Genomic DNA, 70,493 nt, shown 5'->3' with positions numbered 1-70,493 from the left:
TTTGGGCACATGTTTTGCTTGCTTGCATTCTTATCAAAAGGAGCGACAACATTGCATATGAGTGTAATGGTTTGTATTACCTCTTCAGGGCCCTTTTGCTAGGCGCTGCACATAACAAGATGCAATTTTTCCCTAAATAGAAAAGAAAATATTAGTATCCTCAACAAGCAAGAGATTAAGGCACTAGCTCAGGTTTAGGCCAGGACTCTAGTAAACTACAGAACTGTGTCCGAGTCCATCAGGCCCACTCTCACACCATCCTTCCCTTCAACTATTGCAGGTTCCCAGCCCATCCGTTGTACTTTCTGAAGGTTTGTAAAACTGACATCCCCTTCATTACTCAACAAACTTTGCATTAGGGAACTCAAGATAGCTAATGGGCCCTAATGTGTGGTTGGACTATTTCTACTTTTCCACTACATGAGCCTTGAAAAATATTTACATTAGGTTAACCCAAAAACAGTGGCACCTCTTTGCAGTGTCCTATGGATGTATTATAAATCTATATAAATACTTGATCCAAGAAAAACTAGGAATGCTGTAAGTACATTAGCAGTTTGATGAACAGGCTCACCCAGGATACACAATTTCAAAACCTTTGGGTATTTTATTTAGTTAGTTAGAGTACCCTGGTGTGGTAATATTTTCAGCAATTCAGAAATCTGTGAAAAATTAGGAAAACTAAAATCAGAAACACTCAAAGGAGGAGAAAAGAGAAAAGAAGTTAGTCTGGCCAGCTTTTATGTTGAACCTGGCTAGGAGAAATGGCTTCTTTGGTGGGAAGGAGGAGATTGAAGAAACAGACCTGCAATTTGTCCATATTTTTCAGGAACATCCCACAAATCAGTTTGTTTAATCATAAACACCCTTCTTACTGAACCCACTCAAAACCCAAGAATAATCCAACATTTCCAAGAATAATCTGAAATGATCTCAGGCTCAACACTTAGATATTTCTTTTTTAAAAAGAATGCTTTATAAAACCTAATTTTTTTAATTATGCCCAAGCTATGGTACAGCTCCATGGGCAAATATAAAATCTTTCTGTAAGCTTACAGTTTACAGGTGAATAAACGGAACATTTTCATGACTTTTAAAAATATAAACCCATCTGACGAAAACTCAGTGTGTGAATGCATGCATACGTGCATGCATGTGTGTGTGTGCATGAGCATATGCGCACATGCCTGCATGCATGCAAAGAGAGAGATTTTAACAGCATTTTACTTCATTTGAAAGCCCCAAAAGAAAAGTGCTGGCCTGCTATTCAGCCCCTAGAGTTAAAATAAATAGAAAAAGGAAATAGAGGGTCTAATTTGATTGTCTAACATGAGGCAAGCACAAAAAGCATAAAGGGAGGAGAAGCAAATTAGACTTTAAAGTCTGTGTGTTTTGATAATCTATAGGTTGCAATTAGTAACACAACTCAAAGAACATAACATAACCCACAACAATAGCAGATATTCGATACTACTTTATTTTAACAATGCTTTTTTTACATATTACCTTCAACCTCATCTGAAAAGACAAATAATGTATAACATTAAATACATTGGGAAACCAAGCAGAAGCCTGTGGGTTGGATTTGCTTTTATGTACAGAGATTTATCAGCTGTACATATTCTTCTGTGATCTCCTCCGATTGCAGTGCTGCTCTTTTGACTTAGAGGAATACAATTACAATCTATAGTGCTGATTTTCTTTTTACACCTAAATATTTTAGCAAATGTTGCAACCGAGCATTCACTAGCTACAACTGCTACGCACAGAAGAAGAAGCAGAAGAAGAAGAAAAAGAAAAAGAGGCCCAGTCAGGTATGTATTGCTTCCATGTTAATTTCCATTTATGTGGTTGGTTTACATATTATTAAACCACCCATCTGATCTATAATGGCAGCCCTGCTGACACTGTCTGACCCAGTTTGACAATCTGGATAGAAATTGTAGGGCTGGCTGTTCAATGTCTGTGACTTTAACAGCATTGCTTTGGGCCTGGAATCAATTCTCTCTGTTTACAGACCATTTCACAGCCCTTTACCTGCAACATCACTTGTGTCAGTCCCATAAATACTTTGGTGTATATAATGCTTGAATTAGCATAATGGTTTAGGCACAGAGCTTTAAGCACAAAGAAGGACATGTCAACATGTTCTCTTCACTTAAGCAATTAAGAGCCATTATGCTGCTTCAGTGGAAATATCATCAAGGTTAAAGACAATCCCAAACACCCCTCTAACCTTTTTATTCTAAGTCTAATAAATGAGGCATAGAAATTGAAATGTTAGTAAACAGTGCTACTTGCAAGCTCTTTTTGTATCATGTTTAATCAGACCTCTCATTCACCACTTGCAAAGTATAAAGAAATGTGCGTGTTACACATGTTCACCTAGTTAGACACCTGGGATTATTTATCTTATTGCAAAAACTGACCTTTCTGCAAGTATTTTTTTTTTTTTTTTTTTTTGCATCTATGGAGAGGTTCTCAAGGTTGTGCCATAAACTCATAAAATATCATTATATATACCAACACCTAGGGGGAATGCATGACCTAATGTTGCCAAGACCCTCCCTCCCACGTGGGTTAGGTGGTCCACATTTACCTAGGAAGTGACAGTCGGAATTTATTATTACAATAACTACTTTTTACTTTACCTGGCAAGATCTGTGGCTCAGTAAATTCTATTTCTAGCATCACTTTGATGAAGAAGTGCTGGAGTTGTATTTTGCTCCCTGATTTTCATGGCTTTATTTAGGCGTTAGTGATTATTATTTATTTTTAATTATGTGTCTCCTGACACTTAAGGATATTTGAATGTGTTGGGACACGTGAAAAGGAAGTGAGAAGCTGAATAAACTACAGGCACAGTTTTGATCGTCTGCTGTCATCCCACAGAGAGTAGGGGACTTGTAACTCTACTGCAGACAGCACAAGAGTCAGTAGCAGAGAGCACTGCATTCCTGTCTGATGCCATCACTGTGTCAACAGGGAATGCAGACGAGGTTGTGGTGGAAGCAATGCAACTTTTAAATCAGGACAAATTTAAATTGAATAAATTTCCTTTAAAAGCTTGTTTAACAATCACAAAAACTGGAGTCAGTTTTACTCATTCCTAAGCAGCTATTGCTAAAGGTGGATTCATCACACCAGCTGTCCAGAAGTCATTACCCTCTTTGTTATTCTCATAAGTAACATGGTGCAGGACAGTGCAAATGCCATACGCACATCCCTCACTACTGACCAGAAGGGACAACCTTGAAGGCTGACAGTGTAACACAGTCTCTAAGTCCAGCAGTGTTTGACATACACTTCCAATGAATGCACTAGTTAGTCTTGACCACGGCTATCGCTTGTCCCTGGAAGCTGGGCTAAGACCACCAAAGCAGCCATCACATGGTAATAAAGGGGGTCGATCACTCCTGCAGTATCTGCTGAACTGCCACTGAAGTCAACAGGAGTTGTATGTGGGAGACTAGGTCTTCTTAGGATGAGCTTAAATGGCAAACTAGAAATGAAAAATTTTATCCCATTGCTAATACTCAGAGCCAACCTCTTCCCTGAACCTCTGGAAGAAGAGAGAGAGAGAGAGAGGGCTACAACAGTTGCTTAAGGACTGTAACAATTATATGGCAAGTGATGTGGTGGTAGAAAGCCCGGTTTCTTGGACAGTCATTGCAATGCTTATTCTCCAACAATTACACGCTCCCTACATCCATGTATGAAATACACTTTCCGTTAGTCAGAAACTCACATGAGCACCACTGGTTACTACCAGTAACATCATCTCCCCTGAGAGTCTTCAAAACTCTCTTGCAGCCCACAGGGTTAGCACGTAGCAGCTAAGAGAATAACTCACAGATGCTGGATCATTAAGGGATCACTGCTAGCCTATAAATCTATGTGCATGTGCCAGGGTTGGGTGTGCCTCTGGGTAGTCAAATGGTCAAGTGTCCTCCTGAGCCAGTTGCACACAAGGGAGCGATGGTCTGTGGCAAGCATCGTATCCAGCCACCTTTGACTGCCCAGCAGGAATATCCAGGTGCCCATGTATACCCATTTATATCAGCAGGAGTCTGGAGTGGGACTAAAAGGCATGCCTCTGGAGATATTATGAGGCTCTTTAATGCATCTGCTACCAAATCCCTTCCCAGGGTAGAACTGGTTATGTCTTAAATCAATGCTTCTCACCTGGGGTTCCATGGTACCCTGCGCTGCCACAAGACCCCCTCAAGGGTATCATGGTATGGACACCACCGCAGTCAGGTAAAAGCAACCCAATCCCAGAAACAGAGGTGTGTGGGGCGTGTGGAATTGTCCTGAGCCCCTCTGTTTCCAAGAAAAGTGTGGGAAGGGGTGCAGATTGAGCCAGGGCTCTTCTGCCTACTTTAGGCTTATCAGAGAACCCTAAGGGGAACCCTAAAGAGTACATGCATGCCACAGCCCTTGCCAATGTGGCTGTGCATAAAGCATGTTGGGCACATTCATCTGGCCATGATGGTGGCACTCAGTTGAGAACCACTGAATTAAACTGAGGTAGCAACAACAGTGGTTCTCAACTGGGGATGCCACCAAATTCAAGAAAGGAGGTATATACCTACTTTTGAGTGAGATCCACCACTTTAAATCATGTAAGCCTTACTTACTCAAGGTGGGCCAGGAAGTTAAATCATTTTAACTTGCACTGATACTGGCTGGGGACTGACTGCCTAAGCAGCAGCTCTGCAGAAAAGGACCTGGGGTTACAGGGAACAATAAGCTGAACATGAGCCGGCAGTGTGCCCTTCTTGCAAAGAAGGCTAACGGCATCCTGGGCTGCATTGGTAGGAGTGTTACTAGCAGATCAAGGGAAATAATTATTCCCCCCTATTTGGCACTAGTGAGGCCACATCTGGAGTACTGTTTCCAGTTTTGGGCCCCCCACTATAGAAAGGATGTGGACACATTAGAGAGAGTCCAGCGGAGGGCAACGAAAATAGTTCAGGGTCTGGGGCATATGACTTATGATGAGAGGCTGAGGAAACTGGGTTTATTTAGTTTGTATAAGAGAAGACTGAGGGGATTTAATAGCAGCCTTCAACTACCTGAAGGAGGGTTACAAAAATGATGGAGCTGGACTTTTCTCAGTGGTGGCAGATGACAGAACAAGGAGCAATAGGCTCAAGTTGCAGCAAAGGAAGTTTAGGTTAGATATTAGGAAGAATTTTCTCACTAGGAGGATAGTAAAGCCCTGGAACAGGTTACACAGAGAGGTTGTAATATCTCAGTCTCTGGAGGTTTTTAAGACCCAGCTAGACAAAGACTCAACTGGAATAATCTAGCTGGGGATGGTTCTGCTTTAAGCAAGGAGTTGGACTAGATGTGACCTCCTGACATCCCTTCCAACCCTATTTTTTTATTATTCTAATTAATATATTTATTTCAATTTTCAAGAGATGTCATTACTCCCTGGTAACTTCAAACGCTGCATCCAATCTGTACCAGACCTCCTCCACATACTCTGCTTTGTGTTGAGCTATGACAGCAAGTAAAAACGGGTGTCTTATGCTTCATTTCAATACTATCACAGTGCAAACCAAAGAGCCTGATGTAAGTGAATTGCATTCTTATTTTATGCTGCCCCCTCAGGACCATCCAAAGAAGATTGGCAAATTACAGCAGAGATTTCCTCCAAACTATGCACAGCTGAAATTAAGTTGGACTCCTTTTTAAAGGGATCCAATGATTGTAACATTATTATTGAGCTATTCTGCTCCTGCTTTCAATCAGCTTCAGATCAAAGGACAAATTGCAGTGAGATACAATATCTTGTGATTTGAAAACTGACAGTAATAAGCAAACATTACAGCTTGGCTTGATCTGGTCTCGTCCCTGTGTAATAACTTTCCTTGAAAGGTGGTTTGAGGTACATGTTCATGCCCTGGGGCCAAGAACTGATCCTGTTCTTGTTACAACTCCTGTGCATTGCAATCTCTGTACTATATATCAATGGAGGCATGGCGGCTTCTCGTGGTTAATCAAGAGTGTAGCCCACGTTTCTAGGATGAGAGAACCACCAAGCATAGCTGAGCTGCTATGAACCACCAGGGTGCATCCAATTATATTTCATAAATCACCTGTTTTGATGAAGAGCTGAGGATTACACATTAATATGCTCCAGGAGTGATGGCAAGGTTCTTTCTAACAGGATTTCTGTTTCATGTTAGCACCCCTTGCGGCAGGCCCAAGTCTTTCCCACCCAATCGGTGGGTGTGCCCCCCACTTTCCTAGAGAGAATTATGAAAAAATGGGTAGAGGAAGAGTCATATTGCTGTTTTCAGAATAGAAACCACAGGAACTGAATGGCTGCCCTGGCTTCTGTAGAAATTAGTCTTACAGATGATCAGCACAGAAATTTGGCCAGGAATACCCATGCCTTGATGACAACACTAGTTGTACTTCAAATATGGCTCATGCACACCTCAGACTTCACTATCTAAACTAAAAGCTATTTGTAATTGCCCCTTTTCTCCCAAACATTTTCTACTTTAGTAAACCTTTACTTTAACGTATAGTGTCAGACCCCCAAGAGCACACTCTAAGGCTCTCGGAACATTTTACAGATATTAATGAAGCCTTATAACATGCGCAAAGTGAGTAAATATTACTCTTGTCATCTTGCAGACAGGGAATGGCTAGTCCAAGTCACTCACTGAGGCTGTGGCAGTGGCAGAGGTAGAAAAATTGTGATAAATCAAGAACCACGGTTCCTTTTTCTGCAAGCAGAGATGGCTAACAGAAGAACTACTAAGCTAACCTCTTCCCCCAATTTGAACGAAAAATCTCAGAAGAATGATTACAGCTCCATTTCCAAATATTATCTCATATCCTTCACCCCACACAACTGAACTTGCTGGTTCCATCTGCTGCCAGAGCTACATACAATGAAAGGTTATGACACAAAGCTACATTTATGGTGGGATTCTTGAGTCTTGCAGTTCTAAAATACTCAGTATTTCTCTGGTTTGGTTAAACATCCGCACTTTGGAGCTTAACTAGCTGAGCTGAACCTCTGGTGTTAAGAGACGATATCGTCCATCACTACATGATTAATGAATTGCAAAAGCTTAAACCCAATAAGGAGATTCAGGAATGTGGGCAACTAAAGGTCCCACATCTCTACTTTGCTAAAGTCTCCCCCTTACGTCTGTGGAACAACACAGTTTAGTGCATGACAATGGAACAATATCACTGTCATGGTGAAGAAAAAAAGACAGGAAGGCATAAGAGCATATGAAAAGTGTGCAGCATGTTGTTATGAATGCAAAAAGTATATTTGTATTAATATGGCAGCATGCTATATGTTACAGTATTACACATAAAGGGTCAGATTTTTAAAGTTAGGCATTTGCCTAACTAGGTTATATATATCCAACACAGGCAGGCAATATTGAGTGTTTATAAAACAAAATCAGGCTGGTTTCTCTACATGCAGGGACCTAAGTCTGATTTGGAGTCAACATATTCGCACAGAAACACAGATGTGCAACATAAAGCATTGTTATAAAGAGGTTTGTGACTGACAATTTGCTGGGTCCACAGGAGACAGAACAAAAAGTCACAGTCTTAAATTGCAACAAGGGAAAATTAGGTTGAACGTTAGAAAGATCTTTTTAGGTACGAGGGTGGTTAAGCATGGGAACAGATTACTTGGAGAGGCTGTGGCCTCTTCATCACCAGAAGTTTTTAAGAGCAGGTTAGGAAAACGTTTGATTAAGATGGTTTAGACAGGAGTGATCTTGGTTTGAGCAGGTGGCTGGACTTAGTGACTTCTTCAGGTCTCTTCCACCCCTATTTTCTCTGATTCTAACAGTATTCCAATTAGGACTTTGAAAATCTGCGCCAAGACGAAGAGGGCATTTTTAAGCAAGTAAAACAGCTTCATCCTATACCTGCATCATAAACAGATGGCTTTGAAATGAGAAACTAACTTCTCGTGTCACTTGTTTCCAGTAACAAAGTTTTAGTCTCAACTGCATATTTGTAGCAGGCTGCAGTAGAATCAAAACGATGACACGTACAATATCCCTAGGAATTTCCCTGGTAACAAACTGTGAGGTCAGAAACAAAGGTTCACGATTTCAATAAGGATGAATGAGAGGCCATTTTTCAGATGGGTTTCATGACAACAGTCCTCTTTCAGAAGTTGTTCTTAGTAGATGATGCATCACTCTTCACACAACTAAAATGATTTAACTTTGCATGAAAAAAGTTAAAAGAGCTAGGAGCTTGAGGAAGGGTACTGTGATCCCCAAAAACTTGCCTATGTCTGTGCCAACCACACAGAAAGTCCAAACAAAGATAACACCCACAAGAACATATCTTCTTGACCGTCACGGCAAAAACATCACCTCAACACTACCTTAACTTTGCATGGTTCCCAGCTTACCATGGTTTCAAAGTTCAGTAGTAGAAGCAAGAAGCAGTCCCACGTGAATTCTGGGAGGCATATTTCCTGTAAGTATGTAAATCCCTTGTCTTTGGATTGGAACCATTTCCAGAAGCTATCTGGCCAGGATGTGCTCAGCATCAGGGATATGATAACAGAAAAAACCCAAAAACTTTCTTTTTAAACAGTGTAACAAATCTGTGGCCACCTAGGACCTAGAAATTATTGCACCGTCTGCAAAGAGCTCCAGAGCGATGGTGATGGCAGAGCCGACATCTTCGTGTTTCAAAACTAGATGCCAAGCTCTTGAGTTTAAGAACTGATATTATCTGTTAGTCTTGTAGGGCCTCGCAGATGTACAAAAGCAGGTGCAACTGCATCCAAAAGAAAACTTGGACACTCGCCAGTTCATTCATTTACTTCAGTAATTTTCATATGTGTCATTCAAATGTCAGTGTCCATTTTTACTAGAGCCAGGAGAAAAGAAGTTGGGGTGTATGTGGAAGAGAATGGATTATTAGTTTGTAAGGACCATTATGATCAGTTAGTCTGATTTCATGCAATGAGAGGGAGGCAAAGATTTTTGTGAGTGATGACTTTTATTAGACCAACTGCATGGTTAGGATAGACTTAGACAAGCTTTCAAAATGTGAGACATTCTTCTTCAGAATGTACTGCATTCGAAAGCCTGTCAAAGTCTATCCCAACCATGCAATTGGCTCAATAAAAGATATCACTCACAAAAATACGTGCCTCTCACATATTTCCTGAATCATCACAACTAAAACATCACTCCAACATTACCACTTCCTGCAAAATGCTAGTCATAGAACCTAACCAAGGCATTTCTGCTTCTAGCCCATAATTTCTATTTGAGCTACAAAACAAAACATCTTGATTTAAAGAATTCAGGAAGCAAACAATCCACCGCATCCACAGTAAGTTTGGTCAGGGCTTACTTACCTTCAGTCTAAGCTTTGTGCTTTTTTTATATTTATATATACAATGAGCCCTCTGAGGATAAGATTCCCCATCTGTTAATATGGTTTGAGACTTTAAAGTTATTGGTGGATCATATTTTCCGTCTTCTATAGCACCAGCCATGAATAATGTCAGCTTTTAAATAATTATGACAACGAGGCAAAAATATCATTTCCCACACGTACAGAAATGTGAAGTATGTACCTGAAGACAGAATTTGCCCCGCTGACTCTACATTGTATATATGCATACCAGGAGATGTCAACTCATTTTGAATTTCCTAAAGATAATGTAAAGCTTATGATAGAGCTGCTTGAAAATTGTGGGGCAAGGGCATCCAGAAGCATATGTATTCTTGTTGCAATAGTAAAGCATCTGGCTGTTTTTATGCAGGGATCTTTTCTGTTAGTTATAGCCCAATTTAGGAGCTTAACGTCGGTGGATTACACCAAAAATGAAGGCAGGGCAACTAGCTAAATTGACCTACACATATTGCAAAGGCACTTGAGAATATTAGATCAACAGGGCTTCAGTGAACAAGAGGAAGAACAAGTGGACTTCAACATCCAACAGAGGAAATAAAGACTATAAAACGGAAAGATGGAGGCCACTAAGTTATCATTGGCAATCCCTCGACTGGAGGATGATCTCTGCCACAGCTCATTGATGGGTCTGAGATGACTTAAGGGTTCAATCCTTGAGCCACAGATCTGTCCACAGAAGTTGCAGGTCTTTTTGAAAGGAAGAGTAGGCTGCAGGCTGGGAACTCTTTCCCTTTTCTTCCTCCTCTTTCTTTTTGGTTGAAGGGCAAGACACTTTACCTCAAAACAGGCTGCTGCTTGGTGGAGGTTGCAGCATCACTAGAGTTGGTTGGCAATCAGCTCCTTTCAACTCTTGATGTCGGCATCTGTTGTCTTGAGCTAAGGCTGCTAAGTATCTGTAGCACACTAAGCATATGTATTTTTATTTTATCTCCTTAATACAGTCCTACTAACAGGTTTTAAAATAACCAAGCTCTATAGCTGTGAGAAAGTGAAGAAGAATTAGTATACACTAGAACTCCAGTGGTCCACACTGTCAGGACCATGATGCACTGCTTCTCCTTATGACACCAGTGCAGGTCAATGGAGCTGTACCATTCTGTGCCAGCTAAGGATTTGGCCTTTGCTTGTGAATTTACACATGAATTTTAGGGTTCCTATGTAGTGCCTTAAGACATATTTAAAACCAATCGGAAACAGTTGGCACCTTTTGCTTGTAGCAGCATCAATTTTTGAAAAAGATGGGGATTTTGTACCACTACTCACTTATATTGGTATTGCTATCCTGGGTGTGTATTAACCAGGATTGAAACAACGCCCATTGGAAGTCTTAAAATCTTAACCACCAGTTTTACTTCTAAAATAAAGTAAACTGCCAAAAGTTCTGATAAAAGTGACAATTTATATTTTTAAGTAGCACATCCGGAATTTTCCTATAGCTGTAGACAAAGGAAGTCTTATCCAGATAAGTATAAGAGCACCAATAAATTTAAGGTAGCTTATGCAAGTTAGGCACTAATGAATGTCATCTTCTGTTTTGTCATGAAAAAAGATCTTTCTACTGCTAAAGGAGACTGATTTAGATTATGAATAGCTGTAGTGATTTGCAAAAATGGCTCCAGAGAGATAGACTGAGATTCCATATACTCATGGCACTTGAGGTTTCTGCCCTTTTTGTTGAAAATTAATTTGTCCTGTGGGTTATTGGATTCTAGCTCAGCCAATGTATATTGCTCAGTCATCACAAATTTACTTAAAATTTAGTATAGCTGAAGTTCATTCAACAAGACAAAAGTCTACAGTTGAAAGCTTCTAAAAATCTTTTTAAAAAATGGGCTAACAGCATAATTGAAAGTGGTAGAATCTAAGTAGATTCACAAAATATTTTGGAGATACTAATATATAGTTTATTGCATTAAACAGACTTTTTCATTCCCTCTTTTGATGGTGAAAACAACTAAGTAGTTTATTACCCTTTAGATGCATGGGGATTTTGGTGCATCAGCCCCATTCACAGAGGTTGAATCTTCATTTCTAAATTGAGATTATGTGCCTTGCAACACAGTCTACGACTTTGAAGATGATTTCTGTAATTTGACACATATTCCTTTTTATAGAGTAGGGAGAGGCTCTGGTTATTAAATCTCAAACGCATCCTTTTTTGCCTGTGAAACACCGGCAGAATTCCAGTCACACAGTTAGCAGCCTTATCCAGGTAGTTCACTTGCTTTCTGGAATTAGACATTGTTGATGCTTGTAAATGTGATATCCCATTAGCCAAGTTAGCTAAGGTAAGAAAAATGACCGTATTGTGTAGTTCAAACTGCATGAGTCTTGTTTAAATTAGAAGGGTATAACTGGTTTGATTGATGGGTCAAAGTACTTGTTATCTTCCATGTTGGTGAATTTGTTGACCAAAACACCACCATAAGAAAGTGAGAGAAAGGTTACCAGAAATATAGTCATTCAAAGATAGCTATGGTGCAAAAACTAAAATGGGAAATTTTATAGGGAGGGAGGATTAAAGTATAAGCAGATCTTAAACGTTCACAGAAGGGTAGTTTTTCATTAACTCTAAAGGATAAAATTCTTCCTGAAAAGGAATAATTCTCCTTATTTTAAGCTTTATCTGGGCTTTATCTAAAATGGTTTCATGTCTCATTTAAACAATGAGACTTTTTGGGGGAAAAAAAATACAGGGCAGATCTAACATAAATTATATAGAAATTACATAGAAAAGCTAACTGTGCACTAGAATTAGGACTGATAGCTTCCAAGCAGTATTTTATAACATGATTCATATGCAGTGTGTTTTAATGTATAATTCTCTGTATACAATAAGCAAAGTTACAAATTTAAATTAAATCAATAAATGTATACCTGAGAAAAACAAAAAACCAAAAACTCCCCCCAAAACAGAAAAAACCCATTCTGAATAGAAGTTTGTATCCTGTGCAATACAAATCTGTGTTTAGATGGCTATTTTTTATGTTGCAATTTTTTTTATTTTTAGCACTAGTGATCTATCTGAATCCAACTGATAAAGTTTAAGCTATGAGGCTATCATCTCTTTGCTTGAAATACAAGGCTTATACAATTGCAAGAAATGAGATACAGTGTGATAACCAAATCATGACACAATGGACTGGAAATTTTAGATTAATAAACCTCTTTCAGTAGAGAACTAAATAACTTTTACAGTTTTATCTATGGCTATTTGTTTCTTTGAAGATTTATGGTCCTTGCAATAGATATGCATCTTATCTTTCACTCTTCAGATTAAAGGAAGATGATTCTAAACAGGCTTCTGACTGGCATAATCTGGAATTGCAGATGATCTTGCTTTAAAAAAAATGCTGAAAGGGAACTTGCAAGTCAAATGAGAACATCTTTGCGCATGTCACGCAGACTTGGAAAAAAATCTGCATAAAGCTAAACAAGTCTAATCGCTTGTTATCAATCGCCAATATACTCACCTAGCCCTTTATCAGCCAGGTACAATCTGTAAATGCTTAACAAGGAATTAAAACTCCTCATGCTGCTGCTGCTGCTTTAATTGATTGATGCTAAAAGTTTAGAAACTAAAACCTAACCAGCTATTACAAAGCTCCTTTAACCAAGCCTTCTCCTTTGAAAGCAGAATCCTCAATTGAAACTGGCAGCCCACATTTTTAGGTTTCAAGCAGCTCTGTCATTCTACAAGGAATGTGTCTGCCACTTCACACGATAGCCTGAGCTGAAAGACATGTACTTTGAATCAGGGAATCAATAGAACACTTAATGGACAATTAGGAGAACAGCTGTAAGACTGTCAGAGACCCATCTGTACATGGCTCAAACAGCCCAGGCCTGGACAGGGCATGGAAAACAAAGTACACTGCCCTAGGGCATTAGCTCCCATTACAAAATATCCCTTTCATTTCACATTTAATGTTAATATAGTATTCTTTTTTCATTACAAATTTTAACACGTGTAGAAAATTATGGAAATTGCTCAGGCCATTTGTCAACTTATATCATGTGAATTGATCAATAAATTTCACCACTTTGTTGTTAATGTAGATAAATTCTGGCATTTAATTAAGCTACAGTGAAAATGTGGCCACTTTTAATTTCAGCAGATGCTACCTTTTCATCTGTAATACAGGACTACATTGGCAAATGCAATCCAGTTGCTAAATATTTATAGACAACATGACAATTCCTGAAAGAGTTATCATCAATGATTTTGATTCTTGAAACAATTAACACTGTTTCAAACAGCTCATGTTGTGAGCTGAAATACATTTTGAACAGGGATTTAATCATGGTTGTATAAATACATTACACACACACACACATACACATATTTACTCATATTGTACATTACTCACATTGTACATTTACTCACATTATAGACACACATTCTGAATATTTTATATACTCACTCTCTCTCTGGCACACATGCATACAAATATATAGACACAGATATAACTCAAATATATGAGCATATATATATATGTTCCTAAGCATATATAACATATTATATACACTCACTTCTTTATAGCTATCTCTATGACCTGTCCAGCAGTATTTTAATATTTATCTTTAATACGATTGCTTTCCAAAGATGCAGTAAGAGAGATTCATTTCAAGAACTAATGTCACTGAAGGAAGCACATCAAATAGAAGCAACTAATGCAAAAGAAATATGACTGGAATAAAATGCATTGCTGTTGATAAAATGTATTTAACTTTTGAATGTGCTGAGTGTTTTTCCAAGCCATGTTCATGCAGGGATCAGCTTTTTAAACTTTCTAAAGCACACACAGATTTGGCCAGACAATAAGAAACATAAATGAACATTTTAGGCTTTCTATATGGCCTTAGGGACCCTAAGATGAAATCCTGCCTTTGACAGCCAGGGGCCCTAGACATAGCACTCAGCAGCAAGCGGTGACATGATAAACTGCTGTATCTCATTTGAGTGGGTAGGGGGAGGTTGCCTATTGGTGATCTTGCTGGTGCCTCTAGGGCAGGGAAAGACTTGAAATCATATTGCTCTCTTTACTTTATTCCCCTTGACCAAGCATATTTCTACCCTGCTCCACATTCTTTAGGAAAGGCCTTACCAGTTGGAAGACAACTGAACTGGAGACATAAACTGTGGGAGCAAAAGTGCCACCTCCTGACAACACCCTAATTTTAGAGCCAAGCACTGGGCACAGAAACACATTCAGTGACCAAAGGACCACGGCCTGAATTTCTCAATAGTCACAGCCGTGTAAAATTGTCTAACGTCATAAAAAGGGAAAACTCAGACGTACTCATCATTTTTAAAATGGTGTTACCTTTTTGGCTTGATTGTCATGACAGCAGCCTGCTTTATTCTGAATTTCTAAGATGAGTGAGTCAGTGAATTCCCTAAAGTTGGATGAGGAAAAGAGCTGGCATATGTATTCGAAGTGGGACTGAATGAGCTGAGCCTTTGGAATTCACACAAGAGGACCAGAAATCTGCAGTGGCGCTGGACTGACCCCAGTGGGACTTGAGAAAAGAACCTGGATCTGCATTAAATAAATGCAATTAACAAGATCTTCTAGAAACAAAATCAGGACTATTTTTAATGATCTTCCTGACTTTTCGTCTCAGCCACAAGCTCCAGTAGATTCAACTTTCCTCACCGCTTTTTGCAGAGGCTCTTTGCATTTTCTCCTCTAGGGTTCAATTAATATATAAACATTATCAACACGTGTCTAGGACTCCTGGCCCTGGAGAAACATGGCGGCATCAGAATCTCTGCTGCCCAAAGAAATGCTGCTGTTTTGGATAGCTCTCGCTGCTAAAGCCCCGTCATGGCTCTTCTACACCTAGAAGAGCATTTGTTCAAGTGGGGAGGTCAAGGTGAGAGCCAAACATGTAGTGATGGTTTTCTACACCCCACCGATGTTGGTGTCTGTAGCTACCACCCCAAACTAGGATGCAAAGCAAGGCCATATCGTGGGAACAAAGCTCCCACTGAAGAGATATGCATAAGTCTCTCCTTGTCGCTACTATTGCACTCGTAGCACTGCACTGGAGTTTTTCAGTAGGAATAGACTAATTGGTTGCAAAATGTGGTTATTGAGTCCAAGCTCTATTGTCGCTCCTATTGCTAGTAGCATTGAACTGGAGTTTTTCAGTAGGAATAGACTAATTGGTTGCAAAAGGTAAAAAAGTGTGGGTATCAGCAGTCTGGTATGGAGTGACAGCTGCAAACAACTGGCCTGGGATGAACCCACTGGGATGGTCAGCGATGTCTCCCTGCCGGGTTGTTCTATCACCGCCGCTTCTGCAGAAGAAGCTGCAGGAGAGAGGAGCGTGCTCCAGCCAGCAGCGTGATGCCGAGGCAAGAAATCTCAAGTGTTAATTCCACTTCCATGTGGAGCCAGGCCTCATGTTCTGCTGAAGTGAGAAGAATACTTGCTCCTTTAATTATTCCTTACCAGAGGATGTTGTAAGGAATATTGAATCCATGTTTAAGGAGGAAGATTGACCCTTCACATAGGAGGGAATTTCACTGGAAAGAACCAAAAAGGCCTACTGGGCCCCTTCTATTTCTCAAGGATCCCAATAATAACAAATCCATTAGTCTGTTCCACCAGCAGAGCATTTTTTTTTTTTTTTTGTGCAGGATCCCTATTTATCCGATTTATTAGAAATGCTCCATTGAGATGCTGAAGCATTTTTCTAATAAACCTAGGGGTTAGCACCATTGTTTTCAGTACAGCTGACCCTTGGATTTGCTGTAAAACCAGAATCATTAGAAATGGTCCATTGGTTATAGTGGAGCATTTCTAATGAATCAGAGGGTCAGTTCTATTGAAATAATGTAAAATATCTAGATTCATGAGAAAAACCCCATTGAAATGCACGGAGCATTTCTAATAAATCTAGATTTTAGTGGAGCTCAACCCTGAATCCATTAAAACGGTATGAAAAAATAGTTACCAAGCATGCACCTTAACTACTTTTTCCTGCGTTAATCTCTCATTTATTTTAAAATACATGGTAAAAATAGCAAAAGGTACCAGCAAAAATTTGTTATTTGAAGTCTGCCATTTCCTCCCACTTTTCTATGATCAGAAACCCATAGAAAACACCAGCGGGACTGTCCAGTAGCAGTACATTTTGCTAGTTTCCATCTCCTAGTACCAGGTTGGGGGCTAGAGGGAATTTTGTAGGCATTACAGCCACACAAGAGGCCGGTTCCAACTCAAATGCTGACTCTGCTTTGGAGTGGGGCTGCTCGTTTAAGATCTCTTCCTAATATATCCCAGCTTCTTGTGCACTGTAGGCCATGGTTACATACACATCTACTTAATAGAGGCTAGCTAGGGCATTCTTAGTATCTGTTCTTGGGGTGAACTTTTCTGGGTCCCTTCAGCAGAGTGTTGTGCCAGAACTGAGGGACCAACGGATTTTAGGCCATCGTGAAAGGCCCAATAGTGTAGTCAGACATTTAATAGTCAATTATCTGTGGCAAATAAAGACACTTAATGAGCAATACTAACAATGTTCCATTGAGCCACCCATGTATTTGTTTTTAATGTAGCAAAGTACCTATAATCACAAGGTAGGGCTTAAAAAGATTTTTATAGTTATAAAATAAACAAAGCCACCTTGCTATATAGTAGACCAGAAGGTATTTGGTTAAGCATGCACCAAACTGTGGTGCACACAAGTATTTGGTTCGAGTGTACACCACAGGTAGTGGGTGGTGTGGCAGTCTTTGACAAAGGATGAGTTTGCAAAGGTCCTCTTAACCCTTTTATAAGAGGCATGAAAAAGGCTTTTTGAGCATGAGGGTTGATCTCTCAGGAGAAAGCCTCAATCTGTGGCATAGATGCTGGGTACCATACAAACCGAGGCCCAATTCTTGGTCCTAAAAGTGAGCTTCAATGCTGGGGCCCTGCTCCCATTCATCTTGGGATCTAAGGAAGTTGTCCTGTAGCCCAGAGGCCCTCACAATTTATAACTAGGGTGACCAGTCCAAGTGCCAGGTGATTGTTAGGATGCTGTTTCATTATGAAGCAAAGTCACAGCTGGCTTTTCACCAAGTTATAGGATATTTATTTTTAATTGCCAGTCACTAGGCAGCCGTGGCACTAGCATTTTATAAACAATGCAGTCATGTCCATTGTACAATACAATCAAATGCACAACAGCATTTTAGATCTATTTGAAGGATACAGATTTAAGTATAATACGTCTTTCTACAACCGTTCCCTGTAGATGGTGCACTTTTGGAATGATGGTATTGCGGACACGTCAGCCATGTCCACACTAGCGTGGACGTTTGTTTCCTCGGGGACAAGAAACAGCAGCACACCTTGTGTCACTGCTACGTGTCCCAGGGGAATGCCTGTGCCATGCGTCTTCTGGCGCATGGCAAGTTATCCTGGGTGGGGTAGGGAAGGATGGGGCCAGGACTGGGCTGGACCCAGCAGCCTTACCTGGGATCCTGGGGGCCTCCCGGGGCTGCAGTTGCAGTGATCCTGGTGCTTGGAGCATGGCTCTGGCTGGCCAGGCTCCGGTTTTGTGTGGCACGCGCTATCTCCATGTGTGCCATCCCATTTTTTTTTTTTTTTTTGCATGGCTTTTTTTGACCCTGGGATCTCCCGGGGTCATACACCACCCCCCATGCTGCTACCTTGCAGTGCAGAGAAGAGCCAAATGTGTGGTACATGGCCTGCAGTGCCACGTACCACACAACCACAGTCGTCTGGACACAGCTATCCTGTTACTATCACGTTATTAAACTAAGCTCTCTTTATGTGCGGAGCTGATGGGGCTTTTATTTCTTTTTTTTAAGAAAAAAAACACTAAACATAGAAAGCAGGGAACCTTTTGTGCATTTGGCTATTCAACTTGGTGAAGCTGTCAGCTGCCTGAAGACTGAAGTAAAACTAATCTTGTAATGACAGTAGGTTAAGGCACCAGATAATAAATAGAAACCAAACCAAACAAATCTGTTTTTATCATCTTTTCACAACTTCTCTAATGGAGGTAAACATTAGCAGGGCAGTTGCATGACCCCTGAGGACACGTTTGTCTGAGGCTACTGTACATTCATTTCTTTATCTGGAAAACGCCATTTTTGCTGTGTTGTTGTGAGTCTAAATTTCTCGACTTTTTTGTATCTTTTTCCTCATGTGCCAGAGAAAGTATTTTTCTTTTTACTTTAATTGTCTCCTATTTCTTTTGAAGAATAACTTTTGATTTCATGTAGCACCTCTCATCCTGCAGAACACTGCACACATTAGCCTTAGGTTCAGCTCTACTAAAATGCATCTTCCTCAGCGGAAAAGACAGCAATTATCTTATATCAAACTATGCAAGAGAGTTGCAGAGAAAACTATTGGTCAAAAACTCTTAAGAAGCCCCCCATAATCTTATGAGATATGTAGGAACTATATGAGCTATACACTACACATTTGTGCTGGTGCAATCCCCAATACCAACACACAACAGAATTGAAGATTCAAACTCTTCTAGAGAGTCAAACTATGGCACCCTTTGACCCTATCAAACTCCCATCCCAGTCCAATTGGATCATGTGGCTGATCACTAAACCCTCTTTTCTAGTGTGCCAACAAGAACAACAGGAGTATAAGTTGTAGCTGTGTTGGTCTAAGGACGGTTGTAGCTGTGTTGGTCTAAGGACAGACAAGGTTCTTTGGGTAAATCTGATATCTTTTATTAGACCAACTAAATAGTTGAAAAAAATTTTCTTAGCAAGCTTTTGGGTTTAAAAATCCTTCATCAGGCTGAGGAAGCATTTGCACTTGGTGTGTGTGCTCTTCCTGAATGAAATGAATAGTAAAGACACCAGAGGCCAATATACATACAAGATCAACATTAATTTATAAGGCCTACTTTCTCCTTGAAATTTTTCTGAGGACCTTATAAAGGCAAGGTGATAGAGCTTCTCCAGGTTGGTAAATGCCTGTTCCATAATCCATGGAGGTCTTCCTTATTTGCTGGCAATATTGCTATATTAAAATTAGAAAAAATGTTATAGAGGAAAATGAAACTTGTTCCCCTGGCAGAAGCTGCTCCCCAGCACTAAGCTAGGTTAACACCATTGACAGCAACAAAAAATTAGCTAAAAGAAGGTCTATTTTAAGTATCTTCCCACTCCAGTATTACTACCTTGTTTGTAATGTGTACATAGCATTGCACAAAACTGTGAACGCTGACTAGACCCATGGTAGGAACATAAACTAGGGACTAGTAACAACCTCAAGCCATTTCTTGGTTTTGTGGGCTTACTGTATATCTTAAACATATTTGAACTCAGTTTGCTTAAAATTAAGCACACAATAAGGGTACATTCACCCTGTCTTCTGTTCAAGGAATTAGATTTGTGCATGTTACAGCTTTTGTGTGTCCCCATGCAGGTAACAGTCAGGAATAAGATGGCTTGCATCTGAGACATGGGGTAGTTCTGTTTATTACATGAACACACACTCACTGCTTTGAATTCATTAGATGATAGTTCTTTAGCAGCTGTGTACCCATATATGTGTGTGTGTGTGTGTGTGTGTGTGTGTATACATACATACAAACACACACACACACAATGTATATAAAAGTATATTAATAGAATTCTATTTCAACAGATATAATTCCTAAATGCTACATATACTTGTTTAATCTCATTTTAAAAGTAGAAAAGGTTAGATTATAACATCAGGTTAGCTCTCTTTGAAGCAGGTAATAATTAAGTTGATTCACTGTTGCAATTACTGTCAAATCCCCCTTAATTACCAGAGATTTTATAGCAGCTTCATTATACGTCTGCTGTAATGCATTGTGGCCCTAAGGAGAAGTGTTGCAGGAATTTCTGCATAGCATGTATAATTCCAACCTGCAGTTAAAGCTTCCAGTGAAAGCTTCTGCACTAAATTTATCTTTTTTTGACATTTTCTCCCTATTATTTGAAGTAGTTTAACTGAAGTAACACCACTAAAATATCCACCTAACTTTGTAAGTGAGAATTGATCTCTTCACAGGTATTAGAAATAAAAATGGAAAAATGGTAAAATTAGCAGGGAATTATTCCTGGAAAGTGCTCAGCAAAAAAAGAATAATGATTCTGCTCTGACATCCAAAAGACAAAAAATAAAGCAGCATGCTGGGGTCTCATCTTGGAAGTCATACCCGTCTAAACAGCCTTTTCTCACCTGAGTAATCCAATTGAATTCATTGCTCAAGTGAATAATCATTGGCAGAATCAAATTACTTTGCACCAGTCCAATTTTTAATGTATTTTTCATTTCCTTTTGTATGTATACTTACAAACACACGCATGCACACAAGGTAGCTACAACAGTTATTTTGATGCATATGCCTTTTATTTTATACAAACATTTGATTAATGTAGAAGGTCAGAGAACAGCAACACTGGACTTTATTATAATGTATAAAGAAGAATTTAAAGCCACACTTTTTAAATCTGACCTTCCCACTAACTTTTGTAATAACACAGCCTTGTGAAATGCTCTTCTACGGCTCACGTGCCACTGCTTGTTTCCACTGGAAAAATCTTTACAGCTCAGGGTCTGTAAATTGAGCTAGCAACAGTTCCAAATGGATAACTGAATAATGTGTCCCACAAATTCCCTTGCAACGAAGGAATTTACTCCATAGAATATATTAGATGCAGAAAGGGCTTCAGTGTCAATGACACTATTGGCAGCTGTGTTAACAGTTAAGGAGCTGGCTTTGTACAGCAGTACAGTTATTAAATTTCTCCAGAGACCATGACTCATTAATCAAATATTCATACATCTCTGTAAATACACACTGAACAGAGAATACCCTCAGAGCTGAGCATCCCAGCACAAGTGCTCTTTCATGTAACACTGACAAAATCCTGAGAACATGCGGTCATGTTTTGCATTTCTAATGCTCTATGTACTCTTTAGTACCCCAGCTCCTAAAAACAGAACACAAATGATCTTACTGATCGCAAGTGTTGCATAGTTACAATTAAAATTGCTCCTCTATTGCTTCATACCATCTTTTTTAAAGTGAAGACAGTGAATTGATTCTTCTGTTCTTTGTTTACCATCAGACAAGTAACTTTTTCCCATACGGATGAAGAAACCCAAGGCCATGCTCCTATTAATACAAGAATTTGTATTAGCATGAAAACAACAAACCACTGGTTGAGCTGTGAAGGCCAAAGAACTCCATATATTTGCAAAGACATGAGCGTGCTATATTTTGCAAATACTTCATTCTGCTTTCCCTGCTGCTGTAAAATTTTATGTCTTTTTACCTATCCCATAAGAAGGAAAGATACAGCTGAAGAAGTCCCACATCGAGAACCAGATTCACATCACAGGTCACAGCCCATGCATCTGTCACCATCTGAATCTCAGCTCCTTGAATCTTTAGGGAAACTAGGATTTTCCACCCCCTAAATGCAGGAGCATTGAGATCCAAAATATTGTTTCTGATTGTTTCAAAGTTCCTATTCGCATCTTTGGTTCAGGTCCATGTCTACATTAAGGTACTAAAACGCTTCTGTGTAGCATTATTTGTAAATGAAGTTCATCACAATACTGTATAGCTTTTCAGACCCCTGTAACTAATGTGTACTGCTGTCTTGGACTCTAAGGCCACGTCCTAACAAGTGTGGCTGTGCGATGTGTGGCACTGCAGATATGTCTGCAGCACCACATACCACACATTCAGCTGTTCTCCGTGCTGCAAGGTAGAACCCGGGGTGGGGAGGTTGACCCCAGGAGATCCCAGGGTCAAAAAAACCTGCGCAAAAAAAAAGCTGGGTGGCGCATGCAGGGATAGTATGTGCCACCCAAAACTGGAGCCTGCCTGGCTGGAGCCACACTCCAACTTTTGGCCAGGCTCCAAGTGGCAGGATCCCCACTGCTGCAGCCTCAGGAAGCCCCCGGGACCGCAGGTGCTGGCGCAGTCACTCCTACCCCACCTGGGGTAACTTGTCACCCACCAGAGGGTGCATGGCACAGATGTTCCCCAGGGACAGCTAGGAGTGGTACAAGGTATGCCACTGCTTCTTGTCCCCGGGGAAACAAATGTCAACGCTCATGTGGATGCAGCCTAAGGGACTCTACTAAGCATATAGATATGGGTGCAGAAAACTCTTGGAAGGAGACATCTGTTACCTAATTTTTAGGGACAGAGGGGTAGGAAACAACTGTCCTTGTGACCAATGACACAATACACACTTCAGATGGATATTTATCAAATCAAAGTTACCCACATAATGATGCAAGTAACTCAGATGTCCCAGCAAAGCTGCGAAGTTTATTAGGCAACAACTTGGAAGGAATAATACTTCTGGTTGTTTGAACGGTTTGCTCAGTTACTTCAATAGATTTACACTGAAGGCTTGGGAGATTCTAAATGTAGCTACTAACTAGTCTAGCAGTTAGTGGAGAGAGAGCAAACCAAAACAGGTAACACTTCCATTTTTGTTTAAATGGAAGAAAGAAGTGCATTAATTCCAGTATACTACACAGCTCTCCTTGCATTATTTTGCAGTGATTTTTAATTTTCTTTAACCGGAATTGACATTTACATTTAAAAAAGGAAAATTATCTCCTTTATTTAATTAAGGCAGCCACTGGCTGATGTAGGGTGACAACAATCCTCCCCCTCCCCCAGCCCAACTTCCTGAAAAGCAGAATCTAAGCAACCTTGCTCCACTGAGTCAGCACATGCCAATAAAACAATTGGGGGTATTCACTCAGTGCCACGCTGCAGAAACTCCAGGACTGCAGTCTCACTGCCAACTATGCTTTGTCCACCTAAATGTAAGGGCTTAGTCCTGCAACACTGACTCCCTAGTGGTCTCATGGACTTATCTGCTGAAACAGAATCATTGCCCTGATCCTGACAGTGCTGTACAGAGGCAAACTGGCCTATTCACTTTAATGACGCTCCCTAGGGGCACAAAGATTCACTTATGCTCAACAGCTTAAAAGATCAGAGCCTCAAAAAGAAGCAGAAGGATTTTAAACAGAAATAATACCTGCATGTTGAGCACAGACCTCACATGCAGCCCCTGTTGTTCTCTCTCTCCCTCTCTGGAACTAAATGAAAACATCAAGCAGTTATTTATGCATCTTCTTGCATAAATCAAACCCTACTGATTTGCTTTCATAACATTTCTGACCACATTTATTCATCAATACATTGTAAATTCTGGTCCTAATAGATATCAGAGCACTTTTTTTCTAGTCATACAGTGGATTCTAGCAATTCTGCCAGCCCATAGACTGCTTGCAAATAGGTAAAGGACAATTATTTATGTAGCTTAATTTTTCCAGCAAGGAACCCAAATATAGTGAAGGTGACTGGTCGTATGGCCAAACGATGACTCTTCTGGACTGGGTTTCCCATACCACACTTTCCAAGCAAAGTAGTAGAGCCATGTAATTAACATGCAGTGCCAAAGAAGGGGAAAGAGACCTCTGTATAATGGTGACCATCCATGGCTTTACAAGCAAAGTATGCGATAAAATGTTGTTTCACACTCTGTGCTGTGACTGTGCACCCACGCTGCTCAGTGCTGGATCAAAGCTTCTTTGTCAAAGGATGAACAAATTCATTAAATTCAGGACCTATTCATAGCCTTTCACAGGAGCAGAGGAGAGTACCCAAAAATAAATCAAGTATAGGTTGTGCTTGGTGGTGGCTCCAGGTACTGCAGCCAGACCTCTCCCCATCCCAGAAAGGGGCCCATCAATACAAATTTGATGGAGGACTCTGACCATGTCATTTAGATTTGTTTGTGCTGTTACTGACCATTTATAACTTGCTTATGGTCCTTTCTCTGCCAAAGGCAGGGTAGTTATTAGGAGGGCTTCAAGAACTTCTGGAAATAAACCAGATCTTTAGAGGTAGCCCCATTTTTCTGTAATGAATGTAATGAGGAACAGACCCCTCCCAGTATTAGTGTGTGCTTATGACTGCACTCTCCCGACACTCAAGACAGTGTCCTGATTTCCTGTACCCAAGCTTTTCTTCCTGGGGATTACAAACTCAACTTCTTTGGACTGAAAAGATTCTTTTGCTTAAACCAAGAGTTTAGGGCCTAGTCCTCCATGCCCAACTTACTTCAATGCAGTGACAACAACGTGCAACTCCTCACGCAAACATGGCTGTTTCACAAATAAAGGGCTGTCAGGATTGGGGCATCCATCCTTCCCTCCATGCTCATGTGAACAAAATAGATATTTATATCAATTTTAATGAAAGGAAACGAACATTTATCTGGCAGGGAATGTACACATGGAGTACTGGTCTAGTCAATATGGCCAGCACCACCAGCATGTCACCAGAACCCCTTTCACAATAGGATTTTTAAATGGACTTATTTTGGGAGCAAATCAACTCACTACCAATAGATTCAATGTTCCCAGCACCTTTAATTCTGTAGCAATCAGGGAAGGACGTGTTTGGACCAGAGCATCTAAACACACATCCCAGCTACAATTAGTTCCATACATCTGTCAAGAGTAGGCAAAGGGATGCAGCAGGTCACTTGACCCAATTCATTTCCCTAGTGAAAGCCAACCACATCGGGACTGAAGCACAGCAGCTACTCTTACCCAATTCTTATTCTCGCCTGCCCGCACTACACAAGAGAGAATAAGCAATAAAATAAATCTTATCAAAACCACAGGAAGAATTTAGGTATGCAATTTAGAAAATCACCAGGCTTGAAATTTGTCTGGGACACCAGACCCAGCACGGATAACAAGTGTAGGATTGTTATGGGATATTTAATGACAAGTTATCAGGTTGTCCATTTTCTATCTCATTGAATCATTGGGGAAAATGAAGACAAAAGCAAAACAGTAGCTAAAGAAGGGAAGAAATACAAACAGGTGATTCTATTCCTATCCACAAGTGGGTAATTACTTAGCACTCAAAATTCCTTCTCCTGACCGGCTTTTGAAAAATATGTGGTACAAGTCACCAAATCTGTCTCCCTCTCAAGATCAGATATGGCCAGTGACATCTAAAAACCTTTCCCAGCTCAACATAAACCCTACAGGTCAAAAGGACTAGGACGTTTTATCCCAGGATGCTATTAGCATTATCATCTGTGTTACCCAGATATATTAAACCAATGTATTTTGGTAGGTAGGTGATGTTCTATTTTCTGCTTTTCTACAACCCAGATAGCATTTCTAACTAAATGATTCTTGTTAGTGTTATGAAGACTTCATAGAAGTCCTGGTGGAAATAGTTGGTTAAAGAGCAGAGTTTTGACAGAAGTCAAACTAGACCCACCTCAGTTCCTCTCATATTCCAGAAATGACTCCCTTTGACCAAAAACACCCTACATATTGTCCCAGGAAGTGAACAGTAGTTTCGGTGAGTCATAGATGGTGTCATCTCCATCTTACTCAGATGTCCTGGAAGATCAAGAACTAGGGTTTGAATTGACAGTGAGTCCATAACAAACCACATGAAAGCTGGAAGACATTGAACATAAAGCTCATAAACAAATAAAATACTCCTTTTTACGTAGAAAGGAGCAACAGAAAGTATCGGATAGGGAAAAAACACTTTCCATTTTGTGGAGTCTGATTTCATCAGGAAAGCAAGCAACTAATCAATCAATGATTTGTATAATCCTTTAAGAAAATAGACCACTGCTGGGTATGTGAGTAACTAATGCTCAGTTGGTTTGTGTTTGAAGGCAGTAGCAGCAACAGTGATGACACAAATTAATTGCACAGTTTTCAGGAGATAATGCAGAACAGGTAAAGAGAATTACTATACGATTAACATGGTTTCCAATTAAAGTCCCCTGTAGTTACTGAAAAACATTAATTCCTAGCATCTTGGTAATTTAACTTATGTCACTATTTGAGGATGAGGGCAACTTGTAAGTTTACCTATGTGAGAATCTGGAAACACTAGAATGCTTTTCAGACCAAAGGTTGAAATGTCTAAGTCCTTCTTGCTAGTCAGTTGTCACTGAATCTAAAAAGAAAAGCAATTTTGCAACGGATATTAAGATCCCGACCTAGCTTTATAGGCAATAAGGGTGCTTATACATGAATGCAGAGGCTGCTCTAACACGCTGGAATCCCAGTGTGTTGGACTGGACTCAATTGAGTCTTCTGGAGCATGGCAATTGCTGCGCTCCAGCAGCCTCCTGTGCCTTGTGTATCAGCTTCCCTGTGCTTAAAAATGGCGGCTGAGATGCTTGAACTAAAGCCCATTGAACGAGCTTTAGTTCAAGTGCCCCTGCCACCATTTTTAAGCATGAAGACACTGGTAACACAAGGTGTGATGGTGCTTTTAGATGTAGCTCTTGAAGCTACTCTAATTAAAGCGTGCCCCCCCGCCCAAGCACATGTAAAAGTGCCCTATGAAACTGAGTTTCTAAGATACTGAGGCCATGTATAAAATATTCTGAGAATTGCATGGACAGGTAGGGACTACAGGACTACCAATGATGATATGTCAGCAATAGTCAAAGATTTATGACAGAACTGTAGTTAAATCCATACTAACAAATGAAACTGGTCTTGAATGTAGAGAATGGGCCATACAAGAGACATGGGAGAGATCTAAACATAAAGACGGAAAAAGTAGCAACCCAGGGCCAAAAATTAGCCCCACTGAACATACAAATTTAAAACATAGCAAAAAAAATTATATATCCCAAATTGGGTTCTAGCCAGGATTTCTGTGCTTTTCCAAAGAGTATCACGAATGCTAATGACACTCTCCACAAAGCTGATTACTTTTATTTGTGTCCTTTCTTTATCTGATGCTCATTTACCTGGACAAAAAAGGTCCATCCTTAAAGTTAGTTAAGATACTTCAACCACTAGATGTTCTTCTTTACGAAAGAATTCTCTTCCTCCTCACTAGTACATACTAATTCAGGGGTGGGCAATTGTTTTGGGCGGAGGGCTGTTTACTGAGCTTTGGCAAGCCATCAAGGGCCGCATGACAGGCAGCCGGGGCACATAAATAATAATTTTCTAGATTTTTAGGGGCCCCATGGGCCAGATACAGCCTGCCAGACGATTCTATCTTGCCCACCCCTGTACTAATTGTGTTATGTTTCCCCAACAGCCCAGTTTCACCCTTTTCTCAGCAGCAATTTGAGCTGGGGCAGAGCAGTGTACGCCATGGCCACTCAGCCCCAGGCTCCAGGTGGCAGCGCTGGGCAGCATTTAGCTGGCTGCAGCATAAGGGTGCTGAAAAGTAAGGAGCTGTGTGGTTATGCGGCAGGCAGGAGTCTGGTCCCTGGCTGACTAGGTGTAATTTATGCCTGCAGTCAGTGTCTAAACGTGTGTTTAATGGCAGTAAATTACCCCGGCGTAAAATAGTACAAAATGCAACCTCATGTCTTAGGGTGTTAGCGGACATCAGATGACTCCTGTTCAATAATTTTGCTGTCCAGGCATCTCTCTAACCATATCAATATTTTGCATTCTTTTTGCTACAGCTGCCTCCCATTATGTTTTTTTTAACCTGTATTATCTTAATCTATTATTTTCTAGTCTTCACTGGCATTCACAACTGTTCTCATTCTGACATCTAAATTTCATTAACATGTTTACTCTCTCTTCTGGATTATTAATGAAAAATATCAAATACAGCCAGCCATAATCCTTATGCGCATGCAAAAACAAAAGTAATAAATACTACACAGATTAAAACTGTAATAGTCAACAGTTTTAACTGAGTCAACTAGTAATTTTTTTTTACGAGAGCAAATGAAACTGAAAAATATTGCCAATTTTTAAGGTGATATGAACAAATGTGAAAATACATGACAACTTTGGCAGATCTTCTAGATCTAAAACCTGCATAGCAGTAACTCTAATTTACTTTCTCATGAAGAGCAAAAAATGATTTTAGTGAATACATAGGAAGTTTATTATTTGGGTAGATAACATTTGTGCCTTCTGTGTCTGAATGGCACTTTAGAATAAGTTAACATTTGGTTTACAACACAACAATAAAATTTGTCTTTATTACAAATAAACAAAGCTTTCACACCTCACAATATTGTTTTAGATGCAGGATTAAAATCATTCTAACATGAGGAATTTACCATAAAATTAAAAAGCAAATATATTTAGTAGTCTCACACCTTTATTAAAATATTTTCTTCTACTTTCCAGGCAATGTTAATGTGCACGTTAAACTCTGAATTTGTTTTAAGCATTAAACTATTTACATACATTTATTTGTGATTTTTTTTTTTAAGTTCAGAACACCTAATAACTGATGTATGATAATAATAAGTACCAGGAAGATCATATCCTAAAATATTTACCATCTAATCCCAATTTACTGCTTAATGGTTTAATTTAGAAGCTGCACTAGTAGGAATGGAGGTCTGAAAATTATATTGGTCGCAACAGGAAACAAACGTGTTCTCATCTAATAATTGTCTTTATCTACTTTGATTGGTTGCAGTTAATATTAATAACATAACCTTTAAGTATTGTAGGGAAAGCTAATACTTTATTCTTCACTCCTCGAATTAAGGTTCAACAGCAAGCTTAATGAGTAGTCATTATAAAATCAGGCTGCTAAGTAGTACCTTAACTCACAATTCTGCTTATATAATTGCATCACTATTGCAGATAACAATTACTATTGATATATCAAAGTTACATCTCAAACAGGGTAGTGCAAAAGGGTTATCTCAGGATTACATTATTAACCATTAGTGGGGCTTAGAGGCCATAAAACAGGTTAGCGCACTAATCTCACTCCAAAAGCACTAAACTAAAATTTTGCTGGAAAGAGAAAGTGATCTGGTAGTTTCAAGTGTCTCCATCACAAAACCACCACATTAATTGCAGCATCTTTTCACAATTGACCTAAGACTGGATAAATATATGGTGGAAGTGACAAGTGAGGACTGAGCACACAACACAGCTTTGTCCACCACCTCTCCACATTACATTGGACCCAACTCTAAACAATGCTGTCATCCGTAGCATAAAGTAACCTTATATTCACTCAAATAGCAATGAATAAAAATAATTAGCTGGTACATATTTATAAATGACATTTTAAAGATCATTAACATATAAAACATTATTGTCTATGAAACAGACCAGTTTCAGTGTTGCCTGCTCTCTGTTTGGTGTTTTTCTTTTTTTAAATGGGCAAGTGTTCCCCTGGACAGCTGCCAATACACTAGTATAAAGTGTCCTTAAAGCAAGACAAATTCCTCTGTACTAAATCTTTTTAATCTTTTCTTTTCATCCTCAAAGAAAAGGTCATTTTCTTCATGGAGTGGACTGGAAGCAAAGTCACAGTCTCTAGAATGACCCTTTACAAAAGTAAATAAGGGATACTTCTCCTTGGATGAAGACTGCAGCATCTATAATGCAAAACAACACACCAGACAAAATGTTAGTTGAGAGTGAAGGAGCACAGCAGCAAGTGATATCAATTTAATTACAACTGCAAAAACCAAAAATTCATTTGCCCCTATTTTGTCACACAGAGACAAAAGCATTGCAAAGACTCTATGTGGCTCCTTCTGTTAAATACGTATTTCTGTCTCACCCTCTTCATGGAAAAAATAGCCACATTTTGAAGTTTTGCATCTGCAACTTGTTCCATAAAGACTACCCACACTTGCAGATTAATTCCCATAGCTTCGACAGAGCAAGGTCTTCTCTTGCATGGAAGAAGATAATCTTTATTTGTTGAACTGAGAAGCAGGTTAGCATCCCTTGAAAGTATTTTTGTGATCGAGACAGCTTATATAACTATCAATAATTTTGGCAGCTCAAACATACATGTCAGAGAAAGAAGCCATCTCAAGAGCAGATGAATTAAAATGAGGGACATGCTAACAGGCTGCTTTAATTATGTAACAGAAATCTCCCTGCCCCAAGGAGAAGACAAAGCTGAGTTTATTTACCAAGGGAGCAATTGATACTAACAGCAATCAACAACTTACCTAAATAAAAATACTCTTCATTACCAGTGCTCTTGGCCCAGAGGGTAAATGACATTTCAGCTTTTTAGGCTTGTTTCTATAAGCCATTTAAACACCACTAAAGTTAATTTTATTTTTATATTTTACTGATCATTCTCTAAAGTAAATCTCAGTACACAACTATAGTACCTGCAAAGCTACATTTAGCCTATAGATATAATCTGCATGGGAGTGATCAGACTATGAAGTCCAAAAATAGTTTTAATGAGAAACAATTAATCAACACAATAAAAAGCCTAAATAGATATTTAAGCCGTATGACCTATTTAAAAAACAATCAGGTGCTGGAAAATCATGCTTGCAGTAAAATCAGAATCCACGATTTTTACTGTGCTCTGCAATTTTCCACTTTATTCTGCTCTATTTTAATTGCTTTCTCCTACTGCACTGTGAAACCTGGGGAAAAGGACAAAGAGAAAGTGAGAGATATGCAAGCTCTGATGAGCAGAAGGGAGAGAAAAGGGAAAATAATATGTGGGGAGAAAAAAGAGTGTAGGATGAGAAACAATGGGATTGTAGGACTGGATAATTGGATACAAAGCCTTTCATCAGTAGGTCACTGGTCGAATCCAGACTGAGTCAGTAGCAACAGAAATTCAGAGCCATATGATGGCTGTTTGGTAGCCTGTCAAATGGTTTGGTGGACTTAGGCCAGTTCCTAATTGACAGGTGTCTGAAACAAAAAAAAAAATCACCACCACCCTGTCAGGGAAGCCAACGAGGTATGGAGGGCTCTGGAATCACTGGGCCAGATCTGATCATAATTTGTACCAGAAAAATTCACGATGACACAGATACAAGACAACTTAGAGGGTGCCAATAAGATGGTTTTTTCCTAGTGTTCTTGGATTGTTAGAAGTTGCCCAATTTTCTAGAAACTTTATCCTGTATCAGAAGTATTTCAAGAGTGCAGAGTCAGCAGTATAAGAACCATTGCTTTCTTTCACCAGAAAAAGGAATCTGGCTAACTTCCAGATATTTTTGTAACAATTTCAACTACTTAGTAACTATTTTGCAAAGATGAACTACCAGGACTTTCCCAAAAGGGGTCTGGATCCATTCTGCAGAATTCAAGAAATAGAAAATAGCTTCAGTGTTTTGTTTCTGAAAATTTAACCTAAAATTTGTAAACACTGATATAGAACTGACACACTGGAAACTGAAATAATGCACATTTCAGTATTCCAACAATTAAAGTATAAAGTAGTAATATTCTGCATCCATTTAAGACAATGACAAAGTTACAAGTGACTTCAAATGGGACAAGATCAAGTACCAAGAACCAGAGCTTGCATACCATTTACATCTCTAAATAAAGTGGCCAGATTTTCAGAAGAGCTCATATCCCAGTGCAACACTTGTTTGTGACACTGGCTTTATAACATCCAGGAGAAGTTATGAATATAACATAGCAGCTACATTTAAAATACAGGGCAAGTGGTCCTGTGGTAAGTCAACAGACTGACTGGGATTCAGGAAGCCTGTCTTCTGTGTAACCTTGACAGAGCATCAGGTTCCCTATTATAAAATGGAGATAATGTTCCCCTACTCAACAGCAGCAATTGGTTGATAAATCCCTTTTTATCTGTAAAATGCTTAGAAGCCATGGTGCAATTGTGAGCCCAGTACAACTTAGCCGTTTGTGTTGAATCTCACTCAACTTCCACTAAAATACTCATTATTCTAGCAACCTAATTTTTAGTTGCTTCCAGGCCAAATTCCAGCATCAAAGAATGGATTTCCTTGCAGTTCCCTACTTTTGAGCAACCAAAGTGGCTTAAAAGTAGGAACGCAGCTACCTGGGATAACAGTTACAGAACACACAAACCAATTTGAGTGTAGCATAGGTAAGATGTTTTACTTGCCACTTCTTTTGAGACTCATAGTTTGAATGCCACAACATCCCTCTTAGAGGGGATGCTGTAAGTGCTACAACCTAAACTTTCCCTCCTGCCTCTCCCACTATTTTACATATCAAAGTAGCAAGAATCTGAATTAATTTATTAGTTTAACCCTACTGCCCTGCTTGGAAGTATATGGTGCTAATAAGGAAGGTATTACATTACCCTTAAATGGATGGAAAAAAAATAGAAAAAGTAGTTAGAAAAACTTTTTTCTTTCTGAAAGTTCATACACTATATTTGGGATGTGCTTACATTAGAGTCACCCTCCTTATATTAAAGAACATCAATCCAAAATGCTAGTAGAACTGTATTAAGACTTAAGGTCAGTCTGACATTAAATTTAATGCAACAAGCAAAAAACAGGTGGGGAGAGATAGTCATGTAACCTAAGATTTAACAGGGAAAACGCATGAAAAAAATTAGCAGGGAAAATTTCTAATATCACTTATTTTTTCTTTCATTTTTCTATCCTGGTCTATAATTTCTGCTCAGATGGGATGGCTAATTAAAAATTCTGATATATGAAATTTCCAGGTCTCTTTTGCTTAGGAACTCATGATCTTTAAAGGTACTTTCCATTCCTCCAAGACTGGAGGATTTCTGCATTCTTCCATAAATCAAAGGAAAAAACCTTCGGCGTTAACCAAAATACTCAACATACGTGGCATTAACTTTAGAATCTGATATTGCTTGTTGCTTTACTTAATACTAATACCACTTACACAACAGGTTATATTCTCAAAGTGTTGTACAAACTTTAATTCCTTGTACTAATGTGATAACTACTGTAGTACTAGAGCATTACTAATGTAATCTATCCTGTGTTACTGCTCTATCTTTTTATAGTCAGTTTTAGATCGTAAACCATTTGGTTGTGTATTATAGTTTACACAGCATATATTAGCACTGCATTCTGTTACTGGCATTTATATACGGTAATGGTCTAGAACAAAATGCCTACCAAAAAAACAAACCTACCTAATTAAATCTATACCTACGCACTTCAAGTATCACAGACATTATTAGGTTGGTTTACTGGGTGACACCTGCTCTCATTTAAAACTGCCTACAAACGCATAAAATACTGTTTTCTTCTTAAACATTATCAGAAATAAACACTTAAAAATAAATACATAATTTTGCTTTGCTCAAATATTTCCACTTTTAAAAAATGCTCTCCCTAAGGGACTGATTGCTTTTTTAAAAATTCTTTTCAGGTAGAAGATAGTATAAAGATCTGAAAAGGTGTTGTCTGCAAAAATATTTTCATTTCAACAGTGCCACCTAGTGGAATAATCCTACATCATATCCACATAGCGGCTAATACATTGCTTTGTATCAGTCACAATCTGCCACAGAAGAAACAGTCATCTTTTAACATACAATTCAGGTAGTTAATCTTATTTTCTGCAAATTTGACACGTTCATATTTCTGGATTTAAAAATCACAGATTTGCTGAATCCTTTTGCTTCATCTATAACCATAAAAAACAGAATGGGTTCCGCTGTAGCATAGCTCAGACGGTATTTTCTCCCCCCGTAACATACACAAACATATGCACAGTTTCAACTAAGGAATCAATTTCATTACTTCGACACTTACCTTAGTTATTTCTTCAGAAACCCTTTCAAAGTCTTGCGCATTTCTACAATAAAATCCTACTGTACAGCTAGGATCCATTTTTTTGTATGACATCTTTTTGGGGGAAGGACAGTGGAATGACTGCAATTGTTAAAATAAAAATAATTTCAAGATCATTTTAAGATTAAGTGCATTTGCCTTTCTCCTAATTAATTAAACGCATAATTCACTATGCCACTTATGCCTCAAATCCAACACAAGCTTTCAAACTTATTTCTGCCCCAAATGTTTAAGTTATTTCACCCCTTCCCATATTTATAAAAAACACATAACCTAGTGCTGTTTATGTCCCATTTAACCAAACTTGCACATTACATCACGTTATTCCAGCCCAAAAAGAGGATGTGAAATCTGTCGAGGGTTTGCCGCTCCAAACAGCATTTTATGAATATTCCCATGGTAGAGGAGGTGAATGCTCCTTTGCAAATTGAATTTGTAACAGCTTTTGCACTATCTTACAATTACTGCTTTACTACTACCGCCCATTGTCCCCTACCCCCCCAACCTCCATAAAAGAGAAATAATGGAATGAACCAACCTAATGTATTTTCATTTAGTAAATGAAATGGGTAAAAAAACCCTGAGTATTTCAATATACCTCAAGTATAAAAACCCACTCTATATTTTACACGCAGGACTTTTTAAAATGTGAAAATTGTTTTCATGATAAATGTTGCATTGACAGCCCTGGAAACTGATGCTATGAATAGTAGGAGTACAAACTTCCACATGCTTCCTTTCCTCCCCATCCTCCCCAATCTAGAAAGGAAACTTAAAAGGTAATCCGACTTGGTTCTCCATGCCCCTTCATTCATTACACAACTCAAACATGGGTAATCATGGTGGTTTTGTGTTCATGTGGAACTGGACAAAAATCCCAATACATTTTACACATCATCTGAAGTACTAAACGACAACACTGTAACTGTTACTGTGCCATGCCAGTGGTGCACTGTTATTTTTGGCCAGTACATCCCCATAGTGACACGCTACAGCGAGGGATTGAGTCACTACAGTGACATAGCTGCAGCATCACAGTTTTTGCCTGTCAATGCTACATCGCCGTAGCGTGTTGCTATAAGCAATGTAGCATCTCATGTCCTATCCCCCTATCTCCTATTACTAATATCCTGTGCCCTGACTCTCCATATAATCATTATAATCCCGTTAAAACAGCTCACTATTTGCCTCTTAGCATATGTTACTACTCTACAATCCCACTGAGAACTAGGGTTGAACTATATGTATACATACACAAAGTTATTTTGACACAAGAACAATCACCTAGGAACCTATAATGCAATTAGGTAAAACTCACTAATGGAGTGGTAAAAAAGAAGAGACAAATGCAAGAGGTTCTATTAAAGACATCTATGTGCTTTCTGTGATAACTCACACCTGTATAAGATCTAACCTGTCTGAAAAACAAGGCCAGGCAGCTGGCATTAAGAGGCCATGGAACACAATTTCCCAAATACAGAGCTAAATAACATTATTTTTAAGGTATTTGTCCTTACAGTAATTTTACACTACTGAAATGGAATGTTCTGTAGTCCTGATTGGTGCATTTACAAATAAAAAAGTGTTACGTATGTCTCACATTTTATGCAAAGTCCAGCCAATTTTCTCTCTCTAGTAGACTGCAATTCCTACTTGCTGTCTAGTCATTAATCCTGCCCACATTTTATATAAATAAATTCTTTATATTCATTCCTGATTAATCACAACTGGAAGCCTGAGTCAAAGTATTCCTGCAGTAATGTTAAAAGTGGTAGGTACTGGAACATCCTAATAGCAGTTTTGCAGGCCATTCCCGAGAGTATTCTTAATGCGGTGAGTCATTCTACAACAAAGAGAAGTGGGTAGGCTTATTTTTTCACTGCTCCAAACAAATGGATTTTGGAAGCCAATACAGAGTGGATTGATTTCCAACTTATTCTGGACAATTTGTCAATTTTGAAAATACTCCCTACAGAGAAATCTAACAAGCTACTCTCCACACTAAGAAAGCAATTTCTGTTTACTTTTGACATTTCTGGACAAAGATGTAATACTATTTAATGCACTAAGCATTAAGTTCCAATACATTTTCCTGTCTACAGAAAAGCATTATGATGTGATCAAGCCCAGCTGGCAGCTTGGGTGTAATCAAATATATTTAAAGCTTACTATGATAATTACTTGGAAATTCTTATTAATACCACCATACAATAAGTGCTGGCGGACCAGTGGCATGAGCAGGGACTAGCAGATGTGGATTCTAACCCTAGCTCAGCCACTGAGCTACTATTTGGCCTTAAAGAAGTCACTTAGTTTCTACACCTCCATTTCCCTCCACACTTCGTGTCTGCCTATGTCGTGTAATTAAACTGTAAGACCTTCAGAGAAGGCACTGTATTCTACTATGCACTTATCTAATGATTAGCATGATGGGGTCAGGATCTTAGCTGGAGTGTCCAAATTCATTATTTATATTATACCATAATATAAATAATGAACCTGACACTTATACCAACTTCCATCTGAAAGATCTCAAATGGGTACTTATAAAATAGGGAATATTTAAGTACAGAACATTTTCCTCTTTTGATTAAAAAAACAACAACACACTTATTTTTCAATCCAGAACATCTCATTTTCTAGCATGAACTTGAGACTCAGGCATTACACTGTACTCATTAAGGTAAACATTAAACATAAGTTTGTTATTGCTTCAAACCAGTCCCAAGTTTTAAAATTTGATTTATTCATGTTAATAAGCACTTGGAAGTATCTAAACTGTTTTGCTAAACACTCTCCAACGGTATTTTGATTAAGAAATTATGACTGACTTTAACAAATTCCTACTTTGAGATTAGTATGTTACCTGAACTTTATACACAATAGAAAGAGACAAGAAAATTGAACAAATTCCTGCTTTATTCTCTCAATTTAAGCCACATATAATCTATTATATAGCAGTGGTAGCTTTAGGGCTACAATTAAGCTGCAGACTTTGTTACAAACCATTTGATTCATGTTTTTAATTTAACTAAATTCCATCAATTATAGCACAGGTGCTGAATTCTCCAATTGTAAGATGAAGAGCTCTATTCACAATATGTGATCTTAATATTTCCCTCCTAGACTCTGATGCAAGGCTCTGCTACAAACTTTTATCACAGCATGTACTATGCTGGTGATACCACAACCACGGAATCTTCTTGGAGCCAATTATTATGAAGGAAATAAAATGTCCATCCCTTTGCAAATATGCCATGGTTTGGTGAAGTCCTGCTTTAGGTTTGGTATGCTTAACTTAGCAAATTGCTGTAGTGTTAAGAATTGCACTCTATAGAGTCCCTCTGATCCACAGGCCTGATCCCTTCATAGTTGGTTCCCATAAGTCAAGAGGATCACGCACCTGCTAGGTTTCATGGCCAATAAAGCATTAGTTAGAGAAAGCTAGATTGTTATGTAAGGGTTGGGCATAAAAGGAACAAAAAGAAAAGGCTGAAGCTATTTCCTGAATACCTCTTAATATGAGAATTGGAAATATTCAGTACATCCTACTGAAGCTATTATAATTTTTCAGTCTGACTGTAAATAGAGTTCTTCAACATCTATCCTTGGTTTTACATTTCTTTTCAATGTATGTTGTTTGGGAAGGGGGGAAGACAAGGGAGAAACAGTACTATAAAAACAAGTCTGATTTTTCGAGACCTAGACAGAGCCTGACAAGGTGCATTAACTATAACCAGAAAGACCAAGCATGCCACAGCTAAAAAAACAAACCACGCAGCAACTACAGGTTGGTTTCAAGGTGTGTTCAGGCCCTGAAAACTACTGATCCACAAAGGTAATTTGAGTTGAAATAATAATTTAACAACCTATTAAAAGGAACAGTGTGGACAGCATTAGTAAAAGTCATTAGAATAAAAAAATCTCATTATTATAGCTTTAGAAATTTGAAAGGTAAGATGCAAAATGGAATGACCAGTAAGTAGTTAAGAACAATTACACTTAAAAAGAAATGCTCCTCGTCTGTCTAGGCAAAGTAGTGAAAAATCCTCGTCAAAGAGGCACAGGGTACATTTGTATCCAAGCAAGGCTAGACCCCTACATCACCTGAACAATAGGGTGTGTTCAAACACAGGCACATACACACACACATACATGCTTGCTCACTCTCTCTCTGTGAGCCCAGAGGCGTAACAAGGCAGCTGGGTACCTAGGGCAGCTGCGACACGTTGGGGCAGCAGTGACTTTTCGTTGCTGCCATGCCACTGGCACAATCGTGAGGCTGTAATAGCAGCTGCTTCCCTCCCCTCAGAACAGCTGCCCCAGTCATCTTGCCCTAGTTAAACTACTGTGTGAACCGTCTTCATTCCAGCCTCAAATTTAAAAAGTAAAAATAATTCAAATATAATGTTTTTCTTTGTACTGCCTGCTTTCTTTAATGGAAACTTACTTAGTGGGGTCATCATATATTTGTGGAGGTTTTCTGGTATATAACGAGTTACAGACAAGATAAATGAAGTAATAATTATACAATAAATTAAAATTACACATCAAGTATTTAACCTTTGGCCACTTTTGTTTGATAAATAATATGCAACTGTAAAACCATAAAGATGCAGCTAGCTAGAACACCTCTAAATAATTAGTGTTTGATTCATATGGGAAGAAAACAGTGCCAGCTCTTTATCCATACTACCTCAAGAGGGAAATCCTTTATGCTGACATCTACAAAAGATTGGCAGTAATGAGGATCCATGTAAATCAAACTGTCATCTACAAGGACAAAACAGAAGACAAGTAATTCAAAAAACACCTTATTATTACACTGCTTACAATCCAATTTCTATGCAGAACAGCTGAAAAAAACCCAGCAAGTAACTGCTTGCCACACTGATATTCATTGACTGAAGCATAGGTTTTTGCAGGACAGATTAACTTTTGCATAATCAAATATGCTTGTATAAGCAGAATTTTTATAAAGTGATGAGACTGTCATTTAATTTTTGGTGATAAAATTACTTTTACAAACACACAATTATATTCTGGAGTTTGCATATGAAAAATGTATCATGCTACTTCATCCTGACAGGAAGAACATATTGCTTGTCATTTGAGCATCAACTAGCACCACTTAAACTGGTAAAAAGTAAATATGTAAATAAGAACTGCCAGACAGTAACAGCAAAGGTTTCTCAAGTTTGGTGAAACAGATAAATTATGCCTTGTTTATGCAACAAAGGAAATTAAATGTACATTTTACAGAATCCAATTACTATATGAGGCAAATGACAAATGACTGGACTTTGGTGGATATGATGAATTAATAGGGTACTCATTTTGCTATTTTAATCATCCTCCTTCCCCCTGGTCCAATATTAACTTTCTAACTCTTAAAAGAAAAACACTAAAAAGACATATCTTATTAAAACACTAACCTTGAAATCCAGCAAAGTAATATGACTGCTTAGGCTTGCCACCAATAATACCAACACAGTATTCAAGGCTTAAAATTCCCTGCCAACAGAACATTAAATAATTCAGATTTAAAGTTTAAGAGAACATGCATAATTAAAGTAACTTGGTGAGGCTTTACTCATCTTATTTTTTCTGACCATCACCTTTAAAAGTGAGAATTACTACTTATAGCAGCACCACTTTGTTGCCAACTTTAGCAATTTTACTGAGTCTGTGTTTTTCTGAAAGACCTCACTCCAGGAATCATGCAACTTCTATACAAGAAACTTTGTCTTTCACTTTTGAAAACAGCTTTTAATAGTGGAGAAAATTTTAAGGGCTTGAAAACCAAAACCAAGCATAAGAACCATCGGGGGGGGGGCGTTCCTTTGAAAGATCATGCTTTTTATGTAAATGCTGTTACTTTGGGGGCCTGACTCCAGCAGGCATTCAAAAAGGATGTACCTTCAGCACTCCCAGTGTCAGAGCAAGAAAGCAAGAACTGTGATGTCATGCACATTAGAGTCACCGTAGACTGTTCACATATATTTTTCTGTTTGGCAGCCCCATCCTTTCCTGTCCACCCAGATAGACTTTGACATGGCAGGGACAGCAGCCAGCTGAGGCAGCAGCAACTAAAGAGGTTACAGTTACTTCTAAGAGCAGCAGCCTTAAAAGGGAATGGGGAGAGTAGAAAGGCACATCTGTTTCTCCTCTTGATCTCCCTCTCATAGAATCATAAAAAAATTGAGGTTGCAGAGACCTCAGAAGGTCATCTAGTCCATCCTCCTGCTCAAGGCAGGAGGGTCGCTGACAATCTCCCCCTCCATTGATTCATCAATCTGTGTCAGTTCACGCAAACTAAAAGAGGCAAACAGCAAGGCTGGGCAGAAATTCATGTGTCGTTCCTATGTAGGAAACTGGAGGAGTCAAACAAGAAAGACTCCCCCCTTTCTTGTTAGACAGCAGACAAAAAGGACTCTGAGGAGTACCTGGAACTCCTCCCCAAAAAGCTGGATCTGGGAAAAGCGTAAGTTTCATAGATTTCATAGACATTAGGGCTGGAAGGGAACTTGGAAGACTGAGTCCAGCCCCCCGCCCCAGGGGCAGGAAGTCAGCAGGGATTGTAGGATCCCAGCAAGATAAACATCCAAATTTCACTTGAAGGCATTCAAAGTAGGTGCTTGAACCACCTCCGATGGCAGGCTATTCCAGCCCTTGGGAACTCAAACAGTAAAGAAGTTCTTCCTTATGGCCAGCCTGAACTGTTCTTGGAGGAGCTTATAACCGTTCAACCTTATCATCCCTTGGGGCGCTCTGGTGAACAAACGTTCCCCTAGATCCTAATGAACACCCCTTATATACTTATAGGTGGCCATCAGATCGCCTCTGCGCCTGCACTTTTCCAGGGTGAAGAGTCCCATAGCTCTCAGCCTCTCATCATAAGGTCTGTTTTCCTGACCTTGGGAGGAGATCGCAGCCAGGCAGCTCTGGACTCCCTGGGCATTGCTTTTGCTTTTTTCAGCATTTTTAAAGGAAGAAAAAAGCAACGTATCTCCATTCTTCTTCATGGTTTCTATACTGAAAGCAAATGCTGGGAGGAAGTTGCATGTAGCTCTTCCTGGGTTTCCCTTCCCTCCTTTGAGTCTTCCATTCCTGAAGGAAGGATACTTCTCCTTTTACCTCCAAAAAGTGCTCCAGATTCTTGGGAGAAGGGTGGTACAAGCTGCTGCCCAGCCCTTGCCTCTCATCCCTCTCTGTATGAAAAGAGACAGCAGTATTATTATTTCTCTCTCAGTTCTGCTGAGATATGGGTAGTATGGGCATGCTGTTCTCCAGTTACTTATGCCTATTCTACACTGAAGACTTCTGCCATCATAGCTACCTTCACCTAAGGCATGAGAGGTGTGACCACTGACCAATGTAGTAGTGCTGGCTAGATTCATAGATGTTAGGGTCGGAAGGGACCTCAATAGATCATAGAGTCCGACCCCCAAACTGTGTGTACACAGTTGCGCCGGCAAAACTGTGATTTCACTGGTATTGCCTATTTCGTTCAGGAAGGGAAAAGAGTTTGCTGAACCTGTACAAAACATAGCTTTGCCATAATGGCTGGATCCACACTAAGAGCACTTTGCCAGTATAATGAATCATTGTTGATCTTCACTGATAAAACACCCCTAATATAGACACAGCCAAAAATTACTTGTTCTTTGAAGCAGCTACAGCCCACTGACCACACCTGGCCCCTCCTCTGTAAGGATGTACAAGTCTAGGTGGACAAGGTAAGGATGTGCATGGTGGGTGCTTATCTTCCAGCAGCAAATGAACAGAGAATATCAGTCATGTATTCCTCCAGGCCAAAAATTCTTTTCAAGATAACCACCCATCCATCCCCAAGTCTGATCCCTTACACACCATGTTTTGAAAATTGATGTCAGTGTACACATTCATGGTTGAGGAGAAGCCAACTAGGCTCAGAGATATACTTTATACATTAAAGACAGCCATTTCAACATTGCATTAGGTAAGGGATGAAGGTAACAAATGAAAACTAGATAAAAAAGAAATTTCCTTGAGATTTAAACAGATTATTAGAAAGCTTTTTAATTGAAAAAGGATAAAACTGCTACTTCAGACAGCTTTCATGGATGTCTTGACAAATGAGTTACCTGCACTGCTCCTTTCACAGTTTATAACAGTTTGCTAAGGCAGCAATATTAATTTACAGTTAATCAGGGCTTGTACCTTCACAGTAACACATAAGACTTACAATAGGGCCAATTTAAAATTAAGAGGTTCTTTTAAAAAATGTACAGTAGTAAAAATATTTTAGGTATTTGAGACAGGGAGCTAACCATGCAAGTATTGCTTAGTAATAAGAGGAATGCACATCTGGGTAGCCCATCTGGGTAGCCCTGCCCACAACCTGGGGGGCTCTGATCAATCCTATCAAAGTATGCTCCATAAAGGAAGTAGTACTACTCTCCCCGAAGAAAAGGGGGGAGGAGGGAAACCTCACTAATTCTATCCAAGTCAGAGAAATTCCCAGGGTTTTCAACTAACTAATCATATCCCAGGTACCCTATGGAACTTAAGTGGGATTTTTCACAAGCACTCAGTCCTGCACAGCATACTATCCCTTCATGTCATCCCACTGCTATAAGAGCAGCAGAATTCAACTAATGCTGAATACTTTTGATAACTCCAAACATGGTTTCTAACATGATTAGAATATGGTGCCATTAATTATTCTGATGACTGAACAACTTCATATCATGAAGGTCTTGTGGTGTATACTGGCTTGGGTTGGAGTCTTCATTTCTGGTCCACACTGTATGGCAAGTTAAGAAATGGCAGAAGGCAAGGCAGGTTGGCACCTTTGAAACTAACTCAGCTGGAAATGTGTAAGCTTTCATAGGCAACAACTTCCTTCATCAGAAGCTATGAATGGGCTTGCAGAGTCCATTTTGTAACATCAAGAATGGGTCTCCTGTTCAACCCAAAATGACTACCACAGGAGCTACTAGAATCTGTTGGTGGCCTATTATGTCATCTTTTCTAGGGGGTTAACTACTAATGGCAAGAACATTACATGACTGTCATCTAACCACTGACAATTCTCTCTGAACAAGCCTCTGGCCTTAAAACAACAAAGTACCGGCACTTTCAAAACGATCACAATCCTAAACTAAGATGTTAATAACTTGTGAGTCAACTTCAGAATCATAGTGGTTAAATGAGTAAAAGAAAAGTACCACATGCATATTTATATTCATGAGGGCTAAAAAAACCCCAAGAGGCATTTCTGATGATTTAGCATTATAAAACCTGCCTACAAATTGCAGAAAAGAGGGAAAAAACAGTTTAAGGTCATATACACTTAACCTATGCCAGTGATGCAAAAATGTAAACAAGAGTGACTTATGAAAAACATAACTTTGGTTAGCCTATCTTGGGCACACTTTCTTGTATAAAGAGATTATATTAATTCAAGTAACAACTGTCATCCAGAAACATCAAATCTGTAAAAAAAAATTACTTTAAAAAATGCAGATGTCAGAATATTTTAAATGTACGCAATTGGGTCACTTCTCATGAATAACGGAGATGGAGATAGTGACCAGTGTGTATAACTGAAGGCTGCCTTCTTTCAGCCTCAGTAATAAATATCTGCAAAAGACTGCATGTATTCTGGATATACAAGGCGAAGAGCCTCAGTAAAGTCAGGCCTACATGACAAAGCTAACCAACATAGCCAACCTAGCAACTTTCACTCAAGTAGACAAAATTTATATCAGCCAAAGTTCTTCTGGCAGTACACACTGTGTTTGCACCAGTGACCTGGATTTGTATTGTTAGGCTGAAAAACCTTTACAGATTCTCTCCAAGACAATAGTCAACACGAATTTGTAAAAACAGTTACTTCACATGCTCAGAAACTCCTGTGCAAATAAGTGCAAGCTGCAATAGCAGCCTATCCTTGTATCCTACAAAGATACCAAGTATTGCTCTGAACTCAAGTCAGACTGATTCAAACGCTTTTCCACAGCAATGCTGTTACTGGAAGAGAGTTCATCTGCATCAGGTCTGCATGTTGCCGACTTGTTGTACTGTGTCAAAACAAAAGCTCTTCTAAAACCAACCATCTGGAAACACAAGGAAAAGAAGCAGGAAGGAAAAGCTAGTTCATATTTCATTCTTTAAATAAAAGGTTTCACTGTTCTGTCCTGCTTTACTATAAAATATCTCCATAATTTTTTCTGAGACTTAGAAATAAAATGCAAGCGACAGCCAAGAGCCAGGAAAAACAGGTGATGTAACAGAAGAGCCAGTCTTTCTGATTCTGTCAGTGCTACTAAACAGCTTCTTAAACTGTTCAATCTTAAGAATTTCTAAAGCAGGGCTCCAAGGGAGTGTGTTAAGTGATGAATGATGGGGTTGTAAAGACAAAAGAGCAGGGTTAAGCAAGTTGTCCTAGTTGAGGGGAAGAACTACCCAAGTATGCTCAAGAAGTTCATCAGCATGACAAAATCCAGTATTTTTAGAGACTAATCTTTAAACATTCAGTTATAAAAAGCCTAAGTGTTTCTTAATTTGTCTGGTTAGAGCTGTGTTACTATGATTAGGCAGGCCTCCCTCCTTCTGTATCACTGCCTTTAGAAGCAGGCATCCTATCCTCCAGCTAATGAAATGACTACCGATGTCATGATAACTGCTAATAAATTATAACATGAGGGGGGAAAGTGAGAGAAGAGCTGTCACTGCAATTGGCAATCTTCAATAATTTACCACTAAAAGATTTAAAAAATTGAAAACAAATTAAGGTGTTTGGTTCTACATTTTAAAAATGCAAGTTGGTATTAAAGTTCATTTAAGATGGCACAAATGGAATACTGCAGGCAACTAGATAGCTTTTTGAGTCTCTGCATCAGTGTCTTTTCAGGTAGCCACTTTAGGAATAGAATAGTTACCACCACTTTATCATGGGACATCATGTGCTCTGCAATTATGTCTGATCTTGTAATAGTGAAATTTAAAACCTGTAAAGTCAGACTTTACAACCTGCAACTGTAAAATCACCACCATACAGTTAATAGGCAGAAGATTACCATCCCAGAGTATCTTTTCAAATCATCTAGCATTACTGTTTAAAAAAATGATTGAACTCTCATTTCATACCTTTACAAACTCTAAGTAGTCCATGTTTGTTCTCTCTCCACCAAGTCGTACAGGAACTAATATAATTACAGCTTTTGTATCTCCAGTACTAGAGCCCATAAAAGAGCACTGCTTATCAACAACATCCGAATTGTAAACTGAAAATAAGACATATGAAAAGTATGAAAATGCTTGAGGTTTTATGAAATACCCACGCAATTTTTAAAGCAGAAATATACTATCTTTTACAAAATACTGCATGTCTGTAAGATTACATTATTTAATTAGGATGAAGTAAAACTGTACAGCTTTAAAATTTACACTCTTTTCACATAAAACACACTTCCTGAAAAACTCTTTTAAGAACTACAGTTATGTGCGCCTTACCCTTTAAGGGGCATTTTCTAGAATGATCTGTTACACTGCTGAGTTTTAGTAGTTTGAATAAACTAGTATGAAGATATAAGAAAGTTATGAAAACAGAGGAGCATTTCTTCTAAACATTTTAAGAGGATAATTTGAGCCTTAATCCCACAATTAGGCAATTTTAAAGACTTAATCCCACAATTAGGCAATTTTAAAGTCTATTACTAATAAAAACATTTACATATCTTTAAAAAAATATTCAAAGACAATAATTGTTTTAAATAAACACTCATGTGCATTGTCAGACACCAAAACAATACTGTATTAGAATCTTAATTAAACAAAAATGCAATTAACACCATCACTGTATGCAATTCAACCTAAGACCATGCAAAATAATAGAAAAAAACACGTGCAACAGAAATCAGAATTTTGAAATTCTCAAGTTTAAAACTTCAAGGTATGAACCCTAGCATAAACAAAGAAATTGGTTTGCAACATACAATTAAATGGAGTATTGCTATCACTATGACACAGGAATGTCATTCATTTCCGTGATGTTATGCAATTGCTTATATCATAACAAAAGCACTACTGGAGAAGTAACACATTCTGCTTTATCTGAAAGCTAAAGTTAACAAAGCTGTCATTGCTGAGTTTTGTTGTGCTTGGTTTGTCTCATCACCTCTGCTCCTGCTTTGACCCAAATTTTAATACCAACTCTGCCTGTGATAACTGATGTTTTCAAAACCACTTGTGTTCTGGAGAATTCCTATATACCATGCTGGAACAGAAGAAAGGTGGCCATGGTATCTGGTTCACTGTACTACCCACATCTTTGATCTCTAAGGGAATTTTTTAGGGAAAGAGAATGTAACTTTATTCTTAGAAAAAACCAATAATACTCTTATCAGTCTCCCTCAAAAAGAGAGAGGAGGGGTACAAAACAGTTTATTAATTTATTTGAATCAGTATGTCCCACAGACAAATCAGCTAACTCCCTAGACCCAATAAAGTTATGGAAGTGAAATACACATCAAGCTGATTACAAGATAAAAGGAATTTGCAAACTCTCTTTCAAGTTCCATTATTTAAATCAGCCATGAAACAAGCACTTTATCAATCTCTCTAGTTACTATTTTTGATCCTTAAAGAAAAAAAAAAAATCAACGATACAACCTGTCAAAAATGCTGGTACATAAGCAAAAATTACCTTTCACTATCCAATTCCCAAACATACAATAGAAAAAGTTCTTTCTAATGTCTATGTTTCCTTTTGGAAATCGCTTAATGTTGCTGTGGATGAATGCTAATTGAAAAGCATAAGTGAAACATTTAAAAAGTGCCAGAAGCCACCATAGCCACATCACTTACCTGTACAGTCCTGAGCAACATAGACAGTTATTCCTTGTAACTCAGGGTCTCCTGCTTCTTCAACAGCTTTTCTAAGTACAAAAAGAAGAATATTTGATAGAGTATTGATTGTGGAGATATTATGCATAAATTGAATTCAAGCCCTTCATTTTTAGAGTGAATACTATTTTGGTTTAAAAGCAAAACATTTAAAAAATCAGTTTTCTATCATCCCTTTTTCTTCCCTCATTCTCTTACTAAGTTTTTTTATTTTAGTGTTTCCCATGCCTATTTTGTCCCAGTCCCTTGCATGGTGTGTAATAAGAGCCTCCCTAAGTAGTGAGGAAAGTGGAGGCTGTTCAGAAAACTACAATAAGAATGCTATAAATGCAAATTAAATAAACCAAAGTGAACACTGCTGCATCAACTAACTTCTTTAAGGTTTAATAATTGTTCAGTCTTTCAACTATGACAAAACTAGCCTTCAAAGAAAATCACTCAGAGCAAACTGATTTAAGCTCACAAAACGACCCCAAAATTAGATTCAGCTACCTATTAAAACAAAACTCACCATTTGATCAGCTTCAAGGTTTCATTGAAATTTTTAAAAAATAATTATACGACTAAACTAGCCTCAAAAGAATAAGAGTAATGGATCTAAAAACTAAAAAGAGAATATATGTCGATAGTCTGAAGCATGATCATCAATCATGGACAAAATTTGTAAAGAAATTAAACCATTCAAAATAGAAGGTTAGCCTCTGACTCCTGATACGTGGTTGCATTAAATGGTCACTATCCTTTTATTTCACAATATATTTTGAGGAATCATTTAATATAGTCATTCTCAAGTTATGGGAGAGCTATACATTCTCAGCACTGAAATAATAAGGATAGGGAGCTCTAGAAAATGAAAGCTTTACCTTGCTTAAATCTCATTTGGATTCAATGGAAAGGGAAGTCTGAATGGAGCATGCGAGTCCTGAAGCCAATTATATTTTTGCAAAATAGAGTGTATTTTTTTTTAATTTCACAAAAAAATATTCCTCACAATGTCAGTAATCTAGCACGTGAGGAAAGTATGACAAACAAATGCATAAAAACCTTCACCTGTCAGAGTACACACAGTAGTATTTCAATGTAGGCTCATTAAAGATGAGTATACTTGTATATCAAAGTATCAAATTATTCTAGCATCTATATAAATGTAGAACATTTATACCTGAACTCTGACTTTGGCTGCTTAGGTGACTTATTAATTATTCAGTTTATAGCTAAACTGGGACCCACCTAGAACATAAGACTATAAAAAACAAAATCAGTAGCATTCAAAGAAATGGCATTTAAAGGCATACGGTATAGAGAAACCTGACTTTCGACTTTTTTTTTTTTTTTTTTACCCATACTGAATGTCACAGACCCTTTACTTTTACTATGATATAATTATAATATTAATAGTCCCATACATTTACAGTTTCACAAGAATTTGATGTGTGCAAAGAAATGCTGAAAACATCAATTTTAGCTCTGACATTTCATTACACTATCAGTACATTACAGCCCCCAGGTTACAGTATAAAAAAAATCTATAATGTTATGCATGTTCCAAGGTTGAAAGAGTGGTTAGTTTTTAGAACATTTCATTAAAGGCAGGCCTACTTAAAGCCCAGGTTTCGAGGAGACCTTGGGACTCCTGCTGCCCAGAGTAGAGGAAAATAGGAAAGTCATTTATTTCTGAAACAAGGTTTGGGCACAGGCTCATACTTCAGTTCCTGAAATGACTGCTATTTCCGTTCCTATCTCTGAAAAACGCTCCTAAATTGCTGGTGACAGACACGTTACTGAGTCAATAATTAATGGTTAGGTGTCCAATTAATACGAAGAAATCTCCAGGCATTTCTAAATGCTTCTCCTGTAACACTTAAGACAGTGGAAACAATAAAGAATAATTTAAAGAGATATTCTTACCTTAAAATGTGTGCTACAACAGCAGGCCCATACCAGTCTCCAGCTATTTTTCCTGACTTCTTTCCATATTCTATCAGCTGATGCAAGCCAAAAGATGCTGGTGGAGAATCTCCAAACCAAGAAATTATTTTTCTATGATAAACTTCATCTCTCATTTCACTTTCATCACAGTTTCTCTTTAGTGATCCCTCACGATGAGTTGACAGGACCTTGGGTTCCTTCTCTCCTGTAAGTGATGCCTCGAATGATGCAGTCAGCTTTTTTACTGTGTGGCTTGTCCATGATTCAGAGTCTATATTTTCTATGTCCAATGCATCTGGCCAGGTCCACGCTGCGGCAGAAATGTTTTTTACTTGAATTTTATGCTGCCTCTTAATATTAACTTTTTTTTTGTATAAAAATGTTAATTTTTACTAAAAGCAATAATCTGCGCGTTACATATGTAGCTGCAAATGCCACTGATAAGATCAAAGCAAAGAACATGTTTTTCTACTGTAATTGAGTTTGCTGTCTTTAACTTTTGCCTATTCCTCAGCATAAATAAAAAAAGTCAATTTTTTGTTAGCCATTTGTATTAGCAGGATTTTTTTACAAGAGAAGGTATAATAAACTTCATAGTCTTGGCCATTTACATACTATAAATTCAGTGAGTTAACTATTAAATACATGCAGAAAGGACTGACTGATAGTTATCCAAATCAAACTAGCACTTCCTTCTTGTTCATCAGGTCTTAGAAAAGTTTGTGGAAGAATTATGTGAATAGTGACACATTCTTCCTAACAAAAGCAAATGAAATACACTTTAGTCAAAAAGGTCAGCAGAACAGCTCAACTGATCTCACAAATAACTATGAAATCTTAAGATCTATCTAGACTAGAGGACAGACTTGTTTCATGAATCAACATTACAGCAAAACACTTCCCAGTCCACTTTTTGAGTACTATGCTTCCTGTACAGTTCATCTTATAAACCATTTACACACGGATGATGGTTAGCAGGTCAAATTAATAATAAACACTTTCCTTATCAGTGTACTCTGCAGGCTTGTCTGCACTATGCGGCTGCCACAGTTAGCATAACAAACCCCCTTAGTGGAAATATGGTATAAGGTGGCATAAGGCTATTTTTGTGTCACTATAGCCACTCACCAAAAACAGTAAGTGCCTTCATCTGTTAGCAGAGTTGCATATATACGGTTGGGAGTAGGATTTCAGGATTTTCCAACCTAAACATGCTGTCAAAATTTTGCAGTTCATATTAAACCTCAATCTCCTGACAGTTCCAAACAATTCCTTGAATTAGGGCAATGACAAGGGATTGAGATACTATAACTACACTGGGGAGGCTTACAAGGAATGCACCAATGACAAGCAGAGGCATCTTTGCTCAGTAAGCTGTATTTCTGAAAAAAAAATTCTTTGCGGAGCAAAATCAGGTAACCTCAGAATGGTAACAAAAAGCACACCTGTGAAGAACATACAGGGCAAGAAACTAAACACTTCAGGTACTTCATGCTGAAACAAACTGAAGTATTTGACAGAGGAAAAAAAAGAGGTGGCCATAGTACTTTACTAGCCAAAACCAAAACTTTTAACTATTGCAAGTAGCAGGCAGCATCATAAATGCCCAGGTTTTCTACAATTCTTCTGAATTTGGCACACAATTACCTCTTAATACAGAATTCTCTCTCTGGGCACGTCTACACGTTCATTAATATGCCATAACTACAGCGCGTTAAGTTTAGTACTGTAATGACAGGTACTAACTTAATGCACCGTAATCGGCACTAGAGCATTAGTTTAACAGGTTTTTGGTGATGTTAATGCGCAGTAGACTTATTCTACTGTGCATTAGCACAGGTTTTGCCCACTACACTAATGAGCAGTACAGTAAGTCTTCTGCACATTAAGCCTCTTGTGTAGACCTGCCCAGTGTGGTGTGAAAAAAAAATTGCATCTACCTCTCCAGCAAAATCATTGCACACAATTTCTGCTGCCAGAACAGGTTACATCTCCATTAGGGAACTACATATGTTGTCATACCTGTAGCAGAAATAGCTCTGCAGTATAGACAGGCTCTTGGTTTATATTGCAAAATTGTCCTGCTAAGAATAAGAGCAATGAGGGCAGGTTAGTGCATGTTCATTTACCACTTACAAAGCAAGACACACCTACATTTGGCTGCTTGAGGCTACCTGTTGCCACATACAAAAGTGGTATCTAACTGGTATACTTACCTCTACCTAGAAAATGAAGCATAAGCCCTTGAGCCAGCAGCATCTGGCCAGTTCTCAGTGTACAGCCCCAACCACAGTCTGTTGTCAATGCAGATCCCTGTATCTGAGGAAATTCTTCTCTGTAGGTTAGCCATATTCTAGAAATAAAGTCTTTACGAAACTCTTCTACATTTCCTGAACTTGCTTTGTTGAAAGTATCACAACTAGAGCCATCTGGAAAAGCTTCACTGGGTTCTGTAAGATAGGCACAATATTAACTTTGCAATTAATCAGCACAGGACTTTTCTTTATATATAATGACAGTAAGATTATATTACTATCAAGGAAAAATGGGAAGCCACTGGAAGAATCCATCACCACCTCAACAGGAAGGAAAACCTGAGGAGAGACATAAGGAGTAAATACAATGAAGGATTCAGTTGGCATCTATCAACTGACAGAAGACCATTCTAAGACCACAGTTGCTTTGTTCCGGTAAATTAAAAAAAAAATCAAAATGAGAAAAGCTTGCTGGAAAAAGGCTTCAATTTAAGGGCAAATTTGCATGGGGGAAATCAATTAGAAACCTGTTAACAAAGGTGCTACTTCATATCGGTATTACCAATATTTCATAAGGAGTTCACAGAATAAATTTCATTCAGGGATATGAAGATAGTTACAAACAGTACGCATTAACTCCAGAGGTACACCGATATATTGATCCAATATCAGATTGGCACTGATATAAAGAAAATTATCTGTATTGGAAATCAGACTGATATGGCCGATAATTTGGCCAATAAATGGCATGTGCATGAGTGCAGCTGCAGCACAGCACGTAGGCAGTGAGGAGCACTGCCAGGCAGCTTGGAGAGCCACATACAACTGTTAAGTCTGTCGTGGTGGAAGAGGAGGGGGAAGAAAAGGGGCGTGGGGGTGGGGGGAGGAGATCAAGGCCCCCGCAATGAGGAAGGAGTGGGGCTGGGGCAAGCGCTGCCCTGCAGGGAGGGTGCGGGATAGAGCCATGGCTTGTCTGGGAGAGGGGGGGTCCCATGAGTGTCCCATGAGCTCCCAGGACACAGACAAGGGGAGGCTCCCGCTGCTGTGCGCCGCTCGTCTGGGAGTTGCTGATCTGGCAGCTTGTCCAGCACTCATCCAGGAGGGCATGGGGGGGAGCATGTGTCCCTGGATCTGTTTGGGGTGGGGCTGGGCTCAGGACATGAGATGGCAGCACTGGGACACAGGGGATGGGAGGGGGCTGCAGTGAATTTTGGGGTGGCTGCAGCCCCCTCCGCCCCCCAACACCACTGCCCGCCTAGAGCCCAACCCTATCCCGCCAGGAAGAGCTTGGTGCAGCCCTGGCCCCAGCCCGCCCCACACATATCCAGAGGCACACATCCTCCCATGACCTCCTGGATGAGCATCGGATGAACTGTTGGACTAGCGGCTCCCAGACGAGTAGCATGCAGTGGTGGGAGCTGCCCCTCTCCTCCCCGCTCCCTGCACCCCCCAGACAAGCCATAGCTCTGTCCCACAACCATCCGGGCAGCCCCTGCCCCACTCTTCTCTCACCACAGGGGCCTTGATCTGTCCCCACACACACCCCAATCCCCTTCCACCACACCAGACTTACCAGCTGCACACAGCTCTTCAAGCTGCCAGGCTGGTATTGGAAATCAGATCGGTATCAGCCAATATGCCTTCTTAAAAATCAGCTATCGGTATCAGTCCCAAAAATCTCTATCGGTGCACCCCTAATTAACACCCAATTTTACTGGCAAGAGAATTATCTGCAGAAATGATAAGACTGAAGGCTGAACTGGCAATAGGTGTTTTATCTGGTCTGCACATGCAGCATGGAATGTGGCAAGTTGGAAGGCTGGGAAACCTAACTGAAGAATGTATTCTTATATTAAAATAGTGAATTCTAATAATCTATTAATAAAGATAATGGTAGATAATTACAAATATATTAATATATTAATAGAGTTCGTCAAAATGGGATGGGAGCTAGTTAAATCTTCCGTACTCACCATCAGATTTGAAATGGTAACATTTGCCCAGCAAGAACACTGGAGAATTTCTACTAAAATAAGTTTTTGTTTTCAATACCCAACCTAAGAGAGACAAAGAAAACAAGATAATTTGTGATTGAGCTATTTCAAAAGCATTTAATTGTGCTAAAATCACCCAAACTAATAGAAACATTATGGTATGTTTTGGATAACATTATGGTATTTGATTTTTTTTCTTTTAAATAATGAAAACAGGTTCCATTTTTTTTTAAGGAAGTTGGAATGGATTTGTATGCAAATAATTAAAGATAACAATATCACCTCCAGATTAAAGGTGCAAGATATTATTGCAATTTTAATATTGTATAGGTAAGCACTAAAAAGGCAGGAAATTCAGAAGGCCAAACTTCCATTAACTCTACCTTTTTGCATGAACTGAGCATGACATGGCCTCTACCAAGAAAATGATTATGATCATGATTTTCCAGGTACTCTGTTAAAACACAAAGACAGACTTCCAACAGCAGTCCTAACGAAGCCATACTGCACATCCAGCAGGTCTTATTGTATGTTCCGAGTTACAAGATTAAATTGCATGCTTTTTTAAAAAAGGAATAGAAAAATACTGCCTATGTGCAAAGTCGCCAAGTTAATTTGCCGTTGGAACTCTAACATCTATTTACTACACTGAGAAACATAATGAAAAATAAATACATAACTTCAGGGGGATCAAATTAAAGTTGTGGGACTTATCTTAATGTTTCCACTTCCTAACTTGAATATTTAATATTAATTAAAACTAGAGGTGCACCAATATATCGGTGCCATATCGGACTGGCACCAATAAAAGGAAAATTAACATTATCGGCTTTTTTTGGCCAGTATAGCTGATAATGTATCAATAAATAGAATATGCCTTCTGGGCAGGGTCCCTAGACACCGCATGCATGCGTGCAGCCACCGTTGCTCCTGACATCATTGCTTCTTGTTCTGTCATCTGCCATCACTGAGAACAGTCCAGCTCCATCCTTTTTGTAACCCCCCTTCTGGTAGTTGAGGGCTGCTATTAAATCCCCGCTCGGTCTTCTCTTCTGCACACTAAATAAGCCCAGTTCCCTCAGCCTCTCCTCACATGTCACGTGCCCCAACTCCCCTCACCATTTTTGTTGCCCTCTGCTGGACTCTCTCCAATTTGTCTTCATCCTTTCTGTAGTGGGGGCCCAAAACTGAACATAGTACTCCAGATGTGGCCTCACCAATGCTGAATAGAGAGGAATAATCACTTCCTTTGACCTACTAGCAACATACCTACTAATGAAGCCCCATATGCCTTTAGCCTACGGCATTATCCCCGATTCAGGCTGAATCTGAATCCAGTTAAATACGGCCCGTTTCACGCACCCCTACTGTGCTGCCCAGTGCAGCAGTCTGGGAGCTGACCTTGCCTGTGAAGACTGAGGCAAAGAAGGCACTGAGCACTTCACCCTTTTTTGCATCACAAAGTTGCCTCCCCCCATTCAGTGAGGGACCCACACTTCCCCTAATCGTCCTCTTGCTATCGACATAGCTGTAGAAATGCTTCTTGTTACCCTTCACATCCCTTGCCAGCTACAACTCCAATTGCCCTTTGGCCTTCCTGACCTCATCCCTGCATGCCTGAGCAATGCTCTTATACTCCTCCCTAGTTATTAGTCCAAGCTTCAACTTCTTATAAGCTGCCCTTTTGTGACTTAGTTTACTGAAGAGTTCCCTGCTAAGCCAAGCTGGTCTTCTGCCATACTTGCTGGTCTTCCATTGCATCGGGATGGTTTGTTCCTGCACTCTCATTAAGGCCTCTTTAAAGTACAGCCGGCTCTCCTGGACTCTTCTCTTGCTCAGACTGGCTTCCCAGGGGATCCTGTCCATGAGTTCCCTAAGCAAATTGAAGTCTGCTTTTCTGAAGTCCAGGGTCCTTACTCTGCTGCTCGCCATCCTTCCTTTCCTCAGGATCATGAACTCTATCATCTCGTGGTCACTGCTGCCCATTTTGTGGTCACTGCTGCCCAAGTTCCAATTCTTCCTGCTCATTTCCCAGGCTTTGTGCATTCGTGTGCAGGCACTGAGGTAACCAGTTGATTGCCCTGATTTCTCAGGAAGTATGAGAGCACCTCCTTTGCTGCCCCCTCCTGCTTGCTCTTCTGCCAGGTCTCCTGGTGCACCCCTAATTAAAACACTGCATTAACCATTTCTCACATTTAGGCCCAAATTCTTCTTAAGTGGAAGCTGTTTGACTAATAAGAATCACAGGTTATGACCACTAAATTTCCTAGTTTCTTTGTTTATTTTAAAGGAAAAAAACATCTTTCCCACCCATGTCTTGGAGCATCTCTACAAGCCAGATATGAGTAATTAAACAAACATTATTCAGAAGCCCACTGTTATATTTGAGCTGCCTCCAGCCTGAAGGAAAAGAGGGTGAAGTCTCATTAGGGTTTGGGAGTTCACCATTAAAAAGCTAACTGTTGTCTTTTGATCATATTTTTAGTTATGCACAGTTTCAGAAAAGTACACTACCAATGTGAACATAACTTAGCTCTTAACTGGAGCCTGAATTTTACCCAAGGTCCTAATTTTGTTTCAAAAAACATTACCAAAATTGCTCTTGTTGATATTCTGTAATATCTCTGTTTAAGGCCATACACAAATCATGTCACCTGTGTTTATTCCCACAGGCTCTTCTTCTGATACAGCAACTGTCTGAACTCTGAAAAAAGGAGATCCTCAAATTTCACTGGAGAGACAATCTAAACAAGATCATTTACTCAGATGTTAAGCTTATGATTGACATTGATTTCAAAGACCATGTTACATTTTTAATTGAAATGTTTAAATGAGAATGCTCCCTGAGTGAAATTATGGCCTCAATAATGTCATTTGGGACACTCCCATTTATTTCACTGATACAAGGATTTCACTCACTGTTTCACTTACTGTATTTCATGTTATGCCATGCAGACATAAACTTTGATTTTAGCTTTTCTACTTCATCTGTTCCTGTGGCTTCCATATTCAAAATTTAGAGAAAAAGCCATCGCTGTCTTGGAAGATACTAAATTCTGTTACTGTAAAAACAAAAATATAAACATATCCGTGGGCACAGAGTACACAGTGTATAATATCGCCAGCATACTTAGGTACTTAAGCCTAACGTGACCAGAAACAGTCATAAACCTTCAGAATCTTCCACTTCCAGGAACTGAAAAACAACCACATGTTCTATGAATAAGTTATAAAAACATTTAATTCCAAATATACACCAATAAAATTACCATGCAAAGCTAAATAAAATATAATGTTCTCCAACAGCTCTCTACTGCACAACAAAGTGATTGTGAGAACATAATCTACGCTGGCACACGTAAGTTAACTCATATTCCAATCAGTAGTTAGAGGAGAATGCCTGGAGTCTTAAGAAAAGGAATAATTATTGAATATGGACTGTTTTGTTCACAACTATGATTCTGAACACATGCAACTAAATCATGCTTTTTAAAAAGCTGTTATGGGTGGGTTTAGACTGAAACGAGACATTCTAAACCAAGGTGGATACAGGGTAAGGAGCACTAAATATAAAATATATTGAAATAGACCAGGGGTAGGCAACCCCTGGCATGGATGCCAGAGCATGGCACGCGAAGTCATTTTGCTTGGCATGCCCACCTCAGGGTAGACAGCAGGGAATGGCTGGGGCTGTGCAGCCACAACAAGGATCAGGACCCTCATAGGTCCCCCACCATCCGCCCCTGGCATGCCAACATCTTACAAGTTGAGGTTATGAGTGTTTTTGGCACTCAAAAATGTTGCCAACCCCTAAAACAGACAATCATTTATCAATCAACAGTATTCTGTTAATATTTTCTTCTGACCTTTGTAATTCTGTATAGCAAGTTATACTTGTACAGGACTCCCTACTACTGCACACAGCTGCTTTCCTCCACAAGCACTGCACAGCAGCTTCCTCTTTCTTTTCTTTTCATTATGGCATGCATAGCATTAATAAAAGTTTTCTTTCTACTTTCATTTTGTACAAAAGAGAAAGTGTCTCTCACTCTAACACTATAGCTAGACTTCTTGCAAAAAAGCAGCCGCCATTACACTGCAGACTAACTCACTTTTATTTTTAAAGTTACTTGCTAACTCCTCAAGAAATAAAAACAATCAAACAATGCAAAATGTAGCACAGATTTGTTGGCACTTTCACAAACTGTAAGTCACTGTAAAAATAATTCTAGCCCCCTCTATTTCTTTATAGAATATAAAAGCTGTATATTACCTTCACATGATTTTTCTTCTTCTCCTAAGAGGTCTAGAACAACTGGAGAGAACTCCCTTGGTAATTCATCAGTGCCACTTAATCAATAAGGAAGTTGCTACTGAGCAATACTGCTGCCCATATTACATATGTTCTGCCAATACAGAGCTTCAGTTTCCATGGCTGTCAAGCTGGCACCTTTCACCAGAAATAAATGTATTTTAAAATGCTTGTTTCAGGAGAATTTCTTTGCCCATGCTAAACAGACCAAAAATTAATAGGTAGCTGAGAGGATGAACAGCTACTGCTGCAAGACCAAACTTTACTGAGCTCAAAAACTGTTAGTCAGCTTTGCAGGTACATCATTGCAACTGTCAGCCTCCTTAAGCCAAGGAAAGCCATTCACTCCATCTCATTTTAATGAACAAAAAAGCTTCCTATTACAATGAATCAGCTTAAGATATGGGCACACAGCAACCTGACACTGGATACACTTTTCTCACTTTAAGAGAAAGTATAAAAACCAAGAGCCACTTTTATCCTTACCAATGAAGGATTAAGATCCATTGGTTCAGGATCTAAAGAGAAATAGGGAAGGGACTACGCTGTGTTATATTTCCCTTCACAACTCTGGGTAAACTTGTTTCAATACATGGCAGTTAACACCAAGAAAAGTCTTAGTAGTACAATTGCAATGGAAGCATGACGTCAAGATAACAGAGCTCCCAAACCAATTATAGACAAAGGGCAGAGGCACTGTATTTCCTAGGACCTTTAGGATTTGGCATCTGAGAGCAGGAATACAAGACGAGGTTATTTTCCCCGCAACCGATATGGGGAAAAAAAACCCTTATCTTATATTCACATACAAGGAAACCTCATTAAACACACTGTCTATCATTAAACTGCTGCCAAAAGCACCATGTGCTCAGTAAATGGAAACCAGCTATGAAGCTGATTAAATGCACCTAACACTGAGCATGACTATAAAACATATGGTCCATATTGGGCAACTATACTGATGGGAACCTTTTGTGGGAATGAGCGCTGGGCCTGAAGGTGCTACAATACCAGGCCCTCCCTTGGTGCCAAAAATGCTGATGAGAGCCTTTTTGTGTGTGTGTGTGGCCCTTAAAAAATGGGTGTGTGTTCCCTCCACATGGAACTGGCACCAGGCCTGGAGATGCTGCAATTCTAGGCTGATAGTAGGAGGGCCAGGGCCAGTCCTGACACCCGCCTCCTGCCACACCTGATAGTGCAGCCCATCTGAATAAAATATATGGTAGTGCCCATTGCATGCAGGCCCCCTCAGTCTGATTCTTTCAAATCATGGTGAGCCACTACATTGAATACTAGGAGTACACCAATAAAGACTTTTTTGGCTGATACCAAAGGCTGCTTATTAACCAGTCGTATCGGCCAATACCTATCCGGTAGCTGATACGCAGCCCGGCAGCGTTTCTGGCCATGTGCATGCTGCAACTGCATACATGCAAGTGCCATTTATCAATGACATTAATCGGCTACACTGGCCCAAAATAGCCGATTATGTCAATGTTCCTTTTATCCAATCTGATATGCCACCGATATATCGGTGCACCTCTATTGAATACACTTCTATTTCCTCTTCTCTCCCACAACTTGTCTGTGCCCTTCTTTCCCATTTCCAATGATTCATATTTCTTCATCAGCCTTAAATATCTGGGAAACCAAACGGGGGACCCCAAACAGCTCACCCAGAATCCCTGTTGCCCCCTTCCTCAGCCTGTCGCATATGATTAGTGTGACCCCCACCCTTCATGAGGTGAAGCCAGACCAGTCTGCCCTGCACTGTATCTACATATAAATTTTGGAGGATCCCAGGACTTGTGATAGGAACATACAGTTCCAGTCATGACTAGTGGCTAATTAGCACATGGATCCTTTGTGCAGGATATCTAGAGTACACACACATACTGAACAGAGCTGAGCTGCGGGATCACCATGGCTTGAAATGCTGTTGACTCTGCTAGGATCCAGCCAAATGAAGTATATGGTAAATCATGAGCCTTTTAGCTTTAGACTAATGTCATGCATAGTTTGTACTATATATAAGTAGGTAAAAAGTGTGCTTATGGAGTACCAGTGCTGAACTTGTAGCACTTAAAAAAAAATGGTAAACTACATTAATTCTGGATGAACTAAGCCTATGGGTACCGGTTATAACTTACCTACATGCAAATTATAACAGGTATATTATTTCAAGGTAAATGTTTTCAAATTTGTCTTTCACTTCCATGTGCTTAGGGAGAGCAGGGTCTGATAGTAAGGAGGGGAGAAGGAGCTGCAGGAGAGAGAAATCTGGGGGAGTGGAGGGCAAAAGTCAAGGGGGCTACCCGACCCACCAGATTTATTTACCCTGCTGTAGCAGAGGGAGGGGGACAAATTCAAGTCAAACCTCCAAAAATTGGAGGTATACCTGAAAAATTGTAACAAAATTTGTAAATTATTAGGGGTGCACCAATAAAGATTTCCTGGGCCAATACTGATAGCTAATTATTGACCAGCGATTATAGGCCAATACCAATCCAATTGCCGATATGCAGCCCAGCAGCTTGGAGAGCAGCATCCGGCTGGTAAGTCTGTTGGGGGAAAGGGGTGTGGGGGAGGGAAGGAGAGTGGGGGGTGGGGCATATCTGGGCCCCCACAGCGAGGGAGGAAGTGGAGTTAGGGCTAGGTGGGGTGATGCACAGGACAGAGTCGTAGGCAGCTCATCCAGGGGGGAGGCAGGGGATGGAAAGAGAGAGGCAGCTCTCGCTGCTGCACACACCCCAAGGAAGGCATGCAGGGTACGTGCTCCCCAGATCTGTGTACAGGGCAAGGGCATACTGCCTGCTGCAAGCTCGGGGCCAGCCTCTTCCTGGTGGGAGGACTGGACTGGAACTGTGCTTCAGGTCGGCAAGGGTGGGGCAAGTGGTAGAAGTGTTGGGAGGTGGGGCTACAGCCACCCCAAAATTCACCGTAGCCCCCCATATACCACTCCCTCCCAGCACTGCTGCCACTCACCCCAAGCATAGCCCTGGCCCCCCACTCCCTCCCTCACTTTGGTGGCTCCCCCTGCCCCTTCCCCCACACCAAACTTACTGGCCAGTTGCTGTTCTCCAAGCTGCCAAGCTGCATTCCTGGCTGCATGCATGTGGCATTTATTGGTGACATTATCGGCCACATCAGCCAGAAAAAGCTGATCGCCAATAATTTCAATTTTCCTTTTATTGGTGCCGATGCAACGGACTGATGTATCAGTGCCCCTCTATAAATTTTACATATATAATATCTAATTATTGGGCAGTTTTCTTATATTGAAGTAAATACAGTAAGAACCATCTCCCAGGCACATAAGCCCTATCTTGTTTTTCCTTCCCTTTGAACAGAATGGTCTGCTAGAACCTTGTCAGCCGCAGGAAGAGAGGATTTGGGGATCAGTTTTCGCTTGGTTCAGGCACGCAAACCTGGAAGTGGATCGTCATCTACTGCATTAACAGAAACACTGTAAATTAAATTTTATAAAGAGGGACAAGCAGCTCAAAGTCCTTTTGTTGATGAATCAGCTGCATTTTTGGGGTGTGGGGGAAGAGGAAAGAAAAGATAAGACTGCTTGGACAAGTAACAAGAACACCAGTTGTTGTGGTTTTGTTTAACAGAACAGAGAAATATTTGCTTTTTCAGGTGGTGTTTGGTTCAATTACTTTTCTCATAATCAAAGACAAGGAACATTTAGGGTAATCCTTGGTCTCATCGTGCAAACCAATAATGATACAAGCTCTCTTTGACTGGTTCCAGAATCAAAATAAACACCTGTATTTTGAAGAGAAGCAGAAATCTCAGTTTCTTTTCAAAGAGGCTTGCCACCTTTGTGCAGAGTTTCCTTTTTATCCCTCTTCACTTCTTCCCCCATTTTGTATACTACTTAAAAGGGTATCAATTGAAAGTAGTCACATTTCTTTCATTTTGGGGAAAAATATTGGGCCCCATTTGTGTCAGTATGAGACGTGACAGCAATTTTACTGATTTCAATGTAATTATTATCAGGGAAAAGACAGTGTGAAAGTCATATCAAGGACATGCAACCCCACACTAAAAAATAAGGTTCTATGTTTTTATGCTAATTTTGTGATAATTTGCAAGTTATCTGGTAAGAAATATTATTACTCTAATTTGACACTGTAGAACGTCAGAAGATAACTCTACACATATAGGTGTCTGTCTGCCTCTTGTGGTCTCAAACCCCCAGTTATTCGGGGGGGAGGGAGGGGGTCAAAATTTTTTTTCCTATTAGCCAATTTAGCTATAGAAGAGCAAGACACTAACCTACTCTCTGCTTTATGCATTGCTAGAAAGATCACTCAATAAATTCTGAATTCTGGGGGTTTTTTTATAGGTAAAGGGAGAATCAAAACCTCCAGTTTGTTTCTCAGAAAAGAGAGATTGAACCAAGCAGTGATGACACTTAGGAAAATTCATATAGAAGTCATTGACAGAAAATAAATATAGAATGCCAAGATGTCATTTTTACAGAGTCACTTTTCTAACCATAACCACACATTAAGACAGTCAATAAATTACACTCCGATAAATGTAAAGGGTATTCACAGAGTAGTGTCCTTGAAGGGCAGGTGAAGAGAACTAGCTTTTTCTCTCTAGCAAAGACAGAACATTTTATCTATTTAGGATTTAATACTGAGTAAAATTTTTTGACAGACGGACCTTTAGGAGCTTTTTCTGCCCAGCTTCAAATTATCATTTAGCCCTTCAGTTGAAGGAGAAGTGTCCTGCATCTACAAATTGAACTTGTTAGTCTCTATACAGAAAGAAGGGTGATACTACTGATTCTTCTGGGATTTGTTAGCTCTAACATATTTGAAAGCAAGTACTCTATTGTCAAAAGCGTGAAACAGGAGTGTCACACTGCAGTTTTTTAAGGCTCGTAAGTATTCCATGGTTCTGAGAAACTACTCTCTTTTGCAGTACACAATAAAACAACTGGCTGCAATTTTTATGCACTTGTTCAGAACACACCATAGCTACATGCCAGTTTATGAACAAAGTTGACAAGTCCTAAAGAACACAGAATGAAGAAGACAGGGTATAGGACTGGTATAAGAAGAAAAAATCAAAGTGCAACATTGACACATCTGCACCTTAAGTGTATTTAACTTAAAAATATCTCCAGAAAGTACTGAAAAGTTCTGCTTTTGCTCGTTCACCAGCAGCAAGTGGGAAGCTCTTTCGGGTGAGAACCATGGCCTGACATCCACTTGTGCAGAATTTAAAAACTTGTGTTTGAAGAACAGAGAGTAAGTGTGCAGACCTTATAAACAGCACGTATTGCATTCTGCAGTCAGAGGGACACATCTGGAAAGCTTTGCATTCATATTTTTAGTACTTTTCATCCTCCTAACACAGGCTGCATGCATGTCATCTCTTGCTTATTTAACATACCATAAATCTGTACCTTCCCTTAGCTGTATGGATGCTGTTACAATGCTGCAAAAAGTGCTGGTACCAATATAACATTTTATATCTTTCAAACTATTTGTCCCAGGCCTTCTCTCTGTTGGTAGAAAAGTCTCACCCCAAACCAACAACTGGGAGCTATAGTCCTTAAGCATAGATCAGCCTTTACGCTGCAACATAACTATAGACCACGAGCACAACAGGGTTCAGATCTTGATTCGTAGTTGGTGGGGTTGGAAGGGACCTGAGCAGATCATGAAGTCCAACCACCTAATGAGGGACCTGAACCCTCCCAGGAGCCTGTGCAAATCCATAGAAACTTAACATTATTAAAAAACAGGACTTCTCCAGACTATCCCCAGCCCCAGGGATGGCAGGGCCATTTTCCTATCTCTGGTCCATTCATATCTCCAGGCAGTGTCACTGGGTAACGTCCAGTGGCTCCTTGGACTCGTTCAAGACTCAGTGGCCGCTGTCCAGTGTACTCTACTCAGTATCCCACCTGGGCACGCTCATTTTGAACCTATGACCCTCACTCCCGTCCCTGCTTTGTCTTTGAGCTGTCCCAAGGAATCAGCAATATCCCTTCAGTGGCCTGTACTACCAAGGGGAGCTTATCATTGTGCTGGGTGGGCTTCGGCCCATGCTTCAAGGGCATATCCAAAAAAAAAACCCGACTGCTCCCAACACCAGGGACTGGGGGGGGTCATTTTCTTGTCCCTAGTCCATTCGCATCTCTGGGACGTTTCACTGAGCAGCATCCACTCCTCAGACTCATTCGAGGGCCAGCGGACGCTATCCCACTAGCTCTGCTCTTTCCCCCCCTCAGCACACCCGTTTTGAACCTCTGATCCTTGCTCCCATCCCCGTTTTCTTTGTCTGCTGAATCGCTCGATGGGCACGCTGCAGCCCCCCGATTAAGGGACGCGTTCAGCTTTACTTGGTGGGCAACGCCCCACACTCCCAACACGCATCAAATAGGCCAGACCCTCCCGAGGCACGAGCCTCTTTTCCAAGCTCGACGAATAATTTGCTTGCCAAAGCAGGAGGGAGGAAGGGGGTCGGCCGAGCTCGTCTCAAGTCCGGCAGAAAGCAGGGTGTGTTGCAGCTAGGCGGTTCAGAGGCGCACGCTTCGCACTGACCCGGCTAGTCTCCAAGGTGCCGCCTGCCCCGTCTCCTGAGGGGAGCCTGTACAATCCTGGGCCCATGGCAAATGAAGTCCCTGTTAATAGGGGAGGCCCATGGGGACACACCGACCCGACAAACAAAACCAGGAAACAGGACCAGGAGCGAGGCACCGGCTCAAAACAAGGACGCCGGGCCCTGAGCGAGCTGAGGAGGCCTGTGGAGGCTGCCCAGGGCCTGGATGGAGGGGAAAGAGGAAGGACCCTACACCCGCCGGCTCCTCTCAGCCTCCTCCCGCTGGGCCCGGCCGCCACCAGCCCGGAGGGCGGGCACGGAGACTCCCCCCGCCCCGCCCCGCCCCGCCCCGCCCGGCCCGGCCCCGCCGCTCACCCGGGTCAGCCGCCGGCGGCGGGGCCCGGCTCACTCATCCCTGCGGGGACCCCCAGCACCGCCACTTCCGGGAGGAACCGCGGGGACTACCGCCCCCAGCATGCACCGCGCGGGACCCCAAACAGCCACTTCCGGGAGGGATCGCGGTGGCTACAGCCCCCAGCATGCCCCGCGCGCCCTCTCCTCCCCCCCGCCGCCACGCTTCTTCGCGCGGGGCATGCTGGGGGCTGTAGTCCCGAAGGGTCGGGGGGGGCAGCATCCACAGGCTCTTGAGTCATGCAGGGGGCGCTGCGAGTCCCCTTCTGGATCCCTGGTTTGGACCCTGCAGCCCTCCCTCCCATTCCTGATTTCTTTTCTGTCCCAAGCAACCAGTTGTTACCTTCTCAGTGAATTCCCTTTTTAAGGGAGGCTGATAGACCAGCTCCTGGCAGGCCTCGGCTCACATTTCCTCAAAGCAACAAATAAGCCCAGACCCCACTTTATGCCCGACAGCTTGTCGGACATCTCTCCCAAGTGGCACCGCTGGCCCAATAAAAGACAGCCCCGAACCAGTACAACTCCAGTGCTGCTCAGCCCCTTTTACAGCTCTGTGTCTACAGCTCTTCAGGCCGTTTCTGTCCCTAGTTGCTCTCCCTGATACAAAAAATCTGGAGCCGCAAATTTAGCAATATTTTAAGGAAGAGTAGAGAGAATGGACTTGACAGACAACATGTTACATCTCTTGTGTTACTGCTTTGTTCATTAAATCTATTGGGATAACGCACTGTTTCCCCCAAATAATAATAATAAATTATTAGGTTATCATTGTCATCTGGGCTGGACAACTGGTGGCCCCCAGGGGTTGCATGTGGCCAGCAAGAAGTTAAGGTTCAGCACCCAGGTACATACCTGGCACCACTGCTCCTATTGCTCTGACTGCTGCTGCAGCTGGGATGTCTAGGCTCCTTCCCTCCCTCCGCTTTTGCCTCTTGCTGTGTCCCAGGAGATGGGCCGATAGGGCCAATGGCACCAGGGGAACCTGTGGCATGGTGCAGAGAGGAAGATGAGATGGGGGCTGTCTGTCTACACTGTAAGGGGGAGGCACCGCTGCCCCCCCAGTGTGGTTCAACAGTCACCTGTACACACAGTACAGTGGTGGGTGGGTGAGTGGGTGTGAGACCTGGAGGCCCATGGGTCACACACTAATTTTCTTTTAACTGGAGCAAAATATATATTGTTTTATATAGGATGATGCACCTCACCATCTGCACCCCACTTCTCAAAATTCTAGATTTGCCCATGGCTGCAAGTAGCAAGTAGATAATGGTAGTGACACTATAAATGTTTGTGTTACTGCAAACAGCTCTCACCTGAAAGCCCATGTTTGGCTTTTGTTTTGAGGAGCAAAAGCTCCCAGAGTTGCAGAAGGAACAGAGATATACCGAAGGGTAAGAGGCAGATGACAGGGAGCAGAAGTAATTGCTAGACCTGTGACAAGCAGAGCTCAGGAGAGAGAATAAAAGGTTTGGGATCTAAGAAGCTGGGTGTTCCACAGAATTATGCAACATTTTATGTGCATTTTTGTAATTTATGTTGACTCTTCCAGCAAGAGCACATGCAGAATGGCCAAAACTACCTCACTCTGAATTAGGGGATGTTGGCAGCACTATATTTGACATGCACACTGGGAGAGGACACAGGAAGTTAAAAACATTGGACAGATAAGGTCCTCCTGGGTATCTGAGTTTTGCTCCTGGCTATCATTTGTGGGGAACCACAACATGTTATCCCTTTCATTAACTTAGTACACTTCATCTTAAGAGCAGTAAGGTGCCTTATTCCCAGTACATCTAGCAGAAGATGGTTCCAAACTCTCAATCCTCTGATGATTAGAAGCCACCTTCTAACTTCCAATAGTTTACACAGGTTTTTACTCGCATGTTCTTGGGCCAACGTTGTCCTTTAGCTTAAATAGCTCTTCTGTCTCACCAGTGTTTAGCTCCTGATTGTAACAGGCACCAAGCCCTGCTACTGAGAATAGGACTAGGCAGTAGAGAGAGAAAGCTGCGCAGCCCCAGATAATGAACAACTACCAGCTAATTTGATATAAACCTGCTGAAGTGCCCACATCCCAGAAGGAGGAGGAATCAGAGGCTATATAAGCCCTGCACCTGGGACAGATGGAAGAAGATTGCTGCTGGGAGTTCTGTAAAGCATGGCAGGTAAATAGAGACTGACCCCTGACTGTCCTAATTGTAGGACCTTTTTGTGAAGAAAGCTGAGAAGCAGTACCAGAGCCTGGAGTGGGAGTTGTAAGTAGGCCTAGGGGGGCCCAAGCTGGGAGAAGTTCACAGAGCTAAGGAGAAGCTCGGGGAAGCCTCATGTAATGAGGATTCAAATTGTTGCAGGATCAAGCCCTTGTAAAGCACTGTTCAGCTGTGCACTTCTGTTAGGTAGCTGTAGAGTGCTTTTGATGGCCAGATCAGGTGAAAATTGTCACTTCTATCTGTACCTACAGGTGTTTATCTGGAGGGCGGGTCTGCAGGCCAGATCAGACTTCACACACTAAGCCAGGACCCTGTGCCACCCCATGCACTTGGATGAGGCCCTATACTACCCCTGCCCAGCCTAGGGTGACCACCCATCCTGGAATGGGAGCATTAAGTCCCAGTCCCAGGTTGCACAACTCCAGGGCAGCATTTGTCCTGGATTCAGTGTCATGCAGGGATCAAGGGTTTCCATTCCCCATGGGAAACAGTGGGCTTCCCATTGCAGGCTGACAGTGTTCCAGCTGGGGTGGAAATGCATGGTGTGACCGTCGGGACTCGAACACCCGGTCACATGCCACTTTGCTTTGTGCGGTGAGTGGTGTTCGCTTCATAGATTCCAGTTGTTGACCGAGTAGTTGTTCATTCCCGAGGTGGTTTGCCCTTATCTCACCTGCCATGACTTTGAATGTTCCCAGTGGAGGCCGCCTCCTTGGGGTCTCTCGGCGGTGTACAGTCTGTCCAACGGTCACTTACGGGGCTCCGCCACCCCTACACCCCATCCCTATACCACCTAGCCAGTTGAATCGTCTAACTCCCTCTTCTGCGTTGCTACTGAGGGCTTTGTAGTTGTTTCCTGACCCAGACTCTTTTACACCTGACCAAAGCACCTGTTCAGGGTTATCACTTCTCCCAGCTTCATGGATTAAATCATAATGCAGATTAAATCATAAGCATCTGGTTACCTGGGCCCATTCCCTTTCTCTCTCCATCCCTTCACCCGGGGAAACATAAAAAAGTCAAAATCACACCATTGAGCCCTGGGCCCTTGTTTCCTTCCCCTTGGGTACTCGGTTAGGCTAATCCCATCCTCTTCCCTTCTCAACCCCTTCACTCGGGGAAACATAAACCAAAATCACCAATGAAACTCTAAGCGAACTTGCCTATCGTCAGGCCAAGAATATAGGTGGCCCCTTTGCCCACAGATTCTGGGGACCCGCTCCCTTGGGGTCTGCCTCGACTATGACCCCTGCGTGGGTCAGACACCTGTAGCCTCCTCTTCGGTGGTTCCTTTATCCTTTGTGGCTCCCTCTGCCAGCCTGGTGCTACCCCACTTCTCCCCTGTCTGGAGTGGCCCCGTCTGGGTGTCCCGTGGTCTCGCCCAATATGGCTGTTCACCTTCCGTGTTTAGGGCAAGCACCTTGTTCTTCCGTCGCCCTTCCCGTTGCTCCTTTTGAAGCTCTTCCCACGGGGTTCTCCTCCCCGCTGCCCCCACAACTCCCACCTGTTATGTCGTGGGTCTTCGTAAGCTCTTCACTCTCTCCTTCATTGTTGCTGTCTCTGCAGCCTGCAGGGACAATTTCTAATTTGTTTATAGCGTTATTGGCGCATTCCCCACCGCTGCCAACCCACTCCTCCTTAGGAGCCTCCGCTGGCTCCTTGCCTGAGGCTCCGTGCCTCCTGGGGGATTTCTGGCATGCGTTGTCCGCCAGCACGCTCCTCCAGTCCATTCCCTCCTGTGACACATGGCTTGTCCGGGGACAGCGGGCGGGGGAAGAGGAGGGGCAGCTCTGCCAGTGAGGGGGGAATGGGGTGGGGCATGTGCTCCCCCAGGCTTGTGTGGGTGGATGCAGCCTGCCCACTGCAGGCTTGGGGCTCTACACTGTGCTGCCTTCCTCCCCCTCCCCTTGGGGCCTCCATGGCCCAGCGGGTAGGAATTGGTGTGGGAGGGCAGAGATGGCCCTGTGATGCCCCCACTCAGTCCCATGCACTGGGATCAGGCCTTGTGCTGCCCTGTGTGCACAACCTAGCTTGCAGGACCACAGCCTACAGGGCTCCCCACATACGTGGGGGGGTGCTTCCGTGGGCCAGATATGGCCTCTTGGCCAGGGGTTGAGCACCCCAATGCTTCCTACAACTTGAAGTAAAGCACTTTAGAACAGAAATTCTGGAGTTCTCTCTACATTTGCCTGTGTTACATTTGCACATATAGATTTTATGTCATACAAAGCAAAAAAATACCATCTTGGGATGGAAACTTTAAATTCTGGCTTCCATTCCTGACACTGCCAATATCCTGCAACAACAGTCTTTTAAGACTGTGGCCAAGAGAGACCCAGTTTGTGTCAGCGGTGGGTTGGCAGATTCTAGGACCTAACTGGCCCTGGTGCTTTGCCCAGTGGCAACATGGGATAGTGCCTGCCTCCACCACTCTTCTGCCACTGTGGCAGCTGCTACAGTGACTGCTGCTAAAGCCCTGCACCATGGGATGCTGATAAAACCCCATGTTTGTGGGCTGGATCCGGCACCTAGGCCACAGGTTGTCAATCCCTGGAAACCACTGGCAAGTAACCTGGCCTCTCTGTGCCTCAGTCTCCTTAGTTTTAAAATATAAATGCCTTTTGTCTCATGTTGAAACTGATGGCCTTTGGAAAGTACTTTGTGTGAAGATGAAAAGCATTTTATAAGAACGAGGTAGTGATGTTGGTTATTGTTCTTATTGTTTATGCACGTCACATGCAGTTTTTTTCTTTCCTTTTTATCTCGGGGGGGAAAAAAAGATGTAGTATAAGACCTAGAAGTAATTTATACCATGTATGTTTGGAGGAGGTAAAATATTGTTTTAAAGAAATCCCACAAAAAAGATGTGCATGTTCTATAGAATTTACCATTTATGCTAAGCTCCTAGAGGCACCAGTCAATCTCAGGGTGCCATTCTGCTGGACACTGCACAAATACAAATGAAAACAATGCTGCTGGCTTGAAACATTTCAGATTTAATTTAAAATGCATCTTTTTAAAGTTTAATAAATCTTGGTTTTTATTTTCAGATACAAAGGCAGAGTAGAGTGCTTGTCTATTTTGATCTGATGTGAGTGCAGAGCAGTGTGAGACCAGGATTTGGCTAACTCATGAACAAAGAGTTGTTCCATTGATCAAATGAAATGACTATTCCCTTGCCTGTCATTAGTTGCCTGCACCTCCCTACAATGAAATCTAATAACCGTGTCCTGATTTGATAGGATACACAACATGCCATCTGGCTATACGCTGTAAATCCCTTGGGCACCCGGGTTATGAGAATGAAGATGTTTATTTTCTGCTTTTTGCATCAATCAGATCATGCAAAGCAAGCCTTGGATTACAAAATAATTACACAGGGCAACTGTAAATAACTATATATCAAGAGTGAGTTTGCTTCATATACTTTCCCCTGTTTCTGCAGGGGAGACTTTGGAGGGAGCCCACATTCCATTTACCAAACTTCACATAAAAGTCACAGGGGGAGTTTTCACTTTTTAACATTGTAATACTATAAAGTGCCATACAAACCACCAGTCTGCTCCAGTGATGTTAAATTATGCAGTATTAGCGAGTAAATATTTAAAATCTATGTTCATAGAAAACATAATTTATGTGTATATTGCCTTTTTATATTAACGTACAAGGACAAGTAATATCAAGTGTGACACAAACCTGCAAAACCATGAAGATTAAAAGAAAGACCCTTCCTGGGCCTCACATAGCAAATGTAGTATATAGCATTCATCTACCAATCTGCAATATATTTAGGAAGAACCCGTTAAATATTTGCCATACAATATATGGCTCTAAGACAGCCACTTGTCTGCTGTGTAAATAGAGAAAACTGAACTTTTGCTCAGGGTAGACCCTATGAGACTG

General features: G+C 40.6%; 1 protein-coding gene across 2 annotated transcripts; it reads right to left on the bottom strand.

Moving 5' to 3' along the window:
* Window positions 1–28,350: 28,350 nt before the first annotated feature.
* ATG4C (autophagy related 4C cysteine peptidase) lies at window positions 28,351–64,446 on the bottom strand. Of its 2 annotated transcripts, XM_006274704.4 has the most exons (12): window positions 64,345–64,441; window positions 57,358–57,534; window positions 56,016–56,146; window positions 53,064–53,147; window positions 51,052–51,285; window positions 48,815–49,145; window positions 46,868–46,938; window positions 45,149–45,285; window positions 39,448–39,526; window positions 38,709–38,785; window positions 33,974–34,093; window positions 28,351–29,839 (listed from the first exon to the last, which is right to left on the bottom strand). In XM_006274704.4, the coding sequence occupies exons 3-12, from the start codon at window positions 56,089–56,091 to the stop codon at window positions 29,669–29,671; spliced, it is 1,380 nt and encodes a 459-aa protein (XP_006274766.1). In that variant the 5' UTR covers window positions 56,092–56,146; window positions 57,358–57,534; window positions 64,345–64,441; the 3' UTR covers window positions 28,351–29,668. The 2 variants fall into 2 exon arrangements, with proteins under 2 accessions (XP_006274766.1, XP_006274767.1); XM_006274705.4 differs by lacking the exon at window positions 57,358–57,534 and having other exon boundaries at window positions 64,345–64,446.
* Window positions 64,447–70,493: the final 6,047 nt, after the last annotated feature.

The sequence above is a fragment of the Alligator mississippiensis genome, chromosome 5, assembly GCF_030867095.1.
Source record: "Alligator mississippiensis isolate rAllMis1 chromosome 5, rAllMis1, whole genome shotgun sequence".
NCBI lineage: Eukaryota > Metazoa > Chordata > Crocodylia > Alligatoridae > Alligator > Alligator mississippiensis.
Note: the sequence above shows the minus strand (reverse complement) of the source record. Positions and strands in the feature narration are given on the sequence as shown.

Coding starts and splice junctions, on each gene's coding strand:
- ATG4C (XM_006274705.4), bottom strand. CDS start 56,091: ATGGAAGCCACAGGAACAGATGAAGTAGAAAAGCTAAAATCAAAGTTT. Junction 53,148..56,015: donor ATGGCATAACATGAAATACA/GTAAGTGAAACA, acceptor TGTCTCTCTTAG/GTTGGGTATTGAAAACAAAA. Junction 38,786..39,447: donor TTACTTTGCTGGATTTCAAG/GTTAGTGTTTTA, acceptor TTGTCCTTGTAG/ATGACAGTTTGATTTACATG.